The sequence below is a fragment of the Onychostruthus taczanowskii genome, unplaced genomic scaffold (assembly GCF_017590055.1).
Source record: "Onychostruthus taczanowskii isolate IOZ18803 unplaced genomic scaffold, ASM1759005v1 scaffold69, whole genome shotgun sequence".
NCBI classification, from domain to species: domain Eukaryota; kingdom Metazoa; phylum Chordata; class Aves; order Passeriformes; family Passeridae; genus Onychostruthus; species Onychostruthus taczanowskii.
Window position 1 is genome coordinate 150,385 of NW_024504676.1, and position 72,089 is coordinate 222,473.

Genomic DNA, 72,089 nt, shown 5'->3' on the forward strand with positions numbered 1-72,089 from the left:
GAAACTTTGAGGTATTTCTTGGGAATCTGGGAAGTCAGTATTTCATACAGCTGCTTTGATTTTAATAATCTATTATTTTAGGTATTTAATTTTCTTACTTCTCAGCCATCATAACTTTAATGTAGAGTTTTACCCTGGTTGTAGTTTCTTGTTCTTTTCTTTTTTCAGACAAACAGTAGCAAACCTGAAATATAAAATGAGATAATCTCACAGCAGATATTGCAGGTGAGACAGCCACAATGCATAGAGTATCACCATACAATAACAAACATCTCCACACAGCACACCACACCTGAAGATTTCAAGCATCTGCCACTCTTACTCTTCGGCGCAGCCTTTTATGCCCCTCATGTTCATGCACTGCACCTGTGTGCCCTCTGCTCCCTTTGGTGGTTGGTCAGTGCCCCTGGGCACCCCATGGCTCATTGCTGGCAGTGCTGCTCACCTGCTGCTCACAGCTCTGCCCACTGGGGATGAGGCTCGGCTGCAGCCCCACTCCCAATTACCACGAATCTGTGTACCTACAAGAGAAAGGCCTCTTTCTGTAGCTGGTATCAATTATTGAGATTTATATTCTATAAACAAGCACATTTGGATTTTTCTGTACTACACCTTACATCCCCCAGTCTTCTGATTTTTGTTAGTTGTACCTTTAAGAGCTTTGTATGCTTGGAAGACATGGCAGTTCTTTCCCATTGTACACAATAACGTCCTGAGGTATTCAAAGCATCTGTTTGAAAAAAAGAAGAGAAGAAACATGAAAAGAAGAGGAAATTTTCTATTCTTTTTGTTGGAGTGGTTGGCAAAATACTTCTCTTCAAAAATCCCCATACCACTCTGTTTTACTGAAAGATATCTTAAACATAGTTTTATTGTCTTAACATCTTAAAATATTATATAGTCACACAGTCTGCCTTAGGTCTCCTGTACCATTACCTGTGTTCTCATTTACAAATGGTGTTCAGACTGTTGGAATAAAATAATGAGAATGAGAATAGCTGTTGTTTGATTACAGGCAGAGAGAGGCTAACACAAAGACTATCCAAGACAGAGGTTTGGGTATGAACTTCCATACATGTAGTACTGAAAGTTCTGACATCTTTTTTCTTGCTATCACCTTGGAGACAGTTTGTGGTTAATGAAAATATATTGTAGGCCTTAATGTAGTAATCACTATGACAGAGTTGCACATTTTCAATCCTTTAAAGATGTCTTTTAAATATTATCTAGCCTCTATGAATATTTGATGCTCATTAAATATTCCCTGGAAAAGTAAAAATAATACTTACATTTGTTAAAAGATTTTGGCAGCAGCAATATAACTAGAATGGTTTTCACTTCTAGAATTAGTAATGCATCCTCTTTCTGCAGGCCCATCTCACTCTTGAATATTAGAAAGATAAATTCCCAAAGACAGAGGACAAACAATCTGGAAAAGGTCAGGGAGAGCAGAATCAGAAGTAAAGCTACAAGGGAGGAACCATGGGATATATTTCTCTCTGATTTCTTCTATAAGAGAAATATGTTCTGAAACATCACTTGAAAAAAATGTATTCCAACGAGCTAAACTGCCTAGATAAATCAACAACTCTCTCCAGACTGCAGAATAATGAAAAGATGAGATAAAAGAACATAACAGATTGGTCAAAATCAAGAGTATACAGTTAATTCTGTTCTCTTCCTTTTCCCTCATCCTACTATATATGTGTGTGTGTAGCTCTGTGCATGCTTGCACATGCGCACATAGGCACTTAACCTGACTAGTTTAGTTTAGTTACATAAAGTGGAGCTTTGCTAACAAAATCCTCTGTTTAACTATTGCAGTGCAAATCTGATTAGTACATATTTTTATGCTTATAAACCTCATGTCTCAGCAATTTTTGCAGCTTGAAACTTCACAGGATAATTTTCATCCAAGAAAGATTTTTATTTTGTCATTAAAAATATATTGTCATTTTATTCTGATACTATGTCAAAAGGGTTCCCATTTTAATTTATCTAAAACTGTTTATTATTTTGTGCAAGGCTGATGTGACCTCTGTTCATCACTCTCTAACAATAACAAAGAAGCAGTAGTTTTTCCATTGTCTGTTTGGTGACTGACATATTTTTTACTGAATTATTCATCTGCCCCCTACTTTTAAAATTGCTTCCTCATGATAGATTTTCATTCCAAGCAGAGTAGCAATGTTAAGAATTTCTGAGGTGTTCTATCAGTTAAAGATGTTCCCTATTTACAGTCTTGAAGAAGCTGTAACAAGCTTTAATACTCACAGTCATTACTGTGCACTCTGAGTATGCAAATGCAGCATAGCTGTTATTCCTCTCTTAACATTTCCTTCAGGGTCTATACTGTGAGTTAACACTTGGTTATATTAGTGAGGCCAGGGAAATGATATGTTTACCACTGCAGGTCAGAAAATATATGGTTAAGTGTCAGTTATTAGCTTGGCCATAAACCTCCTTTGCAACATCAAAAAATGGCTTTTATCACCTTAGGAGAAGGCTAATTAAGCTAGAGGACTTTGTTTCATTTCCCAAATAGCTTGCAGTGCATGAAGGTCCCTTGTGTATAATCCATTCTGATTCAAAATGTTACAGGAAAACAAGAGGAAGACAGAGACAGAACTGGAGGAGCAAAGGGGCCATGGATTAAAGGCACATACATTATTCAATCATTTCTCTGGCTTCAGTGGAAAATTCAATTAAATGTTTTTGAGCTTTCAAAACTGGGATATGAAACTAAGTTCTTCCTTCCTGGACAGGTAAGAGTCTCTTATCAGAATGGTAGCCAGCCATTATGAGTGAGATATAGAAGTACTGGAATTGAGTGAATACCAACATGAGCTTGTTCTCCTTAATAACTTGATACATAAACAAGCTGGGACCATACAAAGCTTTTTTCTTTTCTTTTTCTTTTTCTTTTCTTTTTCTTTTTCTTTTCTTTTTCTTTTTCTTTTCTTTTTCTTTTTCTTTTCTTTTTCTTTTTCTTTTCTTTTTCTTTTTCTTTTCTTTTTCTTTTTCTTTTCTTTTTCTTTTTCTTTTCTTTTTTTTTTTTTTTTTCTTTTTTTTCTTTTCCTTTCCTTTTCTGAAGGAACCTTTTAATTCAGGTTGCTGAAAATCATGTCCCTCTTCTGTACGCATGTATCTACATGAGTAAGTTATGGCTCATAACTTCCACAGTGAGTACAGCCATTCTGATGTGATGCCAGAATTGCAGGTACAATGACTTGTACAAAGGCTTACTTCTGGATCTGGAAAAGAAAGTGGAAATGACAGAGTGAACACAGGAGCTCATAGCAGTAAGAGGAATCAGAACCCATTCTGGACCTGGTACCCAGAAAGGACAAGTTTTATCACAGATTTTACAGCAATTAATTGCATATAGAGAGATAATTAGACATTAAGATCTTGTTGATAACTCTATATGTTATAATAGCTTTATTAAAAAAGGCAAGCTAACTCTTTTATGTGAAGCAGACCACCAGATTCTTAAAAAAGTTATGGAAATAACTTGGTTTCTGACAAGACATGGGAAAAAATTGAGCTACCACCTGCTTGAAGGGTTTTGAAACAATTCTATACACAATATATATATAACAATTCTATAGACAATCAAGAGTTGAGAAAATGCCAGAAATTTTATTTTAATAAATAAAAATATTTATTTATAATAGCAAGAAGCAAATAATTAATGGGATTCTGAAAACAAAATAATTACTCCAGTTGGGAAGGATATGTGTGCATACAGATGTGTACATATACATGCATGTGTATGATATATATTATATAAGTGTTGAATACTTGCTGACTTCCAATTTTTCCAGCTTGTGAGCTTCTTTATTCATTAATAGATTATGCCCTAAAGCCACAGTGATTTCCCTGTCTTGCAGCTGAATTGGTCAGCTCTCTGTATAAGTGTTATTCTATGCGGATTTTGACCTTTTATCAGTTTACCTGTTGAGGAGAATCCCAGCATCTGCTCGTGTCTTTGTCCTTTATCCATGGAGGTACATGTAATTTCACAATCTTTCTTTACACAAAATTTAATTAGTTTATTCTCACACAGTAATGTCTGTTGATTTGTTTCCTTATATTTTGATTGTGCTGAGACAAATAGCTTCTCTGCTTGACTGCTACTTGCATGTAAGCTTAACTACCAATTACTTTTCATATATTCCCTTCCTTTGTTCTTAACAGTGATTGAGAACAAAACCTGTCTTCTTTAAAAATGTATAACTATTTAGTTCGCTTTAGTTAGGAGTCATGTTGGTGAAAGTGCTCTAATTCTTTGTTTAAAAAATAATTGTGTTGTCTTTAAAGGGATTTCATATGCCTGCTTGTGTTAGGTTCTTATTATGGTAAATGAGCCCACTGGAATAGTGGCTCAGATAATTTTCAGTTCTTACAAGAAAAGAAGCCGAGTAACAATAATGCACATTCAGAAATGTGCAGTCTCTTAGACTGGGTTGGGAACAAAAGTTGTTGGACTGTTGATGTTTCAGGGCAATGTGTAAATATTTCTGTTAATACAACTGTAGTTATGTTAACAGAAATACAGTGATTCAACTGTAATGAGCATTCTGTAAGATCACACTCAGGGTGAGGGGGAAAAGGAAAAACATGAAGAAATTTACTGCTCTTTGAGAAAACAAGACAATCTGGAGATAAGAGAAATTAGAGGAAAAATGTAAAGGAAAAGGATAGAAATGAATCCTAAAGTTCAGTAAGGCAGTGGAATTTCCCATATGTTGAAATAACTTTCAAATGCTTTCAATACAAGTCCAGGTTGAGAATCCTTTCATTACTGTTCCCTTTGCCCTCCTATTAGAGCTATTCTTCTTCCTTGTGAGAAAGATAAAGTTCCTTAAGAGAAGCTGGAACTGTGGCTGAAAATGAGTACTTTTCTGATACCTTTTGAGATTACAGCAGCACTTCACTACCCTTTGTTATGAGTTGTAAAAAAGTTACTTTTGATAGTGAGATCTACAGTAGCTAGCAATTTAGTGCGGTAGAAGTAAGTGAGTAGACAAGAAAAGGTGTTGAGGCCCCTACAACCTTACAGGCAGTTTGGGACTCTTAACTGGGACTAAATCTATTATTTTCGCTGGATCAGTTATCCTCACTAAAGGAGGAAAGTTTCAAAAGGGTTGCAACTATCTAAAATGCAAATCTTTGATTGCAACTCTTCTGTCCCTGAGAAGGGTTGAATAATATGGTGCTCACTCAAACCAGAGAATCTTGTTTAGCTCCCTCCAAAAAGAATCTACTTAACATGTCTTAGAATTTCTCTATGAAGAGACAAACACGAGACAAACTGGGTTAAGTGAGAGTTTTATTTCAAAAGCGCATTACCGCTACAGTAAGACACTTTCTGTTCTGTCTTTGAATATCAAAGTTATGTCTTTTTTTGAAGGAATAACTGAAAAAGGGGGCTGATAATGGCAAGTCTTACACAAATATTTTCTCAGTTTGACCATATTTTTCCAGCTTTTGTGCAGTTGCTGACACAGGAGAAAATGAATTGCAAGCTGGTTGAAGAAATTCTCTTCATAACCTTCTGTGAATAACATATTAAAGAAACCTACTCCAAGCTTTAGTCTTCTGGAGAAAACTAAGAACATTACTAGGTTCTGTTTGGATGCCCATACCACATAGGCAGGATCAATAATGGGAATAATTCTTTTAATACTGTGCCATAACATATTAACTCAAAGAGCAATTTTGTTGGGATAGATTTCCAAATCCTTTCACTGCTGTCTCTTCTGAAGAATTATATTCTATTTTAGGTCACCTGCAATTTAACACATAAGTGCTATAAGTAAATGAGCTGTAACATGCCTTCTTTCCCATTATGTGTGTCCAGAGACATTACTGTTATCAAAAAGTTTCTCTCTGCTGGTTATTACCCCTACCATAAGGGAAAAGAAGTGAATTTTGTTTGGTCACAGTAGCTTCTTCTGAGAAAAGTGGTTTTTTTTTTTTTTTTTTTTTTTTTTTTTTTTTTTTTCATTTGGATTGGAAATAAAATATGTGTCTTCAATTATTCATAAGTGTTGATATGTAGACAGCACAGAAGACACAGTAATGCTCTTCCAAAATGAACGGGTCTTTATCCCAAATTGCTTCTCAGGGCTTTTGGGAGAAAATATGTAGCCAGTTGGAGCTGCATATTAAGGCATTTCTATTTGTCCTTCAACTACTTCATGTCGGTAATATTTAAGATTCTCTGACTGAATAAAAAAATTCCATTAGCAAATTGAGCTATTGGCTTGTTATGAGCTCATGCTGGTATATCATGGTTCTAGTATAGATGAGGGAATCAAAGGGGTATTAGGTTTATTAATCAGAACGCTACAGATTTCCTGAATACCTCTGAAAGATACTTTTGAAAAGTTCATTTCACTTCTTAGAAAGCTTAAAACTTCTCTACTGAAAAAAAAAGAGTTTACTTCAAAATGACAGCTAAGAAAGTGGATGAATACAAAGTGAGATGCTGCAAATGGTGCAGGATGGCACCACTGCACTCCCTGGTGATATCACATTGCTGGTATTCTCTTCCCACACCACAGGACAGGGGAGGGGAAGGCACAACTGTATTATCTTAGCTGTTGTGATATATTAAGCCTGACATGCTGCCAAACCCCATGTGTATTAATAAGTTTCTCCCACTGATCCCCAATGGCACTCAGATGGGTTCATTGGTAGATTGTGGCAGACATTTAAATGTTTGGGCTGGGCAATTTGAGATGAACTGTCATGATTCATTATGCCTATTGAGGGAACAGTGCCAGGAAGTATCTGGCTGATGACTTGAGAGACACCTAGTAAGCAGAATAAAACCCCAACTCACTCAGTAAATCCTGCAGCATTGCTGAGGGGTCTAAACCCAATGACCAATACAACACACTGCCACTTGTAATAAGCCAAGAATTAAAAGCTGTTGTTATTAGGGACTTAAACTCAGAGGTTGGCAAACAATATGCTCCCAAATCACAGTCTACCACCAACTGACAGCTACTGCCTGCCCCTTGCCCGCTGGGTTTATCTGGGTGTGTGTAAATGCAGATTAGAAGAAAATGAATTACTGGTTACAGGAATAAACAGCTCCTGATTTCTTTTAAAATGTAGTTTTTTAGATATCCCTGCCTCCTTTTAAGGAGCTGACTGTTGACAGCAGTGCAGAACTGCGCCATTTTGCAACAGTAAGTAAAAACTTTTGACTAAAAGGGTCAAGATGACAAAGGGAAGACTGATTGCTTTTGAATCCAGCCTATATTCTGTCTTACATATTCTAAGCATAGTTCAAATGTTTTGCTTTCTATTCTTTCTCAGGTAATACACAGAATCTTCAGTGTAGAGATAATAAATCCTTATACAAATCTCTAGAGGTTTTACTGTCCAGAAGGCTATAATTGAATGTTGTGGCTCTATATTTAAAAAATCCTGAACAAACCCCAAGACGTTCTTTGATAGAATAAGAAGAACGCTGAAATTTTGGGGGACAGGAATCATATTTGACTTATAACTTAATATAAGGAGAAACAGATACACACATCTACCCTACTGAAATATTTTTCTTTATAAAGGAATGACTTTAAAGAGATACTTTTTGTTCTATCACTGCTGAATAATCAAAGGTCTCAGGATTCTTCACCTGCCATTATAATTGCAAATATGTTTACATATTTTGTGAAGAAAGGGATGAACCATTTTTCCTGAAGTTCCTCTAAAAACCTGCAGTCAACTATGTTTTGGCACTGGGACTGAATCTACTAGCAAAAGGTTAAACTTTATAGTTTTATAGTTCCAGTCATATTTGCAGCACCACTTTGGTCTCTTTACACTGCTGCTTAGGCTTGCAAGCCACTGTGGATTGCTGTCAGATGCTTTTCAAAAACTATGAAATAAACTGTGTTTCTTCAAAACGTGTTTTCCTAAATCTATCTGCCATTTGTCCTCTCATCTGTATGCATTTATTAAAGATGTGTCAGTATGAATGTTTTAGAGATGTGATTATTTAGCTTTTTTGGTGGAAGAAAAAACAGCTAAAAATACCAGAGGAGCAAAATCAAATGCAGCACTCTTTCGTATTTAGATGAATACCTCCATCGTTAGAGAAAATGAATTTTGTGACCTTTCCTACTATTATCCTTTGTTGTGCAGCATTCAGTATGAGTGCTGGTTTTTGCTTTGAAGGCACATTCAGTAAGTCAGCATTAGGCTACCAAGCTGCCTGGGAGCCATGGTGCAGAAAAAGAGAGGCCAATGACAGTCAGGAATGAAATGCTTTTGCAAAGCTACTATGGACAAAGGTACAATTATGTTGTATTATGATTCTTTCATACATCTCCTAGTCTATAAGTGCAAATACACCCATTTGTCTTGTCTGGATAATGCTTTGGTTTGAAAAAGCTCTTAAGGAATCCTCTCGTCTCTCATTTCTTGTTGTGGCACAGTGATTTCATGTGTTTATAGACAGTATGATTTGGCTGAATTGAAATCTATAGCAAAATAAAGCTCATTTGGACCTGAATTTGTATTTAATATCTTCTAGTGTAGCAAAAATAAGAAGGGGGGGTTAATTAAGGCTCTGTGATGATGCATGCTGTAAAAAAATGCAGTATAGAACAATTTCAAATTTTTATATTGTAAAAAATATAAAATATGATGAAATGTATATTGGATAAATAAGTATCTGGATAAATACTTGAATTTTTAAATGTGGGTTTTTAAAATAATTTTGATAGATTCAAATGTTATCTTGTCAATTTGTCATCATATTCTTTTTTTGTTTGTGGTTTTTCTTGCAAGAAATGAGAAATGCATTAGGACCCATGTTTTAGGGACTGTTTTTTAATACTGATTCTTTGAATATCAGCATAGTCTAAAGAACAGATGATTACTTTTTATCTGGGAAAAATTCCAAAGGAAAAAAATGTGTACCAAAGTTAGTATGTTTCAAGGTAATGCTCTGCAAAGTAGAAAAAGCGTGACTCTGAGATGTGTTGCTTTTTGATGTAATTAACACAACAGCAGATGAGATGCAAAGTGTTGCATTAAAATTTGTGTTTGATAAAATTGGTTATCTGCTATTTTGAGTATTCCCTCTGTGGGTACTGAACCTTATATATGTTATCAATTAGTGATATGAGCAGTAGGAAAATAGAAAAGACAGAAATATTTTCTTTTAAATTAATCTATAGAATCATGGGAAATTTTAGGTTGAATTTGCCTGTGTTTAGGTTCTTCCATACCTGTGATTAGATGCAACATTAATTTATCGTATGTGTGGGAAAAATTGACATACCCCAGAAATAAAAAGGTCAATAAAATAAAATTAATCCTGTTCCTCTATATCTGCAGTCAGGAATGTGAAGCAGATTTCAGCTCGATCATCAATTTAAATCAGCTCAGATCAGAAAGAATCAGAAAGATGCCCCTGGATGATTGCTTTAGGGCAGGATTTGAAAGTTTTGAAACCAGTTTCTAAGAAAAATATGTTTGATTTTCAGACCACACTAGGGAAACTAAAACTGGTTGTTACGCACTTTAGCATTGTCAGGTAAAGGACTGAGGAGGGAAATAGCTTATAAAATCAAATAATCCTATACATAACCTGCAGAGATCCCCTTTTTAGACTGTGGTACTTCCTAAGTAGCTACATAAGAAAAAAATCTTGTAGTGATTCTGGATTTTGTACAGAGGATCCATTGTTTAGGACTGTCAGTTCAGAAGCACAAGAAACCATGTTGAGAATGTACAATTTTAGCTGTAGGCAGAAGCGGAAATTCTCCCTTTTGGGACAACTACACTCTTAGTAAAGAATTTAAACAGAAGGAATTAGAATCTGTTCCTCATCTATAGGGGTGGAGGGGTTAGTGAATGTGATTGGGTTCATTTGGAGTCTAGTTTTAGATACATTGTCAAGATACTGGGTGAAGTTTTACTATGTGTGTTGTGCCAAAAATAAAGAGCACTGCTCGGGATCAGACTGGATAAGAGTGTTCAAGAAAAACAAATGAATGGTTTTTATTGTTCCCTAAATTAATATAGTACAAATTGGAAAATAGTTCTGACATGATGAAGAACTTTCTGTTTTATTCTCTGTCACCTACACGTATGAAATATGAATTCCTGCATATCCACAATGAGACTAGCTGTGGGAGTTTTTGTCAAATGAACTTAGAGCATCCATCCATCCATCCATCCATCCATCCATCCATCCATCCATCCATCCTTCCATCCATCCAAAATCTGCAACATATTCTATTTTTCTGTAATCAATTTTAAATATTCATGGCTGTTTCATACACACAGTCATTCAGACTGGGCACCATTCCTCCTCCAATCTGAGTGTCTTGTTAAGTTATACAGAAGTGGCTGGTCCAGAAAATGCATTCTAGCTTATAAAAGAAGGCAGGAATTTATGTCAACAAACACAACAAAGTGTTTGTTACTTTGCAAGCAAATAAAATATGTTTTGTGTCTTTTTCTCATTCTTTTTTCTTTCTCACTTTCTGATCATCATTTTTGTGAGTAAAGAAAGTTATCTCTAAACAGCCAACTAATTCAGTTTTGATTTGCCTGTAAACTTTTCTGATTTAATTTAAATCAATAGTTGCTTACCAGGGGGCTGATTAAGCATTACAAAATTGATTTGCAAAACAAAATTATGTTTGACATAATTTGAAGGTTTCTGACTGTCAGTTATTTTGTGGGGTGTCCTACCTAGCCACAAAAATCTTTAATCAAGATTCTTTACCACGGTTGATTCCCTCTGTCAGAGGATTTAAATCACATGTCTTGTCTATGCAATAGTATAACTTTAGGCTGAAAGATGTAAATATGTTTAATAAAATCAATTCAAATCCTTTTTTCAGGCCTCAGGATTACTAAAAGCAAGACAAATCCTCCTCTTAAATGACATCTTAAGATCCCAAGCTCTCTGTTACAATATTATGATTAGTATATAAAATTCCATTTCATTCAATAATGAGTGTAGCTAATGTAGGTTCTAACCATGATTAGATGCACACAGAACTACTCAGATCTGCCATTGTTTTCTTGCTCCTTGGCTTGTAACAGTAACTGTGTTGTTTCTTTATATGCAGCAACAATTATTTGTGGTTTTAGAGCACAAGTATCTGGTTCTTGTTGCTGTTAATGAAACTCCAGGTGACCACAAAGTGCTGCAGAGTGACGGCTGTAAAATCCTTGGTGGCCACAGGTTTATTAGAATACAAAATAGTCAGATATAGGACACTTAGTGAAAACAGTCTTTTGTCTCTTAAAAGATACTAGATCTAGACACAACTCTTTCATCTACAATGTCAATAAATAAAAAGATGGGTATTTAAAAACAAAATTACTGTAATTTTGAAGATCCACTGACAGCTATTTCAGTTATGTTTCAAAATAAATGTTTTTCTTTTAAATCAAGTGTTAAACAGAAGTAAAAAAAAATTGCCTTATATGTCCTATATGTGAAAAGTGCTCAAATTTTGCACTGGTGTGAAATAAATATATCAAATTGATTATCCTTTGGCAACATTTAGTTATAAATGTGATGAATGAGGTTGTAAATAACTAGGTGTTGTGTAAAAATGTATTTAGCCCATACAGCAAAGTTATATATGAATAAAAAAATTAGGAATATATTCCTGATTTTTTCTCACTCAAGAGCCATATTCATAAAGAAAGTCCCCTCCAATTTTCCCTGTCATATTGCACAAATTTAAAAAAAGAATCTCTGTAGTTCCTGTTTTTCAATAGGTGAAACAGAAAGAGTTGCCAAAACACTTTCTAGGTTTTAATAGAAACAACCGCAAAGTCTTTGATAAAGTCTGAAGATGGTGTTTTCAAAGTCAGAAGATTATTTCTCCAGTTGCCAGACTGTGGCTTTTGCTGTTTTGTCAACATTATGCTCAATCTCTCATGGCAAAAGAATTAAATGGCCAGATGGATTGTTTAAATACACCTAGTGGTGGTTCTATGTTTACAGTATAAACAGTGATACCATCACTCATGCTAATATCTATGTCAAGGGGTTCACTGAAAAACTGAAGAACAACACAAAATCCTGCCTTGTACCACCTTACCTCTTCCAGGTCATCCTAAACTTTCATTCAATCTACCTTTTCTAACCCAATGAGGAATATCAGATACCTTCATGCTCAGAAATTAATCTGCCTCCCTCTCAGTGGCTACCATCTTTGAGAGAAACTCTCTAGTTCCCAAGGTCTAACAATTTCTACAAATATCAAATCAGGGAGGAGCAAGGTGTAGCATGCTAATTTTTTTGTTCTTATATTTGTATTCCTATTTGCAATCACATTGAGTGATATTCTCCCTTTCTCTCTCATTCAACATCTATATACTGTAAATTATGTTTAAATACCAAAGTGTTATTTACTGTAGCCAGAGGGAGGGGAAAAAAAAGGATATTATTGCCCTGAGTTCAGGGATATTCTTTGAGCTGTGCCACAAGACTCATACAGACATGACTAGTTTTTATAATCCCCTTAGGCAATGCTGAAACTATAAACATGATGGGAATGAAATCTCACCATGTGTATCTAATAGCTCCAAAGAGACTAACTAGAATTGGTGCTGACACAGCATTTGGCTTGTGCTAAAGTTTTAGCATGCTACACAAATCCCTGTGGCTTTTAGATCATTAGAAGAGTCTGTGGTGAGAGACTATCCCAAAATACATGCTAGTGAAGTGTCTACTGGTGCCATAAAAAAGCTTGCAAACTGAGGTGCTTTGCTCTATTTGGACAGGGCAAATAATCCTAGGAAAATAGGAAAAAGGTGTAGACATATGTCTAACCCTTGTTCAGGCAGTAAAGGCAGAGCATGAAGCAGTGAAATGTATATTAAAGTAATATCTAAAAGTGTATAAAATAATAGAAAATATTAATTGTTAACTATCTTATTAATTAAAGTAACAAATAAATTGATTACTAATTTAATAGTAAAGTATTATAATAATATATAAAGATATATTAATGCATGAAAATGTGAGGTAGTGATTGTTAGATAGATATGTGTGTGTATATGTATCTATATGTGTACACACACATATGTATGTATCTGTGTTTGTATTGCTTTAGTTTTAAGACCCATTTACATTGGCCCACAGTGTGAATCCCATACAGAATTATAATTTTCTCCCTGCTAACTGGTGTAAGAATGGAAAAATGCCACTGAAATGAAAAGTTACTGAGGGATTCAACCAAATCAAGTATGAAAATCAGACCCTAAAAAATAGATGTAGTCATATATCAGAACTTCTCACTCTTATTCTTTATGTTTAAAAATTCTAATATAAGAAATACTTTGTTACAAGTGAAAGGTATTCTGTGAATATAATTGTTTTCAGAAAATATAGATTTAAAAATATTGAACTTATTATAACAATTATTTTCAGACAGATAATTTCTCCTTGAAAATATTTCCACTGAATAATTTTGACTGGATTTTCTTTCTTGTTCAGATGTACACTACATGAGGAATTGCTTTTTTTCTTCAGTGAAGTTTTGTCTACCTGTTAGGAAATCAAATTCATTTGAGAAATGCTCAGCAAAATTTGTCACTCAAATATTGTAATTACAAGGAAAGCAATTTATACACTAACAGACATAGACTTCAAAAAGTTTGCCAGATTTAATAGTGGCATTTCTTACTTTTCTGCTTTCCTATATGAGGATTTCTTTATTTTAGCCTTTCCTGTGAAAAATGTCTCCTATTTTTGACATTTCTCATTGCTTTCAGTTTCTTTGTTTACTTGCTATTTTATCTTTGCTATGAAATTTTTTACTTGGGTTGCTTGAGCATTCAAGTAATAAGCCTCCCACTGGTGTTTTTTTTTTTTTTTTTTTTTTTTAATGACTTCTACAATTCATGGGTTTAGGCTATATCAACCATGTCTCAGTTAACTATAAAAGTGAGTTCTTACTAGTCCCTGCTCCATTTTTTAATAATAAAAGTCTAAATTCAATGCAGCCCTAAATCATGAGTTCAGGTTTTGTCCCTAAAGTCAGTTTCCTTGCCAGCCATACCAGAAAATTTCTGTCAGATTGAATTATCAGTAGATTGAACGTCAGCTGGGGTCATTACTTTACATTTATATATTATGTGTGCTGCTTAGTATTACTTAGTTTCCAGCAGTCGCTCAGGCTTCAGTAGATCCCACTTGACTCAATTTGTATGTTTCTTGATAGCCATGAAACATCCTTAAGTATTAGTAATTAAAGTTTGTTTCTATATTTCGGATAATATTCTATATAAATGAAAGATATGATAATTCAGAGAATGAGTGTGCAATAGTGTACCTCACTTAAATGCTCTAAAATATAGCTAAGAAAAATTTAATAGAAATATTTATGAAAATTAACCAACACCTATGTAATTTTCTATTGTACATACAAAACGACCCCATTCACATGTACAACTGTACCTGTTTTTCAAAAAAGGTATGCAGCATTAGTAATATTTGTGACCATACCAAAAATGCCTGTAAACAGCACTTTGTGGTGATCTTAGGTACCTTCCCTCTTTCCCATGAAGCTTTCCCTTCTGAGATCCTATATGTGATCAGTGTCTCTGGTGGTAGAAAGTGTCTAGAAAGATAGATGGCTGACAGTGAATTTCCTGAAAATGAAGGAAATGTAGAGTCTGCTGCTTCCAGTACAGCATATACCAGCTCATATTGTAGTTGTCATGAACCAGAATGTAAAGGCTACAATTTGTGTACAGGCAAAGGTGAGAATTTCAGAGAGAAGAAATTCTTGTGTCACAGTATTGAAAGTATCTAAAATATCCTACCTTTCAGCTGAGACAGGCTATCTCTCAGAATCAGCCTCCTCTCTAATGGATGTAGATATTCATTATGCATCTTGTCTATTCTGAGGATTGAATAGGGCCTGTTTAAAGTCTTATTTCTGTGTAATTGCTGTCAATATATATTAAACCTCATTGCAAAAACAGAGCAGAGCAGGGAAATCAGCTTCACTGCTGACAGCCGGAATTAAATAGCAAGAGTTAGTAGCCAGCTTTATGCTATATTTCTCATTGAAGACTAGGTTTTAATTTAAATGCTGCTGAGCAATTTGGATGATCTCTAAAACAATGGCAACATAGCTGCTGAAAATTGAAATATGTTCCACAATTTAATATTTTTTATTTTATTACCCTAATTTGAATCTCATCATTCAGCTTCTACCCCTTTCCTCTGAGAGCTTGTGGAATCAGACCATACTGATAAAACCACAAAATGGCCATTTAAGAGAAAAATGAGATCTTTTTCTGGAAAAAATTTCTGCAGTCATTGTCTCCTGCAGCCAGAGGTTTATGCTTTTGGGAAGCAGTGCTCTGCCTCTAGAGCTCTTATCTCAGGAGAACCACAAGAACTAAAAATGATCTATGTGACTTTTTTTCTTTTTGCCTCTGCACACTAGCACTGAGGGCTTCTATCTTTTCTTGCTCCTTTCTAAGACTATTCCCCTGAGCAAGATTTATCTTAGATTATGCTTCTGTAAAAAAGCTCTGGTTTTTAAAATAAGATTAATTTTATTAATTTTATTAAAATTAATTTTATTAATTTTAATAAAATTAATAAAACAGGTGTTATTTCCTTAAGTTCCTTCAGCTCATGGTGCTTCATACCACCTCAACTGATTCATAATGATATATGGGGAGGGACAGCTGTAGTCTTTAAAAATTCCTTCCTTGATGCTTCTGTAAAAAAGCTCTGGTGTACCATTAATAAAACAGGTGTTATTTCCTTAAGTTCCTTCAGCTCATGGTGCTTCATACTACCTCAACTGATTCATAATGATATATGGGGAGGGACAGCTGTAGTCTTTAAAAATTCCTTCCTTTGAATCCAGTACTCACTATAGTTTCAACTGTTTCAATTGTCACTTTGTTCAGCCACCTAGCAGTTGTTCAAAATTTCATTGTGTTCCTATTGTTTCAAATTTCCCATGGTATTGAACTATTTCCAGTTGAAATATTTTAATAATTTTGGTCATTTTGCTCTAAAATTCTATATGTATCATAGTAGCTCCTCTTTTGGAAAGCCCTTGAATTCCTTAAACTTTTCAAGTGCCATTAATTGATAAACTTTTGCTAGAAATCTGATAACAACAAATCCTCTGTGACAGCAAATATACTGCTGAGAAAGTCCTGCTCTATCTCTCAACAGTATGCTCTATTATGTCCCTGAAATAGTAAATGTCAATTGTATTTTCTGGGGAAACTGAGATGAGAAACCTTAAGAGACTTTATCAAGGACACAAAATGAGTCTGTCCTAATTTTAGGACTAGAAATAAACACGCATATCTTAGTTTTCTGAATTAAACCTTCGTTTAAACCTTTAGTTTTCTGAATTAAACCTTAGTTCAGCTGCTCTGAGAAGAGGGCCTTAAGAAACCATGTCAGTGAAAACTTTTGAACTCAAATGGTAAATAAATGATCATCAAGTCTCAGCTAAGATCCAGTTCCAGAAGTATTACTGCAAATTTTGGTGCATAGGAAAAAACGAAAATGCATGCATTTTGGATCATAAGGGAAGTTTATAAATCTGGAAGCTAGAGAAGAACAGGTTTGATTTTCACATATTTTGGATGCACACTGCAATCACAAGGGGAAACTGAAGTAGAATCGGATTAGGTGATTACAGAAAGCTATTTATTTTTTTATTTTTTAGAGATAAATGGTCCAAAGACAGTGTTGGAAAGAACGTCAGGATGCCATTCAGTTCACCCATCTTGAACAATGTAAAATAGATAAAACTGCACTACATAATGAACAGTCAAGTTTATTGTTAAAGGTAGTTAGCAAAGGAAATTTCACATCCTTTCTAGTCTGTCTTTCATTCTACTGCTTCACTGCAATCAAAAATGAGGAAGTAAAGGCCTTTTGAGAATGGAGGAGAGGGTTTCTTTCCACATGTCTATGTCAGGTAAATTTCATGCATAATCACTAAGGAAAGCTATCCTTCTTGTGCCTTAATTAAATAACTCTTAAGGATGAAGGGACAAGGTCGTGGTGAAAACTGTAATTATTTCCTGGAGTTAATGATTTCAAATGATGCATATAACTTGCATCTAATAATCTTACCTTGAGTGGCAGGTACTATTTTGGGCTTTCTGTGTCACTTGGGGGAGGGCTTGTTTGGACACGTTTCATCCCTTGTGTCTGCATTGGTTAGTGCAAAAGTTGGTGTGTGGTAGAGGCAGCTCAATATCATGTCAAAGAAAAAGTTTTTACTTTTTTGTTAGGGCAACTAAAGTTGGAGAGGATGGAGAGAAGAGAAACTAAAAGAAATGAAAAGAAAGAGATAATGTGCAAACAAGCCAGAACAGGATAGCTCTGCCTACCCTCTGTGTATGAAAGAGTTTTGAAGTCAATATTCTTGAGGATCAGAAACAGTTTCTTCCTATTAAAAAATTCCCAAGACAAGAGTTCATCCCTGAGGTATCATATATCATGATTACTTTCTTCTTTGTGTATCTTTTAAAGGCCTAGCCATGAAAAAATATATTTATCTAAATATTACTGTACATTTTATCTTGGTGTTTAACTTCATGACTTAAAAACTATCAGCTGTGCATGTATTCTCCAAAAAGTCATGTATTTCCCAGACCTTAGGGTTAATGAAATCTGTGTGTTTTGAATGCATTGATTTTGTGTCCCTCGGTCTTTTCAGCTATTCATAATTTAGATGAGCACCATGCTGATATTATAAATTATTTTGCACTCTTATTGTTTATCAGGAAAAACTATAAATCTGGGTATTCTGCTTTAGAGAAGCAGCTTTTTTATTTTATTTTATTTTATTTTATTTTATTTTATTTTATTTTATTTTATTTTATTTTTATTTTTATTTTTTCCCCAGAAGGGGTCTAAGAGATTTTTTGGAAGTGTTCATATTATTGTAGTTTGTGTACATAACAGATTACATCTAAATTTTCATATAATCTAGATTTTCATGCTAAACAGCTTTTGTTATGTCATCTTTTAATGTGCCCAGGTAATAACCACTTATGTGGAATCTTCTATAAGGAAAAAAAAACCCCAAATAAAAAAAGAAACCCATAAAACAAAGGGATCTTAATTTCATGTTTACCAGCCTGCACCAAAACATCACAGGATGAGCAGTCTACCAATATTCAACCATTTACTGGCTGTCCTGACTAACTGAGGAGGTTCCAGGTGTCTGCAAATCTGACACCCATCTACATGCAGGGCTGGAAGGAGAATCCAGGGAACTCCAGGCCTGTCAACCTCACCTTGGTGCCCAGGAAGGTTAAGGAACAGAATATCTTCAGTGTCATCACTTGGCACAGGCAGAAAAACCCAGGGATCAGGCCCAACCAACATGGATTTATGAAAGGCAGGTCCTGCTTGCCCAACCTGATCTCCTTCAGGACAGGGATCCAGAAAACACAGGTTATTGCCATATTTACAGTAGATACTCTGCTTTGTTTGGCAGTGGGTGAAAGAATTAGCTAGACCAGTTGAGTGGAACTTTCTCACTTTCTGAGATGTGACTTGGCTGCAGCACAGATGGAACAGGCTGGCAAGCAGTAGCAAGGACAAATTTTGTTCAGTTACGGCTCATGTTGTGCCTGCTGGAAAGAGTAATATAGACTTTGGTCACTGTATCTGTCAATCTCACACTTCCCACTGGTTCACAAATCAAAAGAAAGGAAGTAAGTAAAAGAAGCAGGTAGAAAGAAAACATTTTGGAAAATAATGAGAATGGGAGAAGAAAGTACTTGAAATAGTGAGAATTCCAATACCCTGATTACTTACCTGACACAGTTTTAACCACAAGATGGTCTTTACATACAAATGTTACAGCTCAACATATTTTTAGTATAATTTGGGCTTTACTTGTTTTATTTTTTCCTGCATTGCCCACATTTCAGTGTCTGTGTGTCTCTCTTTAATCACGTAGCACTTAAGTGTCTCCTCTGCCATTCTCACTAATCATCACCTCTGATTACTAATGGCACCAGGTCTCCCTGTGATTTGCCCTTTGTGGCCAGCTACTTTTAATTTGGTCTGCAGCAACAGCAAAAATGTTAGAGGCCAATTACACAGCAGAATGATGCTTTGGCAGTAGGCCTAGAGGCTTATCTTTTTGGTGATTTTAGAAATAATTTTACTATTATTATTTGCTAAAACTATGGGGCACACTAAGATTTCTAGTTTGGGAAATAATTTAGAGATATTACCACTCCACTCTGGTTTAATCTGCTATTATAATGAAAAAACAATTCCAAATCCAAATGATTTTATATTAAATTTTTAAAACCGATGATTAGAAATCCAACAGGCTGAACTGCAATTCCAGACAAGTGTTAGACACCTTTTATGATAATTTATTTACACGAGTAATACTGCTGCAGTGTTTATGTGCATAAGTGTTAATCAAGGAGTAAAAATTGTTTTGAAAGAAATTGTTCATAAACAATCATGAGGCTTTCATTAGTAGATTAGATTGCTACTAATCTTTGTTGTATAGTGTCTGATAAAACCCAAGAAGATAATCTTAGGAAACATCATGATATGAATAACATATCAGTTCTTATGGAAGTTTAGTAATTTCTAGTATATAACTGTTATTTAGTATCTTAAATAGAATGGCAATGCTGCATTATTTCAGACAAGGACAGAAACTGCAGAGAAATTTACTTTAGTACTACTCCTAGTTTTTCTGAATGTCCTGCATTAGTAAATATACATGTAGTAAAATTCATGTAGTGAAGAAAAGGGCAGATCACCTTTACTGAGATTGAGTGGATAGGTTGGTCAGTGATTCTTTATTTAACTGTAAACTTGCATTCCAAGTAGAACTGTGTCAACCACATAAGTATTAATTTCACATTGGAAGATGGAGATAAGGATTAATTTAGTATTGAAAGAATATAGTTCTAAATGATAGATCTTTTTTCACTCATGCCTCCAACAGCTTTGCTTGGAAGCAAGCAACACTACTCTTTTGCTTTAAAACTGTTGGACTTCCTTTTTGCTTCACAAGTGTAATACCTAGCAGTCTACTCCCGTGTATACACACTCACATAGTCTTCCTTTTTGTGCTGAAGGAGGGTACTGAAATGCAGATGCTGAAATATTTTCTGTTCATTGTTTCATAGATATTTCTGTGGTAAGTTATTTTCTAAGGGCACGCCTGGAGGGCTTATAACCACCGCCACTCCAGCTACTGAGTGAAAAACTGCCATTTCTTTTTTTCACTGAAAATTATCTCTGATCCATCCTTTCTAATTCTTGTTATCTGTTACCACTACTAGTCAAGCGAATGACTGGCCTTCTCTCAGAAAGAGCAGTCATATGTAATGACAACTAATTCTAAAGAGCAATAGTCAGCTGTGGACAGAATGCAGAACCAGCAATAATAGGTAAAGTGGCAGGATGAAGCCAAGATGCAGTAAAAGGATTTTGTACTGTGTTTTCTGGGAGGTGGTTCTAATAGTGCCTGTGATAATTCACTGTTAATGTGCTTGAGAAAAAATGTGTCATCTTTGCCTACACAATCCATGTCTGAAGCAGTAAATCCAAGTAAAATTCTAAATAAATTCACACTAATTCTAAGTGAAATAAGCAATCTCTTAGAAGGCAAGTCAATAAAATCATGTGTCATTTGTGTTAAATTTATATCAGTCTTTGCAAAAAAACCTGTAAATTAGATCAAATAATGATCTCATAATCTGATTTCCTATTACTAAGGAAAAAAGGTGTCTGCCAGATAGGAAACAAGAGTAAATGTATGGCTATTACAATCTAAAGTAAGATGACACTTTCAGTAAGAGGATATTAATATCCATCTGTTGATGGTAGCAGATCATGTATGTTCTTGGGCACTCAGTGAACCTCAAAGACACTGAGAAGCTATGAAATAACCTTGTGTACATGAGAGGATATATTGGTCTCTTTATCTGAATTATTACAAGCAAAATTTTTAATACGGGTTATAAAAAGATTTTGAAAGTGTAAAGAGTACTGAGAACATTTTCCATACCTACAGGACATTATAATTGTAACTCCTTATCTATATAGGATGGCGTTTTTCAATTCTGTCCTAATGGTGCCAAACTGATGACCTTGAAAACTCTGAGCTCTAAGCACTCCTTTGCTGAACACAACAGAACAGACAGAATTACTGAAGGCTTCATTTGAACTGCAGCACCATTTGTCTGAACTTTCAGCCTCCAGGGATCTGCTCTAAGTAGCAGTGGTGCACATTCATAAGGATGTCACTTTTGGTAGCAATTTTTATGAGAATGCCTGAGGAACTAGTTCATTTCATGTAAACTACTAAAAAGATCTCTGACAGATCTTTTCAAAAGATCTCTGACTACTTTCACGCATTTGAATATATTAGGAGAAGCAGAGTCATATTACCTAGAAGGACATCACATAGCACAGAATATAGATTACTCCTCTCTAAAAATTGCCAATAAATTCTTGCAATATATAACCCATTGACTAATTTTTGAGTATGCAAGGCAGGACACTGATTTAACTGAAGAATTCTCAGTGCACTAAAGTACATGAATCTTTAAAAGAATTCTGTCAAGAAATGTAACCACCAAAATTCTGACTCATGTTAAAAAATAAATGAAGATGTGGGCCATTGCTCACAAAATCCATTATAAATTGAAATGCTTCCCACTTTGCTTGGACCATGAATAAAAGTAGCGAGATTTTTAACTTCCTGCTTCACTTTGAATCAAATTTTAGTAGTCTTACAAACTTGTCTGAAAGTGAAACAGAATATACATAGTGTATTTGGCCAGGTCCATCTCAATGAACATCTAATTTATTCATTCTGACGTGATATAAATAATAAAATATGAATAACCTTTTCTAAGCTATTTTTCTTTCAAGACATATTTTTATCAGTGTTTTTTTAACACATCAGATCTTCTATTGATAAAATAAGTCTAATTTAAATCAAGAAAATTGAATTTGAAGCTTCTGCTCCACCTAAAATAATTGGTTTGCATATTTTTCACGGGTTTTTCAGTAGAATTGATACAAAACTTGAGTTCTCCCGCTGACATTCAAGAGACCAATTGAGTGTAACAGAGAAGAGATAATTTAAGCTTCTCTCCTTACTTAAATTTCAAGAAGATAAAATGCAGATTTTGTTTTTAAAAGTAAAAGCACAATGCACATATTTGAGATACTCCAGCATTAACTTTCTACACTGTTGATAGCACTGGCAGAGGGTGGCTGATATAATTTAGAAACACCGCAATTTAAACACACAGATTATGGTTTGATCAAACTGAAGAGATTAAGTGTATTTAGGGAGTAATCTGATGTAAAACAGTTCTTTGTTCCATTCACTTAAGTATAATTTCCCCTTCATATACCCATGCTGACTACATAAAAATTAAATTGACTAAATTTAATTTTTGATCCAGCTGGCCTACTGACTGTATTTCCAGTGGGAATTGCCAGGAGAAACAGTCAATATTTTGGTGAGTCACAAACAAATACACAGCTAGAGTACTTTTAAAAAAGTATTTGTTTTTTAATGTCTTCATTTTTTCCTAATCAGTAACTCTCTAGCATATACTCACTACAAATGTATCCACATTTATCTGCCTGATAATCTTGATCTGTAACGTCTCTGCAAAGTAGTAAAATCTTGAGCTATGCAGCTTCACAGAAAATCCAGGTTTGATTTATTTCCTTATTTGGATTTCTTTCTTCATTATTCCAGCAGTTTTGTTTATTAATGTGGTAGCTGACAGAACATTAATATCTCACACTAGTAGATAGATTTGTCGATAATGACAGGATCAATGGGCTGAGGGTGCAGACTGGTTGAGGTGTCAAACCTTTTTAGTACTGCTGATATTCTTCTGAAAACCCAAACTATAAAGAAGAAAGTACAGAGAGTTACATCAAAGAATTTTAATTGCAGTCAGATTGGTAATAGAATTGCCCTCTCCTGAGTATTCTGAGAAGCTGAATACACATTTTTTCAAAGTCAGCAGCTGCACTTCAGTTGTTTCACCAAATCAATTAGGAGGTTCAGCAGAGCGTGGCTTAACATCTATCAGAAGAGTACTAGTATACCAACACTTGTCTGGCATAAGAAGCCACTTTGGCTGAAAAAATGGTAACATATTTAAGCACTGAATCATCAAAACGTGAGAATGAAAAATGGAGCATTAGTGCAGACGTGTAGAGACTAAAGAAGTTTAATTCTCCATTAAAAGTGGCTTGTTAGCATAACACATTGATTTTACAAGAGAAAGAACTTGAAGCAGAACTAGATCATCTCTTCTTCAAGAGTCAGTTTACATGTACATACATAAGAAAGAGAAATATCTAGTGTGTATTGAGAACAAAATAGGCAGTGCTGAGCTGACTCGGTATATTTAGAATACAGAAGACACTGATGTAGTAAATAAGTTAACAACTGAATGCATTAATAAATTAAGAACTCATTCTATGAAAACTAGATAAATCATAGGAAGGAGATTGCAAGCACCTTGGAGAACATTGCCTCTCCTCACAGTCAAAAGGCAGGGCCTATATCACTCCTGAGACATGTTCTTCTACTTGTTATTTGATGCCTCTCATGGTCTGCAAGCAGACTACTCTAGTGCTCACTATTCTTACTATTAGAATGTCTATCACCAACATAGTCATATTACCTCCTTTTGTACAGTCATCTCACACTCATTCCATCATAGATTCAGCTATTGTACTTATGATCGTTTCAGTGACCATTGTTTTCTCCCCATATCTACTTTCTTAAAATCTGTCATGCATAATTAGTCAGGGCTATTGAAAAGGACAGATTTACAGTATAAGAAAAGATAGAGAGGGTTCAAATCATTGCTTCATACATGTAACATATTATCTCTGTTTAAACTTCCTAGTAGGATTGTTGGACTTTGCAGTATCATGATGTTGTTGGACCATTGCTTATGTCTGAACCACTATAATCCATACATTGTTTCTATGGAATTGCTGCCCACCTAAAGTCTGCCAATAGCATTAGTTGAAATACTCTATACTGTGTGTCACACACTTCTGTTTCCAGAATGCATTGTCAGGCTGCAAAAAGCCTTAACTGCCTGCCATTTGGTGACTACCTGGGTAATGTTTATAGGAGGAACAAATATCAAATAGGTTTCCTTACAATAACTAGTCAAGACTTAATGTCTAAATCCTTGTTGCTGATCCTTTTCAAAGGATTAATTCTGCTTTCAAAAATATTTAGGTTTGGGAATCAACTAGTTTCTTCAAATTTTACTTTGATCATGATTTTTGTACAGAAATAGTGAGAGTATAAAGAAAACCTACAATCTTTGTACAGAAGCACTGTAAAACTGAGAGAAGCATGGAAATAATTAGGCTCTGCTTTAAAAACTGTTTGACATAGAGGCATTGAATTTTCAGGTTGCCAGATCAAGAACTGAAATGAGAGGTACTTCCTATATACACAAATGACAGGAGGGACTCCAACTGTCTTTTGATGAACTATCCTGATCACTTCCTACTTATATTTAGTGTTTTACTTGGAAGAGAAAGATATAATTGGAGAACAGACGTTTTTGAGTGTCGCATACCCTGTGTGAGAGGTTGACTTTCTTATATACCCACTTAGGAGTTTGGAACTCTCCCTGTGCTGACTTGATTGTTTGATTGCAAATCATTTATAGGCAATAACCTGTGGCAACACAGTCAATAGACATGGTTGTGGTTGCAGTTACCTGCCAAAGGCTGGGATAGTAAATAGATGTGACAGGAAGGAATGTAAGTACTCAGAACAGATTAACTGAAACATAAATTAAGGAGGCAGTACAAATGAAAATACTATATTCAGGAAAGAACTAGGAGCTGTATAACAGTAGCTGATTTTAAGGAAGCTTTGTGTAAAACACAGAAATAAAGGAATAAGAAAGAGGAAGGTTATCCAGTGACCAGATGGGGCATGAAGCTTAGCAGGGGAAAAACACTATCAAGTTAAATTTGTGCCAAGAAAGCAGCATTCCACTTCTGTTAAAACTTCAGAGATGACACTATTGCTGGGCTTTTTTCCTTAAGATATTTGAACTACGTGTCATTGACTGCATCCAGTTTATTACTTACTCTTTTCCTATAAACAATGAGCTTCAAGTTATATGTTGATTTGAATTGCATTCATTGTCTTGTCAAATTAAATAGCTTATTTTTTCACCATTTCCTTATCCCATATCTAGTACTGTCTATAACAATATAAAGAAATTACAATATCAGTTTGAAAATATATTATTTTGAAAAATAAAATCACATTTTCCTTTTTTTTTTTTTGAGCTAGATTATTACTCTGCTTAATAAAAAGAAATGTAGGATACTTCTTGATCACTTTATTGTGAAGTCTGCCTAAAAAACTTCCAATAGAAATGTGAAATTTGTCAACACTTATGTTCGTCTTTGCAGCAGCTTATTATTGCTGCTTCTCATCTTAGCATTTTTAATGTTGCTGTGTTCCAAACATTACAGAGATTAAAAGTAAAGGTGATTTTCTAAATACAGAGGTTTAGTAATTCCTTCCTTGATTTTCTGCAGCAGCCTACTGAGAATGACAAGTCATTGACAGAGAAGATTCTTGCAAGCAGAAACTTTTCCTCCTGTTAAATCTTTCTCATGGCTCAGTCTAGACACAATATTTTAGATCTTTTTCATGAGTAGTATGGATAAAATGGGGATTGAGTCAAAGGGAACAGCAGTGCACTTTTGCAATGACAAGTATTTATTTGGCTGTCAATGTAAAGTGCTGCTTTAATGGTTCTTCTCTGTCTTCTCTGAGGCTGCAGCAGAAGAGGTATGGGATGGATGAAATCAGTTCATAATCTATTTAGACTAAGTAAATGCAAACAGTGGGAGGCAGATGAGGGATGTATTAGCCCAAATAAAAATTATAGTAGGACCTTTTTTATGGCATCAAACTCTACTCTAGGCAAACAAAGTTAATTTTTTTTTTCTTTGTAGTGGATTAACCTTGGTGGAATACCAGACACCCCCCCAAGCCACTCTCTCACTCCCCCTCAAAAGGAGGGGGAAGAAAATAAGAAAAAGCTCATTGTTCATGATAGGGACAGTGAAATTACTTACCATTTGCCCAGGTTAAACAGACTTGACTTGGGGAAAATCAGTTCAGTTTATTGACATTTAAAAATAGAGTAATATAGTGAGGGGAAAAAAAAAGACAAAACCAAACCCACTCTTTTCCCTTCTTCTCCCTAGGCTCAATGTCACTCCTTCATACCTGACTCTTCTATTTCCTCAAGCCCCAGGTGGCATAGTGGTCTCGGGAAAAGGGGCTAGAGTGAGTTCATAACACTCTTTGCTGTTCTTTTTCCCACATGCTCTTCCCTGCTTCAGTGTGCAGTCCCTCCCACAGGATGCAGTCCTTCACAAACTGCTCCAACGTTGATCTTTCTTCAAGAGCTGCGCTAGCGTAGGTCTTTTCTATGAAGTACTGTTTATCAGCAATATCCTGTTCCAGCGTGGATGATCTCTGGGCCAGAGAGCTCTGTGGGCTCCTCTCCATGGGCTGTAATTGATTCCAGAAACTTGTTTTGGTGTGGGCTTCAGCATCATTCAGTCCTCACCATGGTCTTCACAGGCTGCAGAGGAATTGCTGCCCTGGCACCTAAAGCACCTCTTCTTCTTCTTCACTGACCTGGTGTCTGCAGGGTTGTTTCTCTCATATATTTCTCACTCCTTTCTCCCACAACTGCTGGGAAGCATTTTTTACCCTTTCTTAAATACGCTATTGCTGAGGTGACACCAGCATCATTGATAGGCTCAGTTTTGGGGACCTAAATGGAGGAACTGACCCTGATTGACACACAGAAAGCACTGAAGCCACCCTGGCAGCCCCACTGCGCCCTTCCTACCAAAGTCTTGCCACATAAATAAAATGTAATCTTGAAAAAGTTCTTATATTTCAGTTCTTACTCAATTGATATTAAAAGTTCTCTGTTTTTTAAGGTATTTATGGAATAAGGAAGATGTCCACATACTAACCAAGAAGAAGCATATTACTTTTACAGTGACACAGGAACTAAAAAGGAACATGACTTATTTTCCTGGTGACTGTGGGTAAATTGTTATGGCACTTAAACCTTTTTTGTTTAAAATGCGTCTCAAATTGTATTACTATCTATATTCTGTTTATAAGAAACATTTCAAGTAAAGATTGCAAAAATCATTTGCTGCAGGCAAAATTTTGACTAACTTCAAATTTTTCCACTTGAGATATGGACAACACAAGCAATAAATGCAAGCCTTTCAATTAATTTTATTCCTTAGGGTTTTTTGTTTTTCAAAAAGTACATAATTGAACCTTTTTTGATCCCTTTTTCCTTTCATTTACTTCAAAAGCATAAAAATTACAAACCAGATGCTACTAGGTTCTTCATTTCTTCTGCCTGAATGATATAATCACTGTGTGACACCCCAAGGTTTAAGGAAGCAGATGCAGCAGTTTCCATACATGCTTGTACAGCTCTGAACCAGGAGGCAACAAACAGTGTTGACAGGACAGGTCAAGTCTATGAAACATGTAAGACTTACCCTCGAGCTTTGCAGCCAAATATAGAAAGAACTTATGTATTTGACAGTTATTTTTAAAGATTCCTGTAATGTGAGTCTTGTTACCTTTGAAAGAAGATAAAAAGCACAGGCAGACAGATGCATGCACAAAAAAAACCCAAACATTTTCCTTCACTGGACTTCTAAAACTGACACCACGTTTTGCAAAACATCAATGGAACAACTGTTTGTGTGAATAATATTTATACCAAAAATGTCTGCCAAGGTTGTTAAAGAAGGGTATGTCAGAGTTAAGAGATGAATCATTCCAGTTCTCTAAGACAAGTGATTCTAAAGAAATTAGCCTTGTTCCACATTGCACGCATTGCTTGAGTTTATGCAAGATTACTGTCAAGGGAAACTGTGAATATGCAGGTCTATAACATCATTTGTTTCTTATGCAGATTGAGGACAACACATGCCAGCAGTGCATGCCAAAGTAAGGACTCAGGCAGAAATGGAGTTTTGCAGACTTTACCCAGGCTTCACTGAGCATGGCTTTTGGGCTGCTGTAACACAGCAGTTCTCTGTTGGCATCCCATAGGACACGATTTTGTGGTCTTATTTGCCATGCTAAACATGTGTTTTCATTTGCTTAATATCTAAAGCTGTTTGTGCATTAATGTTGTGTGGTTTTCTAACCATACTGGGAAAAGTCAGGCTTTTGAAAATTCTGGGCACTGTTTTTTTGCATAGGTTCACAAGCCTCTCCCAGGCACTCACTGCATTTGTGTGCATCTGTTCCTTTCCTAAGTGAATTACTGAAAACCTCCAAGACTGAGAGAATTAAATATTCTTAAAATGCCAGTATAAACACAATGAAGGAAATGCTTGAGAAGAACTGTAAGCTGTAATTTTTTTTGAGGTTCCTCCTGTACTAAGCATTTTACAGAATAAACAGAGACCTGGCTCTTGCCCCAGGGAACCCTGTATATTTTATAGTCTTTACAATAAATGAGGAAAGGATATAATCAGCACATTCAAATAATATTTTGCCTTCAACCCTACTGTTCACTTAGTTAATTACGTCAATTTTATTTGAAGAAAATAAAAACATTATACCAGTTTTTGTTTTTTTTCTATACTTAGCTAAGCTGCAAACTCATAAGTATTTTAAGAACATGTATATGACAATAGCCTCCAGATATGAAGGCTGTTAGCAAGCTGACAGGGAACACTTCTACTTCTAGATGATACAAGTGGAAGCACTGCATAGGGACGGCAGGAATATGGATATATTTAGGAAAAATATGTTAAAAAAGATGCAAGTATGACCAAGAAAAAGGCTCTTCAATGAGAGTTAAGCCAACTGAGACATCCTCTGAATTAATTAGGGATTTTATTATGGTGAAGCTAGAAACCCTATATGATGCTATCCTACTTGAAGTATCACAACAAAAAGAATGTGTTAAAAAAAAGCCAGCGTGTACACTAAATTTTCAAGATGATCATGCTGCATTAATTTTAAATACAGACATATTGTAAAAGGGTATTTTTAAATGTTCTTCTGATTAGAGAATTAAATATGTGAAATTGCCTTTCTCCAGCAAATCATGTCTATACAGGGTATAGAACTTCACCTATTTTCTTTTGCATTAGAAATAAATTTTCAATAATATTTACACCAGTTAACAATTAGAGATTTATATATAAATTCTATATTATTTTTATCTAAAAAAATCAATAAACTGTAGACTGAAATATAGCTGGAGTCATTAATGTCCTATTTGTATGACTATTAGTAGAAAAAAATAAATGTATGAAATAATGTTTGAAAAACATGAAGAGATTATGAAATTGCTTAATTTCCATGTACTCTGTGGAGAAAATCTGAACTACTACAAAGCAAGCAGCTTTACTTAACAAAATGGGCAATCATCTCACTTCATGTGCCATGGAACCAGAGAAGTGCCATAATGATTAGGCTGACTCTTAAACTATGGGAATACTTTGAAAGGTGCATTAGATCAGGACCTGTGCAGAAACCTTTTCTATCTGGACAGTTTCCAGGGGTTAATTTTTATGGAGTTATTATGAGATGCTTCAGCAGAAGAAGAATGTGCCCTATGTTTAAGAGCTGATGAGAGAACTATCCTCAGTAAATTTCCCTAATACCGTCTTCAGCTCACATAGGTTTCTGGAACCTAGAAACCTAGTGTGGTGAGTTCTACAGATTATTATCACACCAGAAAGTACTTTTCTGCCTTTTCAGTAGAGCAGTTCCCTGACAATTTCCCAGACAGCCCCCTAGCTCCGGTGCTGCTGTTTTATTTTCTGCTTTCCTTTTATGATTTGTAGACATCTAGGACACAGCCCATTCCAGCTGTCTCTTTTCCAAATTGAAAAGCTTTATTTAGTCATTCCTTGTATGGTAGCTCTTTCCTATCAGAGTTATTATCCTCACCTCTGTCATCTTAGATTTTACGTTAGTTTTTAAGATGACATACCAGAACTGAATGAATACTCAGCATATGGAAAAATAATGTAAAAACATATCTAGTCCAATGTTCTGCTTTGTTACAGCTTTTTTCCTAAAAATACTATGACTTGAAAAATCAGAGCATGGCATTTTTTCAGAATAAAAGCTACATATAAAGTGATGTTACATTTGGTCACTTATTTTAAAAGCTATGCTATCCACATGGTAATTCAAAAAATAAGGACTTACCATTGCAGAAATGTATCTTTTCTTTTATTTAATTGCCCTTCTGACTTTGTGAAAATAGCTTATGGACTTTGTGGCTTTGTGAAAGGCTGCTGTGATGTAATTGAGATGCTAAGTCTGAAGCCTATTAACAATGTAAGTAAAATTGTTATACTACTCAAAGCGTGTCATTTTAGTAAAAATACTGACATGCATTGGAAATCTGAAAGAAGATAGTAGACAAATCAATCCTTCCCGTTCCCCAAGTTCCATTGTAAGTATAAGATTTTAAAAGGCTCTCTTCCAATGTTTTATATTCAATTTAAAATGTCTGTTTAAGAAATTGTGTGATTTATTTTTGATATGTTACACTGGTGTCCTGCTACAGTTAATCTTTTGACATTTGCTAGCATTTTGTTTGCTGTTTCGTTGAGTGTACTTTTTAATATCTGTATAGAAACCTTTGTTTTTCATAAGTACTGCAAAAGAAATTGTTCATTACTAAAGTCTGTTTGATAAACAAAGTATAAAACCAACATCAGTGGCATTACTTCACACATGTCATGGACATTAACGATACGACAGTGCTATGTAATGTCTTGGATAACAATACCTTCTGTCATCCAGTAGCTAAGTTATTAATGCATACTATTAAAGTATATGCATATTGCTCTGATTTTCCTCTTCATTTTGTAATCCTGACATCTAATTTCAAGCACCTGTGACATAGCAGTTGTTTGTGCCAGGAAGGAATAGCAGGGAAAGCAGCTATCAGCACCACAACACTGAGCATTGAGAATGCGGTCTCTGATGGGAACATACTGAAAGGCCATTTCACAGAGATGCTGCCAATGGATTTTTTATGCCACCATTGCTGCCAAAGTACACTGCAACCCATCAACTTATTTCGTATTGAGTTGTCTGTATGGTATGCCAGTGTGGTATGGCAGATATGATTCAGTTGACTACATTCACATAATATTAAATATATGCGTTTCATCAGAATGAAATAAAATGTCGAACTGATATTTCAAACAAACTTTTGTCTTTTCAGTGAAAACCATTTTACCAATTAATTTCAGCTATTAGGCTGCTGCAAAATTTCTTTTCAGCTGCAATTTATTCATAATTATTGATCATGAACATTAAGTATTTGACATGTATGTTGTTGCAAGTAAAATGAACAGCTTCTGAGACAATTTTGCAGGACAGCTGTGTATCTGCATTGAAATGTAATTAACTGGCTCACAGAAAAAAACCCAGTCCTTGATTATATATGTTATCTTTGATATAAAAAGATCCTACAACTTGGAGATGTGTTAAGATCAGAGGTGAACTGTACAGCTATGTTAAGTTTTATCCAGTAATGCCCCTGTCGGTTATGTCTCACTTCAGCAAATGAAGATGGACACTGACAGAAGACTCAAGCTTGGACAGAATAGATTTCTTAAGCTGCATTAGATCATCTTCATCCGTCATTCCAAACTTAGGCTATCCTTGTCTCTACTGTCAGTATAGGCTAGCATGTTTGTCTGACCTCAGCAGGTTGCCTGCTGTCTCACTAGCAAAGTATTCCTAAAACTGAACCTTTCCTCCCCTTCTATTTCTCGTATGCTTGTAGGGTCTAGGAGTAATCCTTCATGTGTTTTTCCTCTGCAAGTTTCTTTTCATCCTACTCTGCATAACAGAATTGCTGTGCATTTTTAATATGTCCTTATAATGAAATCCAGTGAAATTCATTTATGAAGTGGTCTTTAGCTAATCTTAGACTGAGAGAGTTATCATGGGATGCTCTTGACCTTTCCATTTTAGAGAATAATTCACAGCTGGGCACTTGGATTCAAGTTCTATTTAGCAGAAGAATGAAAAAGTTCAGTGGGCTTACAGCACCAAAATGTCAGTCAGCATTTTGTCCCAAAATCCATTCCCAGGGTTTGGGGATTTTATTATATTTTTGGGTTGTTCATTTATGTGTTGTTTTTGGGGGAAATTTTGTTGTTGCTGTTGTTGGTTTTGTTGTTTGCTTTATTTTAATTGGGAGTTGTTGTTATTGTTCGCTCGGTTGTCTTAGTTTGGTTGGCTTTTGCATTGGTTTGGATTTTTTGTGGGTTTTTTTTGATGATTGGGTTTTCTCTCTCCCCTACAAAGTCATATGCATAGTTCAGTCTGGATTGAAATAGTCTTTGTTTCTATGTGCCCCTTTTCTCATCCTGAGATAATGTGTCAGTCACATTCACCTTTTACTAAGTATTTAAGTCAAGTTCTTCTGTCTAGATTTTAGTATCTTTAAGTATGTTTGCATAAGAATAGGAGCAGTGTTTCTATTTCAGTAAGGAAATATCTAAATTTAACAGTCTCTGCAAAATTGAAGCCCCTTCATTACCTAATGGGTTATTAGAATCTTGAACAGAACTACTGAAGTAAGGCACCAGGCTAATTCTGAAGAATCTCTCAAACCCACAGGACCTGCATTAGCACATGCTCAAATCACCAGCTAGCTGTCTGCTAAGAGAATTCCAGACCCCAATTGTATAGAATAACTAATATTCATTGAAGTATTTTAAAAATATTGATTTAATATTATACAGGAAACATTATCTGAGTTATTTCTGATGTTCTGGGTACTGTGCTTATTAAATAATATTTCTGTAAGTCTGAATTTAGAGTTTTGAATTCCCTTTTCTCATTCTATCTTGTAATATATTATAATGTATGCAATTTACATTATTTAGAATGATAGACACTTGTGCATACTTGTCTAATGTCTTACATTTTTTCCTCTTCTAGGAGGTGACAACTTTAAAGTACTTGTTATATTTCCTAGAGACTGACTGTAATTTGACTTGAGCGTAATTTATTTGTATATCATTGGCTTATATTCAATCTAAAGTTACTCTCAGCTACTTTTTCCTAGCCATAAATGTTTCCTAACTAAAGTAACATTACAAAGCAGAGATTTGAATAAAGAAATAGATCCCAAAGCATTTAATCAGAAATTAATATCTTATATAAAATGGAAAAAGACTAGGGTAATGAAAGATGGAAAAAGGCCTAAAGAAAAAAAGAATGCATTTTTCTTCCTAGGCTCTGAACTTTTAATAATATATGTAACTTCTAAAGTAGATTAAATATGTAAGAGAGTTTAAGGAGAGACTCCATTTCAGTACCTTTGGCCATCTAAGACTTAATATGGTCTATTAAGAAGCCAATGCAAACTTTAAAATCATTGTGAAATGATTGCTGAATAAAAATATTTTTATGCCTTTTCAAGCATCCCTCGTGGAAGGCATCTTATGTCATATTTTCATTTTGAATTAAGAAATTTCCATTATTCCTCATAACTTTTTCTTTTTCCTGAACACACACCATACACACACACACACACACACACACACACACACACGCATACACACAAACACACTTACTTAAAAAAAAACACAATTCCTTATTGTTCCTTATTGCCCATCTCTTCCAATCAATGTTCATTATTCCTGGAAGAGGACAGGACTGACTTGCACACCAAAGGATAGATTTATTAATATTTACAAAACCTACATTTTGTCTGATTTTTCTGTGACCACTCATAATAAAGGATTTAAATAATGAAAAGTTGTAACTACAGAAAAGCAATGAGTTATCTTCTAGTTAATAACACCGGAAACAAAAATGAAAAATGAGAAATCTCCAAATGTTAGAAGTATTTATTTTCCCCTGGTCTCTTTCCAACTGTTGAATTTCAACGTTTTTTGAGACTTATGCCACATTCTTCTGCATGGGTGTTCACCTTCTGAGAATGCCTTCTGTATGTGCCAGTACTGTCACAGATCTCTTGGAATGTGCATATGCCTGTGTGCTACCCACTGGAGATCAGAGGAAGGATGAATGTTTTAATTGATGCTTCCCACAGGTGAAGCTTCATAACTGATTTGAGCTAGTTCTTTCCTAATTTGGGATCTTTTGTTGCATCGTGGGTGTGCTGGTTTGCTCACTGTTGGCAAGGAAGAGCCTTTCTTATCAGAAAATATCTTTTCAGTGGTGTGGATACGATTAACAGTTTTGACCAGTACTCAGGTTTACCTTTTTCTTTGGCTGGTTTTTGGTTTTATTTAAGTTTTTAGCTGATTTGTAATTTTGAAATTCCTTGTAGCATTTCATATACGTGTTACATGTCTTGCTGTGTAAAAGCTTCAATTGCACTTTGGCTTGGTGACTTTGCAGAGTGATCACGGGTTGGTCTTGAAGTAGGTGCAATCACACTCACAAAATCATACTGGGCTGGATGTCAGGGACTCTTCCTATTGGGTTTAAACAATGATTACTGTGGTGCAAATTCAGAATTACTGTAGTGTGGGAAATACTTGGTTTAGACTATTTCTCCGTTTTGAGATTTTTAGTATAGTTATCTGTGGTCCATAGCATCGTTTGTGGATTCAACACCATTATTTTCCTTAGTCTTCCTACTGTCTTATCAGGCTTTCTGATAGATATCTCTGGCACAGAGGGAGACATAACAGTCAGTAATTGCCAGTTGGAAATCTATGTAGTTCACAGTTCTGTGTAAATCAATACATGTCAAATATGATTTTCAAGTATCTCATAGGCTGCCATTTATTATGGTCTGTGTTCCTAGGGGCATGTTGCACCTGATCCTCTGTAGCGCTGTTTAATCTTAGTTTTCTAGGAGGGCTAAGATTCCTCTCTTAGTCAGACTCATGAGATAATGGTGTGTCTGTAAATGTGCTTTTCACCTGTTATACAGCTGTAGCACCTTAGGTGCAGTATGTGCTGCATCCAATATCCATATGCTGAATGAGTGATGGAATGATCTCATAAGAGATTGGGCAGAATTGATGAAAGCTGCTTATTTTGTTCTCCCATATAAATCAGATATAACGGACGTTAACAGATATATGTCAACATTCTTATAGCTTTTCCTCACTGGTGATGAGTGGTCAACGTCATGAGGACGGAACAGTATGTTGTGTATGCTCTCAGAAAAATAATATTCCATCTCTTCAGAATCTTAGAATCGTGGTCTGTAAATATTTATATTTAGACCATAACAAGACCATAAAAGACAGAGCTAAAACAGATTTTTTTTTAATATTTAAATTTGTTTCACTCTCTATGAAACTAAACAGTCATCACACATCCAGAATATTTAGAGAACTAATGAGATGAGCCTACACCTTCTCCTGTTTATTTATGGGAGAACTTTCAAATACAGAAAAATACCAAGTTTGGGCAGGAAACTGAAAAATTGTTGCCTCACACAGGCAAATCATTGCCTTGGGATGTATTTTGACACCGTTTGAAAGTTCATCAAGAAAAGGTTTAAAACAAAGTATAATGCAGTTTTATTTCTAATTTCTTCTAGCTGGGTGTTATGGTATAATAAATAATAGTAATTTTTTTTACTGTCTTATCAGAATGTGATTTGCAAATACATTGCTTTTAGTTATAGCAACAGAGGCAGTGTTATTGCCTCAACCACATGATTTGTGATATAGGATCAATATTGAAAGAAATTATGTCCTAATGGGTTCTTACACAGCAAAATTCTGTTTATGAGAGAATGAGTTGCCTTAACTTTCAGTTAGTTAAAATGTTTTCCTATGATTTTTATCATACTCTCTATTAGTAAACACATTTATTGGGTGAAAAAAATATTAATCTACTTATTAGCCATTCCCATTAGGAATGTAGCTGATGCAGAGAAGAGCACATATGGATTAAGGAGTGGTGGTGAAAATCAGGAACTCTTATTATTTGTACTGAATGGAAATTAGCCCATCAGCTGTGACTTGGCACAAGATTTGTTTGGACATTTTCAGTCTGTTTTTAGCCTATGCTTCAGTCTGGTTTTAGTCTATACTTGAGTCTGTATTTCAGGACTTCAAATTTCAGCTTTCTTGTAGATGTTAATAGTATCCTGGCTTTGTCTTTAATTAAGTCACTTTCCATTTTGTAAAACAGGGCAATAATAGTGAATTATAATAGTGGTCTAAACCTAATGATAATTTTAAATAAAGTCTCTGTCTCTAGTCTAAAATTAAAAAAAAAAAAACCACCAAATTTTATTTCAAGATAAAATGCTTTTTGTTCTGTTAATATAAACCATTTGTTAGAGAATTAATATGTGAAATACTTGCTATCTTGCAATCAGTGCTCGTATAGGTCTATTTAAGGTGTAGGTCAGGATGGGTGAACCTTTGCTTCAGAACTACTTGGGTATTGCTGCAACAAAGCTATTCAAGCCCTAGATATATTAATATCTTAAACAATGAGAGTTCTCACTGCCCTTCTAAGTCAAAAAAACAGTGTATATAAACTGCTTTTGATGAAATATTGTATTTTAATAAAAATCAGTTTGTTGAAAGGGCTAGGAAAGTAGAATGGAAGTCAGAATGGATAGCAGGAGTCTTCTGTCTGCTTTCTCTACTGTCTTAAAAGTGCTATAGTTCCATGATTCTTTGAAAAAGAAAAGGTAATAGACTACATACATAAATTCCATCTAATTAAAAAGTTAAACTGTGTGCTGCTTGGTAAGGCACACAAAACCTATTCACCACAATCTTTTTGTTTTACAGCCAACTTTTGTAGTGGAAGATAGATTTTGTGAGGGCATATGCCTCCTTTTGAGCTAATAATATGTTGTGAGATAATAATTGAGAACTCATAATGTTAAATCTAAGAGAAAATTCTAAAATCTTAACTTTTATAAGAAAAGGAGTTGTAACTTCATATTAATGTGAACATTTACATCACAAGTCTGCTAGGCTTGTTTACACAGGCTGAATAAAATCTGGCCTTTTTTGAATCAATGTGGATATAACAAGTGATAAAGAAATTGAGTCTATACAATAAATTCTACTTCTGCAACATATTATACAAGAAAATTGGTCCTTAACGTGTTTTGATTGGCCCTTTATAAATAACAACAGCAACTAACTTCTGCTGTACCTAAATGAACCTAAATGTACCTAAACTCTGCATCTACTGTACCTAAATGGTTCTTTCCAAAAGCACAAATACATATATTATTTGCTTGTTATGGGAAGCCCAGCACTGGAAATGACAGGAGGTAGTACAGAGTAACCTCTCTGTCCTGGCTATGTTCTCTCTGGGCTACTGCAAAATTAAAACTGGTCTGGCCAGAACCAGGACAAGAAGCTAGGAGCACACATGGTTAATATGAAAATGGCAAGAGACATTTTTATTTGCAAGGGATGTGTTGGGATGCATGGGGATCCTCTGAGTGTAACTGCTGACTGACTGCAAGATAAGTCTAAAAAAAACAAATTAAAATCATGGGAGCTCTGGTGGTTACTATAACTCAGGAAAGGAGTCATCAGCTTGTCTACTTGCCACAGACATAAGCCTTCTTCTTCCTTTTATGTGTACATTAATTTACATCTGAAAAGATAAATTGGAGAGTTTGATGTTTTCTGCCTAGACAGTAGATAGTTTTACTTACTGACTACCCTGAAATATCAGTTTCTTGCGTGTCGCCCTTGCTTTGAGCCTTCCCTGGAACACTTATAACTTTACAGCTTGAACAGTTTGGCCTGCCCCTGGAATCCCAATTCTTGATGATGGAACATGACAACAGTTTGTTCCCTAAATAATCCTGTCATGCTAAAGGAAAGTTCTTGGCAGTGGCTAATCTCTAAGTAATCCCATCACAGGGAAATTCTTGGCAGTCACTCCTTGAAAAAAAGAAAAACAGGGAAACTTCGTTTAAAATATTAAACCAAATAACATGATCACATGAAAAAATAAAACAAGACGGGATTAGGTCAAGAGAGGGGGAAAACCAGATCTGATTGGATTTTTTCCATTGCAAATTAAAGTACAGCTGCTTGGGGCAGAGACATGATGCTAGGTTCTTCTTGCAGTAATTAGAAAGCCAGTGATGCCAAAAACTGTTTTCCCATCTGCCACTCAGTTTGCAGGATGTTCCTAAAGCCCCTCTCAGAAGACTGGCTTTCACTAATCCAAGTCAGCCATGAAACTGAACCTTCAGCACATACCAACAAAACAACCCCAGATAAAGAAACTGGGAGAGTACTTCTCTCTGTGGTCATGTCACAAAAGTATCTGAAAATCTCAGAGAAGGCCAAGCCTTGATCCTGAAAAGAACAAAAACACTGTGGATGTTAGTGGTTCCTATGCACATGGAGGAATGGTGGGCCTTTCTAACAACATTTAAAGTGTTATCTTTTTATCAGTTTTGAGTTGCTTTAGAAACAATCTTAGAGTGTTTCGAAATCAGACAGATTTTGTTTTTATTTTCAAAAGATCAAGATTCACAACTATGAAAAAAAGGTATGTATTAATTTTCAATTTTTGTGATGGGGAAACAATGGGGAATTAACTGAGTTCGCTACTTGAAAAGGACTAATAAGAGAGATCTCCCCTACTGGAACATAGGATCTTAGGCCTCTTTTCCACAAGTGCAGTGTCTTATTCTATAATACAATTCTTTAAGCTATTCTGATTTTGTACTTGTTTGAAGGTGAAGTTTCCATTGGATAACCTAGTTGTCAGACTGATACCTATATTTCCTACATGGATTAGAACTACTTCACTAATATTTAGTAGATAGAAGTTAAACTGATCACTTTTACCATCAAGATGCTATAAAAAGACAAAGGAATATACACTCAACATGATCCTAAAAAATGCTTCCATATGTTTTTTGTTACATGTGAGATGAAGGTTACTTAAATGTAAGATGTTGATTTTTTGAAAGACTAGTAGAGATGGCTATTACTTTTTACATCTCTGATAAGCAGAGATATTTCAGGTATTTCACACTCATTAAGAAAAGCATCATCCATTTCCTTAGTAAAACTAATACTAAACTTAAATATATAACACAAAATATTATATGGCCTTATAACTTGAAAGATAGATTTTTATTGATAGATTTTAATCCATATGTAGTTGGTATGAGTTTCATGGCATTACTTAAACACATTTTCACTTTGTCATCATTACAGTTTCTCACACACAAGATTACAACAAAATGTTTAACTCTGTTTTGTTGCATGGACAAGTGAACCTGTCCCTGTATTCATGCCAAGGTGTTCTCTCAGTGTGCATGAGTATTCTGAATTTGCAGTGTGTGACAGTCAGACTCTTCAGAGCATTAAAGGAGACAGATATTCTCACAGTCAGCTCCAAATGTCTCAGCACTCTGCAAGTAAATAGATAGCAGCATGAAATCCTTCAACTGAATAGCTGATGGGACTCTTCAGCCCTGGCAAGACAGAAATTGGTTGCCAATAGCTCAAATGGCAGAGAATTGTGGGCCAGCCCCCAACAAGAGACAACCATTGATCCTGAACCACCCACTGGGTGCGCTGGCAGAGCCTCCTGTGACAGACAGAGCTCTTAGCATGGAGGTAGAGGTCATTGCACAGCAGGCTCATAGGCATGGCTTGCTAGCAACTTTTGCAAACATTTCCAACACCTCTACTACCTAACAGCATTTTTTTTACCTGTCTCTCAGCCTTTTTTGGATGAACTGACAGTCCAGAAACTCAAGAGAGGAAGGAATCCTGTGACCTTTGCTGCGTCATGCAAACACCACTGCATGCACAGCTAGTGCTCATCAGCATTAATACAGAGAGAGAATAAACTGTTTCTTTCAAGCAGTGGCTTACATCAGCTACAAATAATGGCAGAAGAAAATGTATTTCTTTGGCCTTTCTTGCTTCCTTTTTGTTCATATCAATACTACAGTACAAATCACATAGCTACACAGAAGTCAGCTGTTGCTGTACTTTCTAGAAAATCAGAGGTAAATACTCCACAGGTAAATACTAAGAATTTATTGTCACTGAGCAAGTGGTTGAAATAATTGCACAAAAGAAATACTTGTGAAATTAAAAACATTTAATCATAATTAATTAGAATACTTTAGTATAACATGCTTAAATGTGTCATATACAGATGAAGTTTTTTGGATGGATATTAATAGCTGGAGTAATATTGCAACAGGTTAAGCAGCTATGATCAGAAGATACAGTGTGTATCTGGGAGGATTTCTCAGTCATTTTAACAGATTTACTACTAGCTGACTACAGGATTCTTGGTACATCACCCAGTATCATAGAATCATAGAATGGTAAGGGCTGGAATGGTCCATGAAGTTTATCCAGTCCCAGTCAACCCTGTGATGGGCAGGAACACCTCCCACTAGACCAGGTCACTCAGGTCCTTATCCAGCCTGGCTTTGAACACCAACAGGACTGGGCACCCACAACCTCCCTGGGCCACCTGGTCTCAGCAGCCACAGAGTTCCTGTGCCTCACCACTCGCACAATAAGAAATTTCTTCTGAACATGTAACTTAAATTCTCCCTCTTTCAATTTGTACCCATTACTCCTTGTCATATCACTACAGTTCCTGAAAGAGTCCCTCCTCAGCTTCCCTGTAGGCACCCTTCAGATAGTGGAAGGTTGCAATTAGGTCTCCTTGCAATCTTTTCTTCTCCAGGCTGAACTGCCCCAACTTTCTCAGCCTGTCTTTGCAGGGGAGGTGCCCCAGTCCTCTTACCAACTTCATGGTGTCCTCTGGACTTGCTCCAACATTTCCATGTCTTTATGTTGGGGACACCAGAGCTGGATGCAGCACTCCAGGTGGGAACTCACAAGAACAGAGTAAAGGGGGAGAATCTTTCCTTTGCCCTGCAGGTCCTGCTCCTTTGGATGCAGCCCAAGATTGGTTTGGCTTTCTGGGCTGTGAGTGCACACTGCCGGCTCATGGTGGGTTTTTCATCAACCACCATGCCCAAGTACTTCTCTGCAAGGCTGCTTTCAATCACTTTGAGCTTTAGTGTACTTCCGTGCCAATGATGGAAATCAAGCATATTTAACTGTTCTGAGAATTACACAGAGCTCTGATTTAAATGGAAAGTACATCATTAAATGCAAAAGAAAGCACTTTTGGCTGTCCATGTGGGTGTTAGGCTGGCTGTTACGGAGCTTACCAGATACTTTAAATTACTAGAGAGTTCCAGAGAACACTGTATGTAATAAAATTGAATTAAAAATTAGGTACACTTCATAGGAAAGTGTTTTTAACATTTGTCATAATGGATATGTCATGAAAGAAGATGTTTACCTTGCAAAAACTATAATTTTGCCAGGCCAGCAGAAAAATCAACCCAAAATGAATCTCCATTCATGATACAGAGGCAATGACATATGAATATATTTTGCAAAAAAATAGTGATGTAGGACAGCTTGATTTATTACATAAATAAATGTAAGGCGTATTAGTAAGATTAGTGTACAGGGGTGTTAGCACAAATCAAAATATGCAGTACAAAATTCAATTGCTTGCTGCACAACAGAAGTACAGCAGCCTAATGGAGAAGATATAGTATGTCATAAAAAAAGCAGAGTGGTTTCCAAGTATTAAATATATTAATGTTATTAATAACAGGGTAGTGCAAGATCTTGTGCCTGTTCTTATTAAAAATCCTCATTAATAACCTGAACCAAAGGGTAACATTTTTAATGAAATTTGCTGCTACTGATGACTTTGTGAAGTTGCAAAGTCTTGAAGTATATTAAAACACCTGAAAAGCTCAGGAATAGGAATGAAAATTTAATTTAGAATCAGTCTGTGAAATGCATGTGGTACAATTTTGCTGTCTTCACTGCATAATGAACTGAAGTTTAACAATTCCTGAGACATACAAAAATATAACATGCATATGAAAAACATCCAAAAATGTGGCTTCAGTTGGAGAGAAAAGCCTGAGAATCAGGAACCTTTAACACTAGGCTGTAATAGAAGAGCCTATGAAAATTATTTTACAGTGCAATATGGATGTATTTTGGGCTGCATATGCATATGCATCCTACAACATGGCAGGAACATTTTATCTACAAATCTGTGGTGCCATAGGACCCCTACCTTCAATATGTGCACACCATCAGACTCATGGTGGAGTAAATGATTTGGAAAAATGGATATGATACTTGCATAATAAGTCATAGCCAGAATACAAAGTTTAAAGTTAGCAAATTGTTCTAGGGAATCTGCAAAAGTGCAAAAACAAACAAGCATGCAAAAAGTTTACAGAGCCAAAAATATCTTATCTATGTCAGAGGTATAAAAATTATGAGTAAATTTCCATTAGCATTTTTAAATAAGAAATGACCAGTTTCTGTATCAGTCACAGAAATTTTGGAAGTGATGGTTAGCTTTCATCTTCTGTATGGATATATGGTCTGAGGCCTTGACAAAATAGTTTCTTTACATGGGACAATACCTCTCATGAGAAATTAGGGCAGTTATAAGAAGTAATGGTTAGCTTTCATCTTCTTGGATATATGGTCTGAGGCCTTGACGAAATAGTTTCTTTACATGGGACAATACCTCTCATGAGAAATTAGGGCAGTTATACTATCTGACACAGTGAAAGCTAAATTTGACAAATAATGATGGAAAAACAACAGTCCTTGAAGTTGTAAAGATAGCTCAGTGGATTAGGAGAGACTTAGAGGACTTCCCCAGCTTCTATAAATGTTATCAATATTTTTATCCATCAATATCACGTTTGTACAATATCTGGTATGTTAAAGATATTAAAGCATGAGTTTTTCAAATTTCACTGAAACAAGCCACAAACACATTTGTATTTTCATCTTTCATTAATTTGAAAAAAGTTCTATCTTAAAATACTATATGACAAGTATCAAAGCAGTTTAAATGATTTATCAGAACTTAAATAGGAAACAATCACATATTTCATAGGAAAGATTCACCTGAGGTATTCCTTTGGCTTGGATCTGTGCTGTCATTACAGTGCATACTGTGCCCAAGACTGATTCACATGATGCTCAGAAATGTCAAGATGGAAGTGTGCAAGGCCAGGTTGGATGGGGCTATGAGCAGACTGGTCTACAGGAAGATATCTGTGTCCATAGCAGGGAGTTTGAAACCAAATGATCTTTGAGGCCCCTCCTAACTCAGGCCATTCTATGATTCCTTGAAAAACAGATGTTTCTTAGAGATCATATGTGCCTGGTGGGCTGCTGCCAAGATAGTTTAACTGCTCTTGGTGCTATAGGACCAAGAGATGGGAAGGTGTCTGCTGGATTTCATTCTTATAAGTTGTCACAAAGAATTGAATGTAAGACCTTGTTACTGTTTTTCACAGTAAATAATATATTTGCTGAATGTGTTGAATGTTCTCTACACATATGACAAAACTTTAAGCTGCCAGTTATGCTAATTTTACTGCAGTTTTTTTACTGCTTGTCTATGTCATTCCAAGGTTTTTTCAGTGCTTTAGTGAAGAGGAGAAATTTTCCTTCAGCATGGTAAACATTTCTAGTATTAAAATAAATTATATATTGTAGAGCACAGGTAAATAAACACAGTAATGCCAAGTTTAATATACAAGTAAAAAAGCCATATATGCCACTAATTTGAAAAAAGAAAAAAAAGAGATGGAAAAGTAAACTGAGTTTGTCAAATGATAAATATTTTCAAGCCTCAATTATGTGGCAGTAATAATGACTAAAATAATATAAATCAACATACCTTGCTCAGCAGATCAGCACAGTTGTGGATGAGGAGCAGCTTGAACCTGGAAGTTCAAAGGGAAGTAAAAGTTTAAAATTGTACGGTATCATATTCAGTGTCCCATGGCACATAAAGTGCAATATACTGTCATTCATGCCAACATTAACTACTGTAATATTTCAGGTAAAAGAGTATATGTCTCTAAGGGATAATACATTCAATTAATTAGGGATCACAGACAGGAATAGGTTCTCAAATAGTTTCTGCTTTTCCCCACAAGATAATTTCAGAACTGTCAGTAATATAAATGAAAAACAGTAGCAACGCTATCTGGCACTAATTATAGCACTTACCCCTACTGTGATAGGCAAGATTGCCTCCTGCAATGGTAATAGCTAACATATGAATGGTGCCTTTCATCTCCAAAAATCCCCAAATACTCTACAAATTAGAAATTTGATCTTTCTGGGTATATGCAAATCCTTGATGAAGAATGTCTGAGACAGAAAGGGTATTGCTTTTTTTAACATCTATGTGTCTGATGACCCTGCAGACTTTATCCAGAAGCACACATTGATTTTTGCAAGTTAAATTACTCGGATTGAACAAATCATTTAGACATCAGGAATAAAACCAAGTGTGCAAACCATATTTTCAAACCCTCAAACACTGTTTAATTGGCACAAAAATATTCAAAGAATTGTACTTTTTAATGACATTTCTTTTCCTTCCTCCCTCTTTGCATAAATATAATTTTCCTTGACCCAGTTACTCACCTGCAAATATACAAAACTCCTTGTAACAGAGGCATGGCTCAGTATACATATTTGTTATACATTGTCACCAGTATTAATTCTACCATCACCACACAGGAAAAACTCCCATCAGTTTATCTGACACATTTAGAAATAGGAATTTATTAAACAGATCTTCTTCATGTTATGAAATATGGTAACTCTGAGCCAGCACAGAGGTTAATAAACGATATAAATGAACTATTTTTCTAGATTGAAATGACTGAAGAAATGGGCAAATGTGGCTACTGACAGTGACATCTGGGCTGGGTATATCACTGAGACACAGGCTCTTATGAAAAGGTTGAGGGATCTTTGCAGATCCCCAGAAGTGAGGAATCTGTTTTCTGGCTTTTCTGTGACTCAGTGGGAAGAATACCACATTTCTAGATGACTGATCTTCCTCAGAAGCATGGTTATTCACCTTGCTAGAGGAATGAAATCTCATTTTGACCTAGAATTTTTTAATACAGAAGAGATAAAACTTCATTTCTGATTTATCTTTTTTAATGTTAAACTGTATTTTCTTCATCAGCCAGTGAGATTTCATGTAGAGGAAGGAAATGTTCTTGTTCATTGAAGATGCATAACACCTAAGCTGGGGCTCTGAAATTCTCAAAGAGCTTTAGAGAAAAGCCAGAAATGTAAGTGTTTGCAAATTTAGGCTTTAATTGAGGTGCTAGCCCAGCTTTAGCAGAGCACTGAAGTACATTTTTGAGACTAGTTTACTTTGATGGAATATAAGCACCTGCTTAAATTGAAACACATATTTAAATAAGCACCTGCTTAAGTGATTTGCTAAAACTGAGTTTCCACTACTTTCTCTGGGAGAGCCTTTATGCCCTTCTCAGCAGTAAGCATCAATAAAGAGACCTGATTACATTATAAAATGTCTAACAAATACTCTTTAATGCTGACTTTTTAGGTCATCACTGCTGGGAATAGCAAATAGTTTTTACTTTGCCAGGTGAGATTAATTTCTAAATAAATGAGGCTACAAAATACCCTACACAGCACCTGTGGGCTGTTCTACTCCTGTAACTAGAGAGATAAAACAGATAATGATGTTTTTTAAAAGCTTCCAGTTTGAAATATGTGGCAATATCTTTTGTTTATTTTTTTCTCATTAAAATAAAAAAAGAAAAGAAAAAATCCCAGCTAGAAATATTATAGGTAAAATAATGGGCAATGATATCCTCTCGTAGCTGTGCTTTAAAACAAAACGCTGGTGTTTTTTTTTTTTTTTTTTTTCTGTCATAGTGTTAAAACATGCCAGCATGGATGTAAATGGAATGTACAAATAGAGGAAGACCAACCACCTCTCTTGAGAAGAAGCTGCTAGTTTAATAAATACCCTCATTATTTGGAGCTTTCTAAAAGTTTTATTTCAAATTGGGAGAAAATGAGTAGTCTTTATTAGCAAAACCTAACTGCTGTCCGTGCAAGTAAAGTAAGGCTCACTTATGCTATTCAAACTTAATGGTGTCCATTATGAATCTCGTCTACTAATCACTTAATATTATTAAATTCCCATTAAACAACAAATATTATGTTTCTTGGACAATTTTTGTGTGCTGCTTCATCACTGATATGATCTACTAATATGATATTTTAGAAGATTTTGCTTTGAAAGAGACATAAAAGAGGCTGACAGTGATCTGTCATAGATGGCCAGTGCATATGGGCCTGTTGTGAGATTGTGTTGGTTCCCTTCCCACTAAGAGGAAGTTATTGCTTTTCCTTGTGTTATTGGGTTCTTAAAAATCCATAAACTTAAAAATGGAAAAAACATGGGAAAGAAGCCTGATAGAGAGGATAGGGAGGACTGACTGTCTTTTAATGGCTGAATACACTCTAGAAGAGAAGGGGTCTGTTTAGGATAGATTGGTCACTTTCCGCTTCTAATCCATCCCTAGAAGAATCTGTTCTACTGCTGAAAGCAGAGAGACATAGATAACTACTGTCACCCTGTCCAGACAGTGTTGGATTAGTGTTCAGTTAGGATTTAATCAGGGTTGCTGTGGTAAAGTGCATTTTACTCTGCCATACCAAATTTTAGCTCATTGAAAAGTTGTGTTGAACATTTTCCTAAAAACTTCAGTGATTAACACAAATATTAAAATTATTATCTTTGCAGTTTTTTTGCCACTTGAAATAGGAGAAATATGGTCATTTCTGCAGTCAAAGATTTCAGCAGCTCTGTTCCTGTGTGGCATGGATTTGTCCTACTCAAATCATTATTAACATGATGCTATGAGTACCTGAAGATCTGGACAATCCCCCTGTGCAGAAATTTCTAGCATTTTCAAAGGTTTTGCTGAAGCCTTTTATGGTATTTCACGATCTGTGAAAAAATCAAAGTACCTTCATTTTATTCCATGTTTGTTTTTTTTTTAACCTGTGTTTGTGAAAATAGGTGGGTGAAAGGCAGTCTGGGCAACTGGTTAGTTTTGGAGGTTGTCCTGTGGTGCAGAATCGAGTACTCAGAGTTGCTTTTGGTTGTTTGATTACAACAATGAAATTTCAAGACTGCTGACTGAAAAAAACCCACTTTCTTTTGTAAGCCAGTTATAACCTGCTATAGCAATGTCTTTCTGTGCAAGTACCCAGAGAAATAACACCTGAGCAAGGTGTTAACTTCTAAGCTGATAATATAGTTGTTAAATTGTCCAGTCCCAATACTGTTACCTTCCAGCCAAAAGGGGAAGCTATTTTTTCTTTCTATATTTTACTTTACTCAGTAGTGACAGGCAATTACCTCCATGTTAAAACTTTGAAAAATGGAGATTAAAAGTAAGAGGATGAGGTTAAAATGATGAAGGATCTTATTTCCAGCTGAAGGAATCATTTCTCATAAGTTTAGTGATAACAGAAAACATCAGACTAGTCTTACTTCCTTTTACATTTTCTAAATAGCTGTTTTAGGAAAAATGCACTCCATAATGCCATTTGCTTACGTATTTCTGTAGTTCACCTCTTCTCATTTTCATTTAAGAAAATACAAGCCCAGCACCTCACTTTACCTCAAATCAACTTCTAACTCAGAATCAGGTTTCTCTACTCTGCCAGCTATTTTTCTCTATTGACAAAAAAGCCCCCATCTACTCAATATTTATGCAGCTGTATATATAACTTCATAGGTTGCATTGCACATCAGATACAATTCATTTTTTTAGCCTGAATATGTTATAAATCATTGTGTCAAACTACAACTCTCAATATGGGAATTTAATGATCTATTTTATTCAGAACACTCACAGTTCATTCAAGTAAGCACCCCAAATGTTGGATCACTTTCCATTGCCATTAGTATATACAGGGTCAGGTGTCTTCCTGCCTGCCTTTCCTCTCTTTCTCTCTTTCTGTCTCTCTGCCTTTCACTTTTTTTTATGTGTGCTGGTTTTGTATTATGGCAACAGGTAAGCATCTTAAAGTATTCATGGCATGTAATAGAAACCCAATGGCACTTCAGATACAAGGAAAATTCACTTTTGTAGATCTTGTCTCAGGCGAAAATCCAGACTCTGCTTCATGCCTTTTGCTCATTAAATGTATCTATTTTTCATATAAGAATAAAATTCTTAACAGATTTACTTCCTTGTGGAAGTAAGCAGAAAAACTAAACAGTTACTGAAAGAAATAACAGGAGATCAAGATTACAAACTGCCTCCTCAGTCACAAATGTTCAATTCAAATAGTCATGAGTCTACGAGGCAGATAAGTTGTTCTGCTACATTACAAAATTTGACTCTAATCTTTCCTTTATGTATGCATGCAACAAACATTTACTGTGGCCTAGGCAGAATTATTCATTTCCACTTGTTCCATCTGTTTCGAACTATTTCTGAAGCACTTACCAAAGGAAATGCAACAGGTTATTTTTTTAGAAAGCATGTGACGGAGTGACTTTTACACTGCTAACTTTTCCTATGACTCCTTGGATTCTTGTCACTTGAATGAAAGAGTTGTTTTGAAAAACATAAAAGTCCTTAACTCTATCTTTTTAAGTCCTTTTAAGGCAGAAGTGCTGCTTGCCTTTTTCCAGCTGTTTGCTATTTCTTTGCTATTTTTTTCTGGAGCCTTTTGCCTGGATTTTCCATGCTTTTGCTTAACTTCCAGCCCTCTTGGGACTAAAGCTGATATGAAATTGTCATTGTAATGCTTTCAGGTAAGAGAATGAATCAGTGCCTGAAACTCTCATGTTCTACTTTGAGGAATCCAATATGAACGTTGTGATTCACATTGTACAGAATGCCGTATAAAAATGGGATGCCTGTTGCAATGCTGCATTAACACTTTTTGACTTTACACTGCTCCGAAAAGAACAAGTTAGCTCTGTCTCTGCCCAGTGCTCACAAGAATATGTGTTCCAATGAGCTTATCACCACAGCACTCCAAAGAGGGGCTATCAGCTTTTGAAGTTTTCAAAAATAATTCCATCTTTCCTAGAGAAAGACAATTTTGTGAAGAAGGAAGACGGGTCTTCTTCATCCTTTCACATAACCAACTCAGCTGTTCACCCCTAAACTGATGCACAGCTTCATCTGTCTCCCATCAGGCTTCCCTTTCCCTGTTTTGAAACAGTAACTTACAATGTTTTTATGTAATTCCATATCATATTTAAGCAGACTGTGTTTCCTTTCATTTGTTAATAAAGGCCAAGGCCAGTGTGCCTCTGGGTTGTGTGCTAAAGCCTCAGAAAGCACAGCTGACCATGCCTAAGTTGGCTCAGTCTGACCTGTGCAGTGACACGTACTTGCTCCCTTCATCTCCGAGAACTCATAACTCTGATGTCCTGTAGGTGTCCTTTGTTGTCATTGTGATGTCATTGTTTATTTTGATTATTTTATCAACTCCACTTGTCTTCTGTGTTTGACTTTACAAATGAGGCATAAAATATCAGAAAAAAAGTCCTTTTAGGGGGAGGTATTCTAACTCTGGGAGATAACACAATATCATGTAAAGCTGGAAAACTAATGGAAGATTGAAATAGACAGATTGGAAACTCACAAATAGCTTTCGTTTAGGCTTTGGTTACATGGAAATTGAGTTATTTGTTGAAAAATACTGTATAGCTTCATTGAAGAAGCCTTAACTTAATGCTAAATCACACTTCCAAGTGCTCCCTTCATATTTAAGTTGGCTAAAGACAGCTAAGAAACAAAAAGTAGAATTATCCCATGGGAAATTTTGATTTTTCAGATTAGTTTTCATCAAAAATCAAGCTGAAATACCAGAATTTCTTGTGAAACATATAATTATGTTTTTATTTTTAATTGATAGTATTAATATATCCCTTTTCCCATAACATTAAGCTGAGTTGCCCTGTTAGTCTATCTGGAAGTCCTTCTCCAGGGAGGTATGGAAATAAATAGGATCAAAAATAAGAGATTACCTAGGAGCACTGTGACTACTTAGACCAATAAACAGACTGTAGACCAACTCCAAAACAAACATTATGGAGGCCTACATTTTCCATTAAATCATTGTTATTATGGAAAACTGGTCATTCCTTATATTTATAATGAATATCTGTTCCAATCTTAACAAGCCATCATGATATATGATCTTCTTACAAGCTTGTTTCTACATTTACGTTTGTATATCCATACAAGGTACGACATGTTGATTTAGGAACATCCAAATGGGCTGCAGATATGTTTGAAAATTATGTGCAAAATCAGATGTCAATGAGAAATGATGCATAAGACAAATTAACTGACACTTGTACTGCAATTACACGTCCTCAAAAAGCCTCGGTGTATAAGTATGGTAATAAGAAATAAGACAGTCCTTTTATTCATTCACCTTATTATTGCAAGTGATAGTTGGATTTTTTTTTTTACAGACAATTTTCCAGGTGTTCTCACATTATCCTTATGGCCTCATATGAAGAGAAACCTTGGGAGTCATCCCTACCTCACCACGATCTAATACCAATATAAAACTAGGTTAGTTCTAGATCATTCCCACTGAATACGTACTTGGTGTTAAGCAACTGTGTAAGTGCTTTCCAACTTAGGGCTCATAAATGGATTTTTACTAGTAACTGAACAGTAAAAAGGATCTTGAAATCATTATTATGACATCTCATCATGCAGTCTCTGCAATATTTTGTAATTGTCATTTATGCCATTGACTTAAATAACAGGTATATGAATACATAAGCCCATACACACACAACCAATGGGTTAAACTTAGAGGTTGGGAAAGCATTTAAACTTCCTGGCTGCAAAATGACATTTTTTTAGTAGGGTATGTAGAAACTGTCTTTAAACAAATGAGCCCATTGCTGGGTATCAGAATCCAAATGGGAAGTGCTATTTAGTGGTTAGAAAAGAATTGTCTGTATGGTGGGGAATAGATTAGGCTGCCTCACAGTGACTGAGCAGAGAAAATAGAAGTTTATATGAATGTGGAAATAGTAATTTCCAATGGGCCTTGTAACACTTGTAGCACATATCTGAAAAGTCAGAACATGGTAGAATGGCTCTACCTTTCCTTGCTAAATAAAAGATATGCTCCAGACATTTGCCTGACTGAGCCTTGTGCAACCATAAGTTTGCTGACTCTTCTGCTCTATTTAATACAGATTATTTAAAGAGTTGCACTAAATAGTGATGGTTTTATTTTGAACAGAGAACATACCCCTGTAGCCAAATTTCTGAAAATAGCCTCTCAGTTTTGTGGCATCCTCTGTATAATTTTATTTGACTTTCTGAAATAAAATTATTTGAAATCTTTAAAAAAAAACCCTCACCACAGAATCATAGAATCATATAATATCCTGAGTTGGAAGGGACCCATAAGGAATCATTGAAAACCAACTCCTCACCCTGTCAAAGGATGAGCCCAAGAATCACAATATGTGCCTGGGAGAATTGTCCAAATACTTTTTGAACTCTTTCAGACTTGGTGCTGTGACCATTTCCCTGGGGAGGCTGTTCCAGTGCCAAAACACCCTCCATGGGAAAAGCCTTTTTGTGATATACAACCTAAGCCTCTCCTGACACAGCCTCATGCCATTCCCTCAGGTCCTGTCACTGGTCACCAGAGAAGAGACATCAGTGCCTCTCCCTCTGCTTCCCCTCTCTGAGGAAACTGTAGACTGTGATGAGGTCTCCCCTCAGTCTCCACTTCTCCAGCCTGAACAGACCAAGTGATCTCAGCTGCTCCTAAGGCCCTTCACCATCTTCATTGCCCTCCCTTGGTCCCTCTCTAATAGCTTTATGTCATTTTTATATTGTGGCACCCAAAACTGCCCCCAGCACTTCTCCCAGTGCAGAACAGAGCAGGAAAATCCCCTCCCTTGCCTGGCGATGCTGTGCTGATTCCCCCCAGGACAGGGTTGGCCTTCCTGGCTGCCAGGGCACTGCTGAATTATACTTAATTTGCCATCAACCAGGAACCCCAGGTTCCTTTCTACAGAGGGGAATTCTCCAGCTTCTCATTCCCCAGTCTGTCCATACATTCAGGGTTGCCCTGTTCCAGATGCACTTGCCCTTAAACTTTACATGGTTCTTGATTGCCCAGCTCTCTAATTTGTCAAGGTGTCTCTGCCTTCAAATGAGTCAACATCTCATCCCAATTTATTTTTGTTGGCACACTTACTTAGTGTGCCTGCAAGTTCTCCATCCAAGTAATTTATCATCCATGCTGTGCAGAAACCTCCTGGGCAGAGTGTGTCTGACTGTCTTTCCAGCAGAAAGCAGGGTGGCTGAAGCTCCCAATGAACACCATGGCCTGTGAGAGAGGCTCCTTCCAGATGACTGTAGAAATCTAACTTTGTCTTCCTGGTGGGGTGGTTTGTAGCAAACACCCACAGCAGTGTCACCCACATTGCCTGCACCTGAATTCTTACCCATCATCTCTTTTCTTGTTTTTCATGCAGCCCTAGGCAGAGGTAAATACATCCCAGTTGCTCTCTCACATAGAGAGCAGTTCCACTACCTCACAATGCTGACCTGTCTTTCCAAAAAAAGGATATAGCCATCCATGACAGCATTCCAGCCATGTGAGCTATCCCATTGTGTCTATGTAACTGGAATGAGATCATGGCCCTCCGACCTCACACAGATCTCTCATTTTTCCTGTTTATTCCCCATGCTGTGTGTATTGGTATGCAGGTGTTTCAGAGAGGTAGTGTGCAAATTTCCCACAAAGGGTGTAAGAGGCTCCACCACAGCCATACATACCCCCGAGGTGGTTTGCCTTCTGGATCTTGTCTTGGGAGGCAGATAAAGAACATTTGTCACTGCTCTGGTGGGCCCAGCTGGATGGGAAGTTGTGGACATTGTCTCTTTGGACGCCCTGCCCTGAGTCCTTCAGTTTAAAGCCTGCTTCACCAAGCCAGCCAGCCTGCTGCCAGAGATTCCCTTTCCTCTTCTATACAGGTGGATGTATATTTGAAATATATTTGAAGGTGTGATTCATAGAGTTGGAAGATAGTGTTCTAAATTAGTTGCCAAAAATAGAAAAGAATGAAAGAGTTTTATCTGTCTTTGTCAGTGACGCAATACTAACAAACCCAACAGCTTCCCTGGGGTACCTTGAGAGTCTATTTTGGTAATGAGGAGTTCGCAAAGCTGCAAATTTTTCACAGTACTGCTAAGCACACAACAGAGAAAGTTGTCCTGACAGCCAAGGTTCTGTCTCCAGATATTTTTTTTAACAAATGATGGCCCAAGCAGCCAGCTTTCTTCTTAAAGCTAGAATCAGATTTTCAAAACTCAAGAATCTGAAAATTAGATATGGCATGTTATTGAAACTGTTTTATTGGTGAGATGATGCTCCACGTGCTTCAGAAGTTGATTCCATCTTGTCTTTTGTCTGAAGAAAAAAAATTATAAAAAATTCAAACACATGGAATTATGACAATGATTTCATTGGGACTAGAGTGGTACCACAAGTGCTTTCACCAAAAAAAGTAAATAAAAGAAGACAAACATGACAGAGGGCTCTCCCTGTCAACTGTGGCAACCTGCTTATTTCTCTGCTTCTCTGACCTGCCTTTGAAGAGGGAGTCTTCAGTTGTGTTGCTTAATTGTCAATGGCTATTTAATGAATCTTGGACTTTTATTAAAAAAAAAGTTGCCTATGAACTCTTCTGCTACAGCTTGAGCTTGAAAACCACAGAGAAACAAGGCAAACAATACCTTTCCTGTTATGGATTCATCCTGCTTTCTGGATGTTAGGCACAAGAAGGATATCCAGCTCAATTTTACCTCTCTTAAAAATGGTGTTTCTACTCACCATATTTCTCAGAATGTTGTCTTTAATAACATGGACTCAATATTGTCTAATCTTTTGCTACTTTATACCAATGGAAAGGGTGAGCATAATGCCACCAGATCAAGAGCATGTTTCCCATATACATTTACACTCACTTTGTAGGAGACTAAATGATAACATATTGAGGGTCTTGGTGCAAATTTCTTTTTAATCTTCTTGTACTTTATTTTTAACAAGCTATATTTAAAGCTGCATTAAAACTTAATTTTTGTGTGGCCTTTTCCTTCTATCATTATTTTCCACCTGGTTTTAATTAATGTTTGCACAGTTCTTCGAAGAGCAAGCACCAAGTCTTGGTTTTTCTTTCCTTCTATGTGAGTGGAAAAACCCTGACAGCCTTATACATAAAGATGAATGAATGACTTATAAATAATTTGAGCAATGACTGCTGCTCCTTTATCATTCAGTTATATTCTTTTCAGTGACTAATGTGGAATTGCAGGGAACCCTGTATATAAAAAGAGCTATGTACTTTCATCTTCTTTAAGCAGCAGAGCACCTAACTGCTAAATATATGTGCATTCAAACACAAAGAATTATGTAAAGATGTAGAATATGCCCTAGGTGACTTGTTTAGCCTTAAGGACTTGTCATTTCTTTCCAAGAGGAAGCAAGAGTGTGATGGGACAACAAACCCACTATCATTCAGATAGAGAGCTCACCAATCCCACTGTCTGCAGTACACCTGGCAAGTTATTGTGTCTGTTCTACAGGTGAACAAACTGAGACATGAGGGTGACATTACTAGAGAAAAATCTTATAGCATCTCTGCATGTTTAACAGTTCATTTGACTTGAGGTTTTTAATGATAGACAAGCAAGAATGAGAGGTTACTTTTGAATATTGGATTAACACTCACTCTAGAATTTTCTGTGCTATCATTTCTTATTCTTTCCCTAACTAGGCAGACCATGTTTGAGATGTATTTTGGGGGGACCTTAAAAAATGCACATATACTGTGTCACCAAGCTTTCTCCCATAGGGGTAAATATTGATTACTGAACATGAATAATGTCTAAGGAATTTTCATTGTGATCTATGATGTGACAATGAATAACAAAAGAAGAATTAATATTTTGCCTCTTATTATCAGAGATTGCTGCTTTCTTTGTACATAATGGCCATTTGTCAGCACTTAACTGAAGCTTCAGAAAACACGTTCATATGATAAGCTAGTTGCAGGTATGATGGGCTTTTCTAGGAGATCAGATTATAGCACTTGCTGGGAAGCATGCAGAGGAATAAGGTTTCTCACGAGTCTCTGATGAATGATGATGATATGTCACAGGCTGCACCTTAAACAGATGGCAAGTCAGTCACACCATATTCATCGTCACTTCTGATTCTTGAAAACTGAAACAGCAGATATCAGTCAAGAGTGGGTGTTCATAAGCTTCCATGTCTCTACAGCTAACTCTTATTTCCTGAGGACAGGCTCTGCAAGACATTTCAGCTATAGCTTGCCAACTGCATACAGAGAAAGAGGAAGACACACTGTATACTTCAACTTTGAAGAAGGTTAAAAATGTCTTTTCATACTTTTTTGATGTCCATATCCTGATAAAATCTTGCAATATACTGTCTGTGCTTTTTTTTTCATTGCAGTCTTTATTTTCATTTTGCACGAGAAAGGTATCTTTTCAAGTTCCATGACTGAAATCATGTTACTCCTCTCTTCCAAGTGTCCTTGTTCAATGGAACATTAGGAGACTGTCATCCTAATTTCTCTAGAGTAGCCAAAGAACTGCAAAATGCAGCTAAACTGGATGGCATAAGCTGTTCTAAGAGCTGTATAGTAGAGACAGCATTGCTCAGCATTGCCCAGCAAATTTAATGGACTTGTCTCAAGACAGACTATGAACCATGAAGGTCATAAATTACTTTGCAACACCAGCTTATCTTGGAAAGTACAGGTGAGGGAGGTTGAAGTTCCCTTAGTTCCCCACATTGTCTGCAAGTCAATTGTATTTCAGAAAGACAGTAAAGGGTGAGAGACACTCCCATTCCTTCCCTTGCTCCAGTTTATTTTATCAGGAATAACATATTCACCAATTCAGGCCTCCTCATTTCCAGTGATCAGCACCTAGAGAAGACACAATCAAGGCAACAGGAAATGGAAGATGCTAGCTGGACCAAAACTGTATAAATGAGTACAATGAGATCATACTCCTCTTGGTACAGCTGCACAGAGACATGGGAAGTTCTTGCCTCAGCTAGTGGGTATAAAATATTGGGCCAATCACCCATTTTCTGCACTGATACAGTGATATATTGCCAATCTTTGTTTTCACTGGGAAGTATTGATTCCCCATAGGAGTTAGTGTTTGATAGAGTTCAGATTTTACTTCATTATAATAAGTTTTGATTGCATTTATTGCAGAAACTAGCTTTCTGGTGCTTTTGACTTTAAAGGAAAAAAATTTTAGGCATAAAAGTGCTTCCCAAATTCTATATTACCTCATTTTTTTCACAAGTAGAATCTCTGTTGCAGACACAATGCTCAGTTCTTCATGGGGAGCTTCACAGAGTAATTAGAGTATTTCTAAGAAAGATCTTGACAACCATGCCATGCATAGAATCACACAGGTCATTGTCTCCTTCAGTCTCATTTAAAAATGTTATATTCCTTAGAAATTTGCAACAGCCTGCTTTGGTACTTACTACGAGCCTTTAGGTGCCAGATGGGTCTCTCTTAGGAGGGATGTACTTTCCAATTCTTTACAGAAAAAACTCCTTTTCATTAAGTTGGAAAAGACCACTCTCCCTCTCCCAGAGACATTATTAATTGGCCAGGCTTTGGCAGGACAGCACATCCATGGAGAAGAGAGCAGAAGCTGCTGAGAAGAAAGCACATCTTATACAAATAAAACCTCAGTTCCTCACAGGAAATTAAAAAGTTGTGGTTTCTACACATAGATTATTATACACATAAATTAATTGGAGTAATTTGGTAAGGCAATTACAGTCATTCCACCATAATATTTTTTTGCCTTCTGTAAGTTAAAACCCATACAGACTATTTTTCCTCTCTGCTCAAGTGTCTACTGCCAGAAAACAGTTGAACAGAGCCATGTTATGAGGGATCATTCTGGAAGATTGTATGATAGAATACCAAGGCACATGCAATGCTCAGTTTTCCATGCCTGTGGCTTGGAAACAGTTTTTACTATCAAACTGAGAAAAAGAACATCTACTGAGCCCTTTCATGCTTTAGAGTCTCTTAGAAACCCTAGTAAGGGAAAACAGTTACATAACTATGACCTGGTTTTCTTACCTGGTCATGATTAAATCTTTGTGAAGGTTTTATGGGAGCAACTCTGTTTATTTCTTTAGTCAGTCTCTAAGTTATGCTTACAGTACACTGGCTGCATATGTCTGATTGTTTTGCTTCTAAAGATCACTGGTTTACTGGAAATAATTTTCCAGGAATCAAGCAGTATAATTTTTATTTCTGTAAGATAAATCACAATAGTGTGAGTACCAAGCACATCCTTACAGCTGTCAGAGCTCTGACAGTATAGATATCGCAACATTTGTCAGAGAAAAATTATATTAATGATGTGTTCCATCATTTTTTCCAAATCTAACCAGTATATGTCTTTTACTTTTGTAGGTCTTTGAAACTGCAACTGATTTAATAAAAATTCCCCTTCTCACCTTAGTACAGTATCATTGTCTCAGCCAGCAACGAAGTGCAACACAGGCACTTGCTCAGTCTGCTCCCCACTCTCCTGTGACAAGAAGAATGGGAAGAATGGAAATCTTGTGCATTGGGATAAGAACAGTTTAATAATTGAAACAAAACAAACTATTACAATTACAATAATAGTAATAATTTTAATGGAAATGAGAGAAAGACAAGAAATAACACAAGAGAAAAAAGTGGTACACATTTCAGTTGCTCATCACCATCTGAGTGACCCTGAGCACCTTCCAGACAACTCCCCCAGTTTACATACTGGGTGTGGTGTCCTATGATGTGGAAAATCCCTTTGGCCTGGGAAACAGAAAATTTTTTACTTAGAAGAAATGCTACTTACAACCAAAATGTTAATGTGTTGTCAATATTATTGCCATACTAAATCCAAAACACAACACTGTACCAGCTACTAAAAAGAAAATGAACTCTCTCCCAACAAAAACCAGGACAGGCTATCAAACCACACCAGAATGTGCTATTCTAAAATTGCACATTCTGGAATACAAATCCTCATCAACCTCTCTGATTTAAAAACATGGCATGACAAATCTTGTCTGATATAAGCTTATGAGACTTTAGTTCTAAAATACTCCTTTCTCACTTTGTTTACATCCTCTTGTTTGTAGCAATAGTCAAGACTAAAAATAAAGTATATGAGAAGTTAAATTACATTTTAAAATATGCATAAGAATATCTGATGGGCTGAAGACAGCCTCGGGAAGTCATCAGAGCCCATATTTATCAAAGCAGTTAGTGACTTTGACAGCCTAGCTGCCAGAGTGGTGACCTTTTGCCTCATTTTCACAGATCCAATTAATCATTTGGAATCGATGTGAAAGGAAGATGATCAGAGCTATGTTAAATCTGTAACTCAGATTGCTCAGACTGTGTGTTCTCAAATACAGACAAAGTCTGTACCCTAATTTTTGTCTATTAATAATGACACTTTTCCCAGTAACTGGGGTTGAGAATTTGGCATTTGGATCCTTTATTCTCTTTGGTGAAATATGTGAGATTGTCCATCTTGTTTATAAAATAAGAACTGATGGGCTGTGTCAAAACTGAGTCTCACAGATTAGCAAAGCATAAAATGCCATGCTCTGGTAAATAACAGTGATAAAATAACTTCACTTTTTATTGATATTCCACTGTTCTGGAAAAACAAAAGCTATTAAAACCAGGAAAATGAGAAAGGTTGTTTTTCTCTCCCATAACTTACTCCACTAGGCAGACATCAAACAAGACTAACAGGGAAGCTTGGTTCATAAACTGAAGTATATGATGCTTTATTCACTGTGAAAAATTGCGTGGTGCCTTGAGACCTCTTGTTAACATATGTGCAGAAATCTCTGCTTCTTAAAACCAAGATCATGCATAACAAGGAGTGAGGAGCAGGTGAGGTCCAGAAGAACAATGCCTCTAGGCTTGTGGCACAGAAGAGAAGGAAGAGGGAGAGTTGGCATACAGAAAACAAAAAGAGAATTAGTCTCCCATCTCCCATTTTCAGTTATCTGGTCTTGGTGTGACCTGATAGAAGCAAACGTTTAGTTTGCTGTCTTGAATATACTTTTTCTTTGCTCATCTGTCAGATGGGTACCAAATGAAGACACAGACAATAGATAATGATCCATCTAAGCTTGAAAGAAATTTTCTCAACTTGTGTGTAACAGTGCCTGTGGGAACTGTGAAGTGGAAGAGGGATGGAAAAAGTGAGTTGCTGAAATTTGCTAGAACCCAATATTTCTAGTTCTCTGCCCTTCAAGATTCAATTTTCTCTAATAATCCATTTTAAAGAATAAACACATGAACAGTACATTCTTGTCAATGACATTTCCTTCTTATTTAACTATTCAACAGGGTTACCAGCCAGAGAATGATGGCAAAAGCTGTCTTAAGTCACTAGTACCTCTACAGTCTGATGGCAAGAGACGAAGTAAGCAAAAGGTAGTACTGAGTCGTTCATTTATTACACAGTTAGCCTTGAAAGTTTTCTCTAGCCTAGCCCAAAGGCTGTAATTTTGTAACTTGTAGTTCATGTGAAAGCAAGAAAAACCCCAACATTTTTCTTATTCTGAAAGACTCTGCACAACATGTTTGGCCTGTCAGCTAACACTCTTTGGAACTGAAAATACGGCCTTAAGGACAAAAAGACACGCCTTCCCTTGATTTTATTCTGTCTCTGTCATAACAAAACAAGATTTTTACTGTTGAGTTACAAAACAAAGGAAGGTTTGGGGGAGCTGTCTTAGTATATTTTGACAAATCTCTTCTTTCTCGTGCCAACTAAGTCATCACAATACAAATTAGTTGCTCCAAACAGCTTACTACCGTAATTAACTCTGCTATGCTCTAGGGTCAGAAATAGCTGTTTTATAACTGTTGCAAATCAAACTGCTCTGCCATCCAAGTAGTCACTTGCCAAGAGACCATGACACCTCATCTTTTAGATGGATATTGCTTGAAAACACCCCTTTTTATTTGTCCCTGTGAGGCTGAATGGGCATCCACTATAAAATTGTGCTGAGGGAAATGGGAGTTGAATCATTGATGCATTTAACAATGCATAGCCTTTATTATTCTGCTCCCAGGAGCAGTGAATTTGCATGGCTTAGCAATTTGCAAACTGTAATGACAGCACTTAGGATGGACATCAGTAGCAGCAATAGAGATCCAGTGAGAAGAGTAGACATAGCACAGCTTCAGAACTTGCAGAGATATTACAGAGCCACTGGGTAATAGCCCCTAATTCCTTAGATATTCTTTGTAAGACACCATTATCCTTGCTAAAGCTATTTGCTTTTAATATGGTTATAATGTGTAACACTATCAAGAAATCCGAGGGATCCAGCCATTATGTTTTCAGTACTTTCTATTTTCTCTACTATGCTTTATCTAGTTGAGAGGTAAGAGAAAACCATGCTGTGTGATAATGTAACTATGACTGGAACAAAAAACCCACTACCTCTGGCCCAGTGGTACAGCATGTCAGTCAGTAGATATATTTTTTTATGGGCAGATGCATATAGAAAGATAAGGTTTAGCTGCCATTAAATATCTTTAAATCAGGCTAAAATATATGTGTTTTGCTCTAGCTAAAATAGTTAGGTATTCCTAATATTCTTAAAGCAAATTTATTTCATATGGGTGTCCATTAGATGGTGAAATAGTATTTAACATATTGGAAATATAAAGCATATGAAATAAAAAATAATATTTTTTCTGGCCCCCTTTAAAAGACTTTTAGATTTGTTACAGCAATATATTACATGAAAACATTTCTTATTTACTTATTAGATAAATGCTTTTTGATTTCTTGGGATGATCAAGGCAGGCAGATATGTCTATGAGCATGGTATTATTTTCACTTGATCACGGGGCAGGATTGGTTACACTAATTTATTGAGGACTAATTTTCCCCAACATTCTTGTCTGCCACTGAAAAGTCATAGGAGAGGATAGGAAAAATCTTTGTGCTTTGAGGATAAAAAAAATGAGATATGTAACAGGTGGTGGTGGTCCATTCTTTCAGAAAAAGATGGTTATGAGAAATGGTTTTTCAGTTTCTCATGTCTAAACCTTACCAGAATATGGCAATCAGGTAAGAGATCACTAATTTTATCTGATCACAGAAAGGAGCTGCTGATTATAAAGGAAAGAGGAGGACAGGAAGGGGAAACAGGAGAAAGAAAAGCTGACTGGGGAGTAGATAGGTGTCATAGGCAGAAGAGTGGTGGGTTAAGCTCATGCTGCCAAGCAAAACTGTGTTCTAGAATTCACATACAAACACAAATTATGAGACAAGACAAGTAGATTATGTTTAGCATTCTTACAGCTGCTTGGAGTTCATACTCTTTCAAATGAAGAATTGTGTGTTTAAATCAAGGAGTGACCTTTGAATTTTAATCAAAGTTATTTTAATGGAACATTGAAAGCAAAGATAGACTGGTGATTTTACCAGAAAATATTATAAATTTTCTAACTAACTAGAAAGCATAAGGAAATATGCTTATCTTGTAACAGGTATCTCACCTCCTTTTACTCTGTTAAAAATTCAAGCAATGTATTTTGAGAGTCTTCTGCTTGGAACTATGGAGAAAAAGGTGATGCACTGTCCAGTAAAAATCAGCCAGTACCTAAATTAATACAATGAAACGCTGTTTTGCTAATATAAATTGCATCCACCTGCAAAAGAAAGTAAATAATTTCAGTGTATCAGCCTCTGGAATACACCCAAATGTTGCTCTTTAGCTAAGGTATCTATCACTATGAAAGGGTAATTCAAAGCAAGGTCCCTAAATGTGCCGGTTGGATTTTCTTTGAATTATTATATTTAGAGTAGGTATGCCTATATAGCTGAGAAACTATCTATAGACTAAGAATTCAGATTGGGTTACTGGAAAACACTGTAATAATTAAAAGTTATTAATAAAAAGCATTTTAAAATAAATTATGGTGAGTTGAAATGTAATTGTATAGCTTTGTGGATATTGGGCTGAATTTAAAGTTACGAGTACTGGAAATTTAGTGACTTGACTTTTGAACAGGGTTGCACTAATTAATCAATTGGTAATTATAGCTGTGATTAACAGCTGTGATCATGACTGGTAACAAGTATTGATTAATTCCCCAATAATTCTGGCACAGTTTAGAGTAAGAAGCACTTTGCAGGATGCAAGAAGCATGATTAACAAAAGCAATAATAAAAACACTTCACTCTCATTACAGAGGTGTCTTGGGGGAACAAGATATGTGAAAGTGGGAAACCTAGGTAGATTCACGAAGGTAAAGCGGCCAAAGATTGCCTTAATGAAAGAGAATTATTGGGAAAAGTGGGTGCATTTTTTCATAATGATAAATTTGTTCCAGACTTACAGTCATTATGTCCCCACTACTGAAGTCTTTTTTCATAACAATAGTGTGTTCATTTTAAACTGGACTCAGAAACTCTTTTTATTCCCATAAAAGATAACATTTACACACTTTCCAAAGTGCCATATGAATAGAGGCTCATTTTCTACTCCTACAAAGAGCTAATGATGGGCACAAGGCAATGCAATATACATCTGCTAACCAAAGCTGACAATTTCATTTTATGACAATGTCTTCAATTTTATTTTATTTATTCCATAGCAGAACTGAAAAGAAAACTTTTGAGGATGTTTGCAAAAAGCAGGATTTTGCAAACATATCTATTCAGAACCAATGTCTCGGTTTCATACTGTCAAAAATAGGTTATCTACTGGCCAGATCATTGGCATATACATCTGGGGGCCAAGAGTCCTCTTCCTTTACAGTTGGCATAAAGATTTTTTACCTAAGGCATCTGTGGGCCAAGTGCAGAATGAGCTTGAATCTGGATATACGCAATAGAAATAGAAAGCCTTCTGGTTAGGTAAACAAACAAAAAGCAAAGAAAAAACCTCCCACAAACAAACAAAGCAACAAAAAAGAACATTACTGTTCATATTGAAAAGGATGTAGATGAAGAGAAAATTTTTCTTAATTTGTCATTTATTGCATATCAACTTTGGGCACCATTCCTATGTACTATGAAAGAAAAGTGAGTATGAACTATTATATTTCTCCTCTGGAGAACTACCAGTGATAGGATGTTTTTTTTCAGTGGACTTCTATCAGTTGGGACAAGAAAAAATTAATCAAAATCAAGAACTTCTCTCCCAATTCCATGATCTTCCTGTGCAATTTAGAACAGAGACTTCTGAATCAAAATAATTTTTATACTCTCAACTCTTGCCATTTTATTATGATCTTTGTTGTTTATGATGATGTTAATGCTTTGGCATTAATATCATAGTAAACAACAAAAAGTCCAGTAGGCTGAATATATGAGTAGTAAACAATTTTAAAAGAAAATATTTGCTAAAAGCAAAAAGACTTTACTCATCCCTTGATTTTAAAGATTAGTTTGAGAGGCACAGGTGGATGGTACATCATAGTTGACTTTTAAACACTTGAAATTAGGCATGAAAATAAGTTTTAGTTCTAACTTTTAAGCTTATCCCATGATTTCTGAACATGACTCACCATTTTAATGAGATATTGATACTCTGTTTAAAGCAACTATCACAAAGGAAGTTTCTGCTTCTAGAGGTCTCTTGTGTCTTTGTAGATCCCTTTGTCTTTATACAGTTCTCCTTCACCAAAATCAGATACTCCTTGTACAACCCTGTAAGATGGACAAGGCCCTGCCAATTTTGTCCTCTACCTCAACTGTTTTTATGATCCCAAAGTAGTTTTGCATGAAGGAGGGAAGGAAATGGGGTAGGTGAGGGGAGAGAGAGAGGGACTTTTTCATATGTAGTGAAGATTTTTCCACCAAGACAGTTTAAATGTAGTACAAGTTACTAACTTTAGGCCCTCCTCAATGAAGTCTGTATTCAAAAACTTCCAAACACTGTTAGTGTTCACATTCAGGACCACATAAATGGTAACCTGGTATCTAAAGAACTAGGAACCAAGAGTAAATATAGCTAGTTCCTTTTTGACCAAATACATTTTAATGAGAACTTATTTGTTTGTAAAAATTAAGAAAGACTGTGGAGAGAAGTGCTTGACTCCTGCATATTTATATGGGTGGCTGGTTCCTGCTGCAGCTGGAATTCTGTGGCCTGTGGTGCACATGTCCATCTGCAAAACTTAAACTGTAGGTATGGGCTAGGGGTCCAGGGCCCTTAACAAAGTATCTAGAAGTTGTCAGAGATCTGTCTGAGGTGAGGCTTCTCAGGTTGTATAGTTTTTCCAGTATTTCTGCCTTTGTGATCTGAGCTGTATCTTGGGATGGGCAGCTAGGACGTGTCTCACTCTGGATGTGGAAACTCAAGATTTTCAAATATTGTAGCTCATTTGTAAACTCAGCTGCCATCTTGAGACTTGTTGCAGGGCTTTTGTACCTTTTGCCTTCCATTTGGTATGGGGAGTAGCTTAGAAATTGGAAGCAGTGGAAGTTTAAGTTGAAATTAGAGGCCTTAGGATTTCAATTCCTACACTCCTTTGTTTAAGCAAAGTGCAACATTTGTGTAATTTGGTGTTGAATTTTATTCCTCCATATTTAGAAATTCTTACCTATTTTTTCATAACAAAGAGCTTCTTATTCTCCTAGAAGACTGACTTTTCTTTCAGGGCAGACAATCATTCAAGTACCTCTGCTCAGGAAACCTGAATTCTACTTCTACCACTTCTACTGGTTAGATGATCACACCCCTGCCTCAGTTTTTTTTATTTCTAAAACTGTATGTATGATAATTCTGATTCTATTTAAGTTGTTGTATCTTATATAGTAGAGCTAAATGCTGCGTGTACATCATGAGTAAGCCCATTAAATTATATGCATGAATATTTGAGGATTCAGGTTCAGGTTCAGATTCAGTCTAAGAAGAGGGGGATTTGATTTCCTCCATACTGAAAATTTTCAGAGATTTGATCCTCTCAGAAGAGAAACAAACAAAAACCCTACTCCTGATTACTTTAAGCATAATGCTTCCTTAATATGCATCAGAAAGGTACAGATCAAAAAAACCAGAGGATTCAGAAGTCATACAGATTATATCAAGGGTATGAAAATATCTGTATATTCTAGTGAGCACAATTGATGATGGTTTACTGCACGACATGGTTTGTTATTATAAACATTAATCTCATTAAATCACTTCCAGCACTGTTGTGAGGATCAAGGACCAGACTGAATCCTGGTAGGTAAGAGTTTTATTTTTCAGTGGTCCCCTGGAATCTCTTTGCTTTCATGTGAGGGATTAGCACATCTTTTTCTATATCATTTCCATCCATCTTGCATTGAAACATGGGAAGGAAGGGTGGGATGAGGGTGATCACCTATGTATCAGGTATACAAAGCAAAACAGCTAAATTTGGCCCAATCCATAAATTTCCTTAATCAAGCAATTTCATTCCCAGGCAACAGGTAGTATCAATCAGAGCGTGCTTTCATGTGCTAATATCCACAGACTTCTCTGTCAGAACAGGCACAGTAACAGGACCTTTACAGACAGCGGAAGGGAGAGGACAACAGATTAGGAGGAATTATTAGATCTGAAAGCATTACAATTTAATGAATAGTTGTAGAGTTACCCTTTGCCCACCAATAAACATTCTAGGCTATGATTTACCAAGTTTGAGAGACCTTGCTATCCAGTTAGTGGTACAACTGGAAAATTTGAATCAACTTATTTTCTAGTAGTTCTATTTCTCTTGTCATTAGTCTATTTTATTTCTATTACACAAATGGGATTTCTTTATCTGCATGGTGTATTATGCACCACACAGAAGGGATATCAGGTCCAAATACTTTCTACCTTTGCTCCCAGAGAGATTCAAAGGACAAAGCTGGCTCTTCACCAGAAGGTGACTGCAGGAAAACAGATACTATGCATATGCATATAAGGGTGCACTTTCTCTATGGAACCAATCTGATTAAACTGCCAGAAACAGAACTGATAATTCATATAGCATTTTCTTATGTTGTCTTTTTCTAGTATCATAAAAGTGTGCATTTGCTGTCTTAATTGTGGGTAAATAAAACCACAAAATACACTTTGCTGTTAGCAAGTGTGTAACATTATTTATGAGTTGCATATGAGCACAGTTTATTTGGCCCACAGGTGCCAGGAGGCTGCAGTAGTTGTCTGCATTGTAATAATATGTAGGCAAGACATCAGAGGAAAACTTCTTTCATATACTGGCTTGAATCAAAATGGGCACCAAATTATCTGTATTTCACCCTGCTCTTGTGGTCATTTGCAATGTAAGAAGAATCAGTGTGAGGATAGAGAACACACCAAAGCCTGCAAAGACAGCAGACACAAGCAGCTGTGGAAACAGAACATGAAAGGCAAGAGACCTACACACATATTGACAGGATCTACCTGTAAGGAACTGTATGTTCTGTGGTGAATTTATCTCATGCATATTTCCTTGGGAGACAGCAAAGTTTGCCTTCCTGACAAGAGAGCAGAAAGAAACACCAGAAGAGAAATTATGTGAATATTTCCTTCCCAGAAGATAGTCTGTCTCAAAGGAAAAAACTATTTACCATTCTTAAAAACACCTTCTCTTTTGTGTCTCAGCAGATAAAATTGGAAGTTGCTCACACTTGAGGAATATTTCTAAACACTGAAATATATATATATATGTGTGTGTGTGTGTGTGTTTCATGCATTAAATTTTCTACTTAAAGAAGTGTCAGGAAAAAAAATATATAACTCTAAAGATGGATGGAGTTCACCTTTAATGCTATTAAACCCTATAGGGATGATGGTCATTCAGCTCACTTCCTCATTCTCCTTATGAGTATGCCTGCATCCTATTTGTGACAATTTTACAGTAAAAATCCCCAAAACACTTAGAGTAATTAACCTTGAAAAATGAATAGTATGAGAGAAGCCATGACTGATACCGTGGAAGGTATGATACAACAAAGCATTACTATTTTCTAAAGCTGGCAGATTATTCATAGGAATGTGATGACCACAATAACATCCGCTACAAAACAATGGAGATTTGAAGGCATCTTTTAACTGAGGAAACAGCACTGTGATTTGTTGTCAATTAGAAGCCTGCAGGGAGATTCATGGAAAGATCCCATCAAGAGATAACAGTGTAATAAAAATTCATTTAATTTTTATGTAGCTGTTCAACAAAACCTTCTAATTACCTCACAACCATGCAGTTAAATTACATTGGAAATAATAAAACCTCTCAGAGTAATACATAATTAAAACAGTCAATCAAATTTAGAAGAAATGTGTTGAAGTTTCTTGAAAAAGAAGATGAATCTATGAACCTTCTACATAGTTCTTTAATGGCTATGATAATGACATACATTCCACTTATATGATTCCTTTTCGACTCTATGGACATTGAAGATATTTACCTACTTTCCATGAAGATGATGCCAAGCTTAGTGGTTGCTGTTGACACACCTGAGGGATGGGATGCCATCCACAGGAACCTGAACACGATCATGGAATGGGATCATGGGCATCTCATGAAGTTTAATAAGACCAAGTGGAAGGTGCTTCTCCTGAGCCAGGGTAACCAGGGGTACCAACACAGGCTGGGGGATGAACAGATCAAGAGCAGCCTGACCGAGAAGGACTTGGAGGTGTTGGTAGATGAGAGGCTGGACATGACCTGGCCATATGCACTTGTAGGCCAGAAAGTCAAATGCATCAAAAGCAGCATGGCCAGCAGGTCAAGGGAGGGGATTCTGCCTCTCTGCTCTGGAGAGACCCCACCTGAAGTGCTGCACCCAGCTCTGGGATTCTCAAAGTAAGAAGAATCTGGACCTACTGAAACAGTCCAGAAGATACCCATGGCCAGAAGATGGCCAGAAAGCTGGAGCACCTGTCTTAAAAGGATAGACTGAGAGGGCTGGGGTTATTCAGCCTGGAAAAGAGAAAGCTCAGGGAATACTTTATTGCAGTTATTCAGTACTCAAAGGGTCCCTATAAGAAAAATAGGGAAAAAATTTTAGCAGGACCTGATACAATAGGACAATGAGTAGTGGTTTTAAATTAAAAGAGAAAATATTTAGTTTAGATCCAAGTTTTTTACAACAAGAGTGGTGAAACATTGGCACAGGTTTCTCAGACAGGTGGAGGACATCCCATCTCTGGGAACACTCAGTGGCAGGTTGGACAGGGTTCTGAGCAGCCTTATCTAGTTGAAGATGTCCCAATTCATTGCAGAGGGAGTGAACCAGAGGAATTTTAAAGGTACCTTCTAACCCCAAATATTCTATGATCTTATGATAAGCTATTTTAGACCCTGACTAGAACTTGCAAAAACATAAAACCACCATCTTTTTTAGCTAGAAAGAATATGGGTTAAGCATAAAACAGGAATGGAGGAAAAAATCTCCCTATTTTGAAATTGTTGCCCAAAAATTTGGAATTGAAACACCTGACTTTTGACAACAGCATTAAGAGCCATGGAAATGCACCTTTTTAATACACAGGTGTCTAGATTCTAGATTTTTTTTTGTCTTCTCTGTTCTCAGTACAAAACTGTCAAGTGAATAGCAAGGGGGCTGCCCCTCAAGGGAAGGCGAGCTGACAGCAAGGCAGCACAGGGACCTCTCTGACAAAGGCTCCATCCCATGGGGGTCCAGAGTCAAGCCAGGGAGTCAAGTCAAGAAAGCAGGGTTGGGACTGGCAAGGTATCAGGCAGGCATGGCACACCCATGGTGCAGCTCAGTCAGGGATCAGGGGCCAGGGCATGATCTCAGCTGCAGCTCTGGAGCCAAAGAGTGTACGGTGCACACAGGGAGCTTAGGGTAGGGTGTCTCTCAGTTTTTTTCTCTCAGCTTAGCTGTTTCTATGGAAGCTCAGCTCAAGGTGCACTGTAGCAGGGCAGACCCTAAGGACTCTGGTGTAAGAGGGGAGAGGTTACATAAGACTGAAAAAGAAGGTGCATACAGGCTGGTCAGGGCAATTAGACCCTGCTGCTGCACCCAGTGCTTTGATATCTCAAATATGTGTCAAAACGTAGTTTGAGTACTTACAAAGATGGGCAATAAACCTAAATCAGCAACTTCCTATGCTTCATCCATATATTTATCTCTAGAAATGTGGGAAAATAAAATAAGCTGTTGTGACTTTTATTTCTGTAATAAATTTAAGTATTGCTTAAGATTCACCTAAGTTCTAATTTTAATTCTTTGATGGCTATTTATAGTCTTCTTTCATGTGTGAGCAGTTAGTTAGAGATATATGTCAGTGTTTAATTCTCCCTGTGACTAAATGATTATAATATAACTCACTCTCCATGATACACTGGTGTGTCTTACTGAATCTGCCAAGTGAAATGCATGTGCCCACAGAGAAGGATCAAAGCTGCAGAATCACAGAATCATTTCATTTAAAAGGAACCTCTTGAGATCATCTGTTCATGTCCTTTCAAATACCCTAAATTTGCTTTCCAGTAGAATATGTTTTGCTCTAGGAATACTGATTTCTTTATCTTTTGTCTGCACAAGTTTCTTGGTTTTCTCTACTTTTACTTCTGTTCTTAGTTTTATTATGTTCCCTGACCAATTAACAGAGTTCCAAAGGTTTTTTTCACCTATGCTAGGTACTCAAATGATGAACCATCCATCCACTGAGATAGTCTTCTGTACACTTCCTCACAGAGTTATGATTTTCTAAATAATAATGCACAAAAATTTCCCTCAAATTTCATTCATATTTTCAGATGGATTCATATATTGATGTGCTTTCTCTTCCTGAGCTTACTTCTGCATACATTTGTGTAATTAAACTGAAGAAATTTTAATTTCTAAGTTGTGCATACAACAAGGTATAGAAGCAGAAGATTGCATTGACTGTGGAGCTACTGCTTGTACAAATGCTCATATAATCTCTGAGTAGACTAAGCTATTATACTGCAAAGAACAATGAAAATATCTTTATTTTACATATATACACTCTGTTAATTTTTTGTGTCTGTGTTTTGTAACTTTCATATCATACTTGTAGAAAAAAGAATTTGTATAAGTTAATTTCACAAGGAATGCTTGCTTTGTGGTGCTGTCTTCAGACAGAGGTCAAAAGGCAAATGAGAAAAAAAACCAACAATAGAAAAAAGATGGATACTGGCAGCAACTGAGATTTGCTCAGTGGGTGAGAATATGGTGCTAATAATGCCACGGGTGTAGGTTTCATCCCTGTACTGGGCCATTCAATTAAGAATTGGAATTAATGATCCTTGTGTGTCTCTTCCAACTCAGAATATTCTGTGATTCTCTAACTGAAGCCAGGGTTTGTATTTTGGAGATGTAAAACTGGCATAATTGAGCTCCATCCAACCCCATTGTTTGCCTGCTTTGAAATGTCTCCTCCATCTACCATGTGAGGTCCTACAACAACCCATTACCCTGTTGAAATCCACTAGATGTTTCCTGGGCAGGAAACTGCTGCAGTAGAGGGATAAGGCAGATGATAGCTCAGTGCAGAAACACAGGTAAAGGAAAGAGATGCAGTCACAATTCAGACCAATGAAAAGAAAAAGAATTAGCAAAATCATAAAAGACTCATGAAATGATAGCACAGGAATTGTATTGCAGACACAAGGCTTAAATGTGTGATGTGTGTGATGATAGCAGCAGCTATTAACTGTGGCCTAATTTCACATGGTATGTACTCAGAACCATGACTCCACTGCGGTATCAGTGGGTCTTGCCCTCTGTACAGGCACTTCATGTTAGTACAGCTAAGGGTTTTCCCAAACAAATGCAAGTTAAACTGGGGGGGAAAAAAAAAAAGTCATACTAGAAATAACAAGAGTTTTATCAAGTTAACTCAAGGCCTTTATTAACCGCCCTACTTTATGTTTTTGTAACCTTTTACATATGTAATACAACCCTGAAAATGTCCAAAAGTTTTACAGTGGTATCTTTATTTACACAGAACACCATTGTATTGCTCATCATTTTCATCACAGAAGGACCCCAGTAAACACACCAAGTATCCTCATGCATTTTTCCATGAACAATTTAGTGAATCGTGTCACACAGCAGAGTTAACTAATTACATTTTTAATTAGTCTCTGAAATTAAAGGTAGTTATATTTAGAACTTACTTAATTTAAACAGTCAAACCATATTTCATGTGCCTAACTGTAGATATTTTCAGAACTTCCTACTCTTTGCTCCACCACAGGCATAATTTTCAGGTAAGTTTTCAGAGCAATTTCAAGAAGAAAAGCCAGAATATCTTTTCCTTTTCTAATGATAACCAGCAGCCTCAGCTCCCTGCACTTTTAAAGCGGGTGGATAAGGAATGTTTTTTATTCAGCACAATATGCCACAGTGACATTTCTTATCATTACAGTACTATAGGACCAGAGGATTCATAAATAGTATTTGCCTCCTGGCAACTTTATTCCATGATAATATCCTTTAGATGCTGGGGCTGTGCTCAGCTAAAAGAACCCCCAGGCTATCTCTGTACTTCCAAAAGTTGGTATACTGCTTCCTGGAGAAAACTAACTAACTAGCTAAGAATTAATAAACAAAACATGCACCAAAACTAAGAGTAACATTAATTACTGCATTTATTTGACTGTAACAAAAGCAAAAAGATAGCTTAAAGGTTACAAGAGAATCACAAATGGAGAATACTGTCCCACAGATTCTCTTCTAGCTGTGTATAATTACACTAAACCCCTGAAGATAACCATGAAGCACTTCAAAATTCAGGACTTATTATTCCTGTTTCCCTGAAGTTCTGCATCCATATGGTTCTTTCTGAAGACATGTTTTGATTTACTTGACTTCTTTGAAAATTAAATATATTTAGTATAAAATCCCTTTTATTGTTGTGAAGACAGAGACCTTTTAAAATCTGCCATTTGTCTTGACTTCAAAACTGATACTATTTATTACCATTTTCAGAAATGTTCAAAAAACTTTCTGAAGGAAAAAGCACA